Consider the following 72,089-nt stretch of genomic DNA (forward strand, 5'->3'; position numbering starts at 1 on the left):
AATAAGCTTATCAAAGAGAAATGTTTCAAACACCCTAGGAGGAGAAAAATAGACAACCCTGGAAGTCAATTATCAGATTTGATGCTAGGGAGAGTGATTTGTCCAAAATATATAGACCCCGGAAGTCCAGTTGTATATGTGCACATTGATGGCATCATATTCCCTCACACCCTGATTGATATTGGGGCCGCCATCAATTTGATGACTAGGGAAACCATGCTAAAACTAAACCTATAAGGATTCTTGAGAAAGACCACTATAATGTTGCAACTTGCAGATAGATCCACAGTGGCTCCCAAGGGAGTTATTGAGGATGTAATGGTCTCTATCGTCTCCTGGGAGTATCCTACTGAATTCTTGGTTCTCCAACCCAAAACCAAATTCAATGACTATCCTCTCATCTTGGGAAGACCATGGTTAGCCACTATTTATGCTTACATAAGTTGCAGGGTTGGGAACATGACCATTAAGAATGGCCATTTTTTCCAAATAGTTGGTATTGTACCCCCCTTCTTAGCCATCCATTGAGCATGACTTACCCATATGGTTAGAAGAGGAGGAGGAAGATCAAGTGTATCAGACAAAATCCCATCAAATTTGTACCTTAGATTGTGTTATAGGAGGGGGGCAACCTAATGAAGATGACCTCATTGACAAAATCCTCTATAACCACCCCCTCAATACCATGCCTCTTGTTGAACTGGTGAAGGAATCTGAGGGTAATCCTTGGACTAAGTTATGCCTAGTTAACCCAAGTCCTGTACATGTCGAATTTGTATAATTTGGTCCATCTATAACCTTGAAGATTAACCCCTCTCTCAGCCAACCAGGAAGAGAAGTGGTACAAAATGTTGAGAGAGAACTTAGATGATTTTGTTTGGAGCTATAAAGAAATGAAGGGGGTGCATCCTTCAGTTTGTACTCATCACATCTACATCAAGGAGGTATGGAACCATGTGCGCCAACCTTAGAGGAGGATGAACCCAGCCCTCAAGGACATAGTAAAGGAGGAGTTGCAAAAGTTGTGTGATGCAGGGTTCATATACCCCATCTTAGATAGTGAGTGGGTGTCCCCTCTAGTTTTGGTCCCAAAGAAGAATGTGAAGTGGAGGCTCTATGTGGATTACAGAGAACTGAACAAAGCTACCAAGAAAGACCATTTCCATTTACCTTTCATTAATCAAGTTTTAGATGATCTTGCAGAGAAGAAGCTATTCTCTTTCCTAGATAGATTCAATGGCTACAATCAGATCCAAATCATCCCTGAGGATCAAGACAAAACTACATTCACATGTTCTTGGGGTACCTTTGTGTATAGGTTCCTTCCTTTCAGTTTATGTAATGCCCCTACCACTTTTCAAACGAAGATGCTTAGAACTACCCTTTGAAAAGATGCTAAGGTCCCTATGGGTGTGACTTCTTAGAGGCTCTTTCTAACCTAGGCAAAGTCTTGACGAAGTGCATTGAAATGAACCTCTCACTTAGTCTTGAGAAGTGTGAATTCTTAATGAATGTGGGGACTGTCCTTGCCCATTCGATATCTCAGGAGGGAATACAAGTGGACCCAAACAAAATTGCCATCATAAAAACTGTCCCCACTCCTCAAAAGAAGAGGGATGTTAGGTGTTTCTTGGGCTTAGCTAGATATTATAATAGGTTTATCAAGAATTTAGCAAAGTGGCTTCACCATTGTTTCGATTGCTGGCCAAGGACTCAGAATTCTGCTGGACAGATAGCTTCCAAGAGCCCCTTGAGATCTTGAAAGAAAAATTAATCATTGCACCCATACTTAGAGGTCCAAATTGGGCTCTTCCTTTCCATATTCATGTTGATGCATTTGACAAAACTATGGAGGAATATTTAGGACAAATATATGGTAAGTTACCTTATGCCATTTATTTCATCAGTAAAAATTTGTCTAAGGTTGAATTAACCTAATTGTAACTGAGAAAGAACTCCTAGTTGTTGTACACTCGTTGAACAAATTCAGAGACTACATCACTGGATACCAAAATTTTGTGCACACTGACCATGCAAATATCAAATACTTGATGAATAAGCCTAATGTGAATGCTAGAATCATTAGATGGTTTCTATTTCTACAGTAGTTTGATTTAACTATCATTGTGAAGCCAGGAAAATAAAATGTAGTTGCATATTTTCTGTCTAGACTTGCTTTTACTACAAGTGATGAAGGGATGGTTGATGATCAACTTCCATATGAGCACTTATTTTCTATCTTAGTGCTCTCCCCATCGTTTACTGACATAGCCAAGTACCTAGTGGCAACAAGGATTCCTCAAAAAATTTCATTTAGGGAGAAGAGCAGAATTGTAAGGAAAAGCGCCCCTTTCACTTGGATTAGGGGCAATCTATTCAAGTCGGGACCATACCAGATCTTAAGGAAATGTGTCAGGGAAGAGGAAATATTTGACATCCTATCATCTTGTCATGATGGGCCCTGTGGAGGTCATTTTGCTGCCAAGAGAATGACATTCAAAGCTATACAAGCTAGCTATTTCTAGTTCACTTTACATCAATATGCAAGAAGGTATACCAACAGATGTGATCGACACCAAAGAATGGGGAAACCCACACCCAAGGATGAAATTCCCCTACAACCCTAGGTGGCCTTGGATCCATTTGACAAGTGGGAATGGACTTCATTAGGTCAATTGATCCACCATTATGGAAGAAAAAGTACAGCATTGTGTGCACTGATTATTTGACAAAGTGGGATGAGACAAAGGTTGTCAAGGCAACAACGGAGGAGAAGGTGGTTGAGTTCTTAAGGGAAAATGTCTTCTACAAATTTGGGTACCCCAGAGAGATAGTCACTGATCAGGGAGCTCAATTCACATCACATCTGATCGATAATATTTTAAGGCATCAACATATCAAACAAAGAAAATATACTACTTATCACCCTCAGGAAAATGGATAAGTAGAGGTTACAAATAGGGCATTAGAGGAAATACTCACCAAGGTTGTGAGTAGCAGCAGGAGGGATTGGGTAGATATATTAGTGGAGGCCATCAGGTCTTATAACACAACTTGGAAAACAACTATTGGTTTTACCCCATATGATTTGGTTTATGGAAAGAAAGATCTTCTCTCCATTGAGTTTGAGTATAATACTTTGAGAATTGTAGCCCAATTGGACTTAGATGTCACCAAAGAACAATATGAGAGTTTTCTCTAATTAAACGGCTTGGATGAGTTCAGAATGTAGGCCCTCCTACACACTGAATTTATACAATTGTAGAGGAAGGTCTGGCATGATAGGCATATCAAGGAAAAAAAATTTCAGGAAGAGGATTTGGCCTTCCTATATGACTCTAGGTTCATGGATTTCAAGGGAAAATTGACGACAAGATTGTTAGGCCCATACCTAATAGAGAAATTTCATGATAATGGAGTTATTCAAATCAGGACCATTGATGATCAAGGGATTCCCTTGCTTGTCAATGGCTACAGATTGAAGGTATACAGGAAACCTATGTCTAAGGAAGAATTCATCAGCACCATCAGCAGAGAGGTTAATGTGATTGGAAGTGTCATAGCTTTCAGGTCACAACATTTCTAGATATTGTTTAAAAAAAAACAATAAAAGGCCTAGATGAAAACCTTTATGAGGCATATGAGGCCAACTCTTGGGTTGAAAACGTCCTTGAGGCAGCCCAAGAATAAAGAAAAAGAAAAAATAAATATCCCAGGGTGAAAAACTGCCTTGAGGTTCTTAGGGAAAGCATACAGGTTGAAAACCTCTCCTGGGGTAGCTTGTGTGTCTAAAAAAAAGATAAAAAACAAAAAACAGAAAAAGAAATAAATAAAAATCTGAGGACGTGGATCCACAACATGTCTGTTAATTGTTTTTGTCATTTTGCAGGTTTGAAGACAGTGGTAGATTCCATAGCTATAGGGATAACATACTCAATATTCTCTTCATCTCTCCCTTTATCCACTTCATATCCACCATCCAAAAGCATGTTCTCACCACTTTCCATCATCCCAGTATCTCAAAATCAAATTTCAACCCCTCTCTGGATTGCTACAGGAAGATTGTAATTGTTACAGGAAGACACTGTAGCACTACAGGAGGGCTCCGAAAAGCTACAGGAAGAAAATTTGAATGAAAAGACCACCAAGAATGACCTTTCCAAGGATAAATAAGGTTCTCCCACCATGGTCCACCATCTATCCATACCAATTCATAAGAAAATTTAATATTTTTTCAAAAAAAACCCTCCACTTTGTCTCACCCAGAAAAATTTCTTGAAAAACACACAAAACACATCCTCTCCATTTTCACAAACCTACACTACTCCCTTAGAGCCTTAACATCCTCCTCCAAACCCTCTACATCCTTTCTCATCACCCCCATGTAGTTAAAAGACCCTGCAAGATAAGAAAAGGACTGCTACAAGAAAAAAAACCTCCTCCTATATCCGCTTGTGAAACCCTCATAGAAAGACATAATCCTATTTTTTTCTTTTCCATAAAGTAGATGGGGTGATACCAACTCATGAGGCACTTTGCAGTAGCCATACCACTCCCAGAAGGACTCTCCACCACCACCACCAACACCTTGGACATCAGCAAAGGACCTGCACACATAGCAACAACAAAATTCAAATACCATGAGGAGCAGAGAAGATATACACATGAACATGAAAAACATAGCGAGACAACTCCCTTGGTGATAATACAAAGGCCCATCCCTCTAGCATGCATGTCCTTGCATCAGTCGATCACGAGGTAGGAACACGTATGGAAACCTCTCATCTCTTCCCTATGTGTAAATAATGAAAAATGTATGAATGTTAAGAGGAGGTATTTTTATAAGCTAGAGATGACCAGTTAACTTGGCCACCCTCATTCAGTAAACAAAAAGTGATTATGATCCCTCATGCAATGTGGAGGTGTCACGTTAGTTAAGTTAGGATCACAAATAGTGGGTGTTGATTAGGAGGAATGAAGGAATGATTACTGCAGGTTGGGACAAGGGTCCAAAAGAGGAAACCTCATGCCTTTGCCAAGTCATCACAACGCTTCAAGACCAAGCCAAAAATGGCATATTATTTATTGGGGCTCGAATTCTCTTGCATTTACACTCATTTCAAGAACAGTTAAGGTGAGGACAAGCCTAGACAACCATCAAGGAGAGTTGAAACTTGATTTTCCATTTCTACAGGAGGAAACTATAGGAAGCTTGCAAATTCTACATGAAGCCCAAGGAATTTCTATAGGAATATTAAAAGGGTGAAGAACACTACCAAGGGTCAAATTGATCTCCAATTTGTTATATTTATCCTAGGCCACGTGGTTAAAATTAATTGCAAGCTCTCCCTCATCTATCCATAACTTATATGTTGGTGCACCATAGATTCTACAGGAAATATCAGTTAAATTGTGGATTGAAAGAACTTTTCTAGCCGTAGATTAGAGGGGATATAGAAAATTGTCATCAACTAGAGTTTTCAACACTCTACTTCCACTAAATTACACATCAAATCTATTACAGGAAGCATCCCTCATTCACTTAGTTTAAAACAAAGAAAAGAGATTGGGGGAGGATTCAATAGAAGGGAGCCTTTAGACACTAAAATAACTCATCTTCACCCTCCTGTGTTAGACATTTTTAGAAGACATCAGTGGTTAGGATTATTTGAACTCTTGAAGGGATGTGATGAGGACATTGCATATGAATTTTCCATTTCCCTAAGCTCTAATACAATAATCAGTTCCACCACTATGGTGAGTGGATTAGCTATTTCAATCATTCCTGAGCTAATCAGTAGGGTGAAAACCCTTCCCCTAGGGATCCAATGGAAAAGAGAAGACAAAAAAACCAATTCCATTACTAAAAATAACTTCTTCACTTCCAATGAAAAACTTATTGAAGACAATAATGGAGTTAGGAGGAAAATCCTACCCTATCCCTTGGATGAGGTGGCCTACCATATCCTAAAATACATCTCTTGTGAAGGAAGGCTGACTATAGTCTATGGATACCATTTTATATTGCTCCATAAACTAAGGTTTCAAGCAGAATTGCCCCTGGCCCAAAGACTCAATATATCATACTTCCTCCTACAATCCATCAGGGTCATGAGTCAAAAAGTGAGAGAGGGAAAACCCCAACGCCTAGGCCACCATGGCCTCATTAAACTGATGGTGGTAGATGCCTTGATCAAACTGAGGATCCATGTCCTTTGGTCCAAATTCATTAATATGGATAGAGAGACATTCATTGACACTCAGACCCTCACACCAGGTGAGACCCCGGCCTCTAGTATTGGAGGAAGAGAGGGGAAAGAAGAAGATGAAGAAGAGGCAGAGGCAGAAGAGGAAAGAGACATAGAGGTAGATAAGAAAGAGGAAGAACTAGAGGCAGATGTAGAGAAAGAGAAAGATGAAGAGGAAGAGGGGGAGAAACAAGAAAAACTAAGCCTTGAGAAAACTACTGAATCTAGAGAAGTAGGGCAAGCTCCCCTCTACTTTAAAACTAGGTGTTAGGGTCCTATAAGTTATAATATCTCAAGGTGATTGAGTATCTTATCTCATAAATCTCATATTGTAAATAATTTTCAATCTGCAAATGATTTCCAAAAGGAAATAGAATAAAAATGAAAAGAGGGTATAAACAAAGAAAAACAAAAAACAAAAAACATTAAAAAGGGAATAAAAGATAGAACCCCATAAAAAGAAACAAAAAACAAAAAGAAAATAATATTGAAAGTGTTGCAAATACAAATGCCACTACTCATAGATAGTTCTCTTCATGATTGATAAATAAAGATTGTGTGTAGCTTGTTTAAAATGCCACAATGACTAGTTATTTGTTTAATCATACAATATAATCATGGTTAAACATGTTTGAATTTCTGTAAAGTAGATTAGAGAATAAAGGTTTTCCAGATAGTTTAATCTTGGTAAATCAATAGTTAGGTAGAAAATGACATTGGTTCAATTGTTAACTCTGAATCAATAGGAGAAATAAGTGATAGGATTTAGTAATTTTTGATTTCTCATAAAAGAAAATAATATTGGTTTACTAGTCTAAATGCACCCCTTTAGAAAAATAAAAAAAGTTAGCTTATAAAGGGTAGGTACAAATAGTTGGTTTTGAAAAATGTATTTATGCATGCTTTACCCTAAGTCTTAGTGAGAATTTAAAAGAAAGGCACGATGGGGATAAAGTATTTTTGACATGTTTTATATCCCAAATATTATCCTAAGTTCCAAAAGCAATGTTAAAGGCACATATGGACAAAATGGTTGTTGTTGTTTATGGTTAAAGGAGGCTGCAATCAAAGCATCGGGATCCTCCTACTTGGATCGATGACCCTCATCTATTTTCAGCCTGCCCTCTCCATCCTAACTTTATTGCTAGGGGGGTCTGAAAAGGCAGTATTCCCCGCCAGACCCCATCCTTATGTGGTGCCTTCCCCTCATTTTTCACCCCTCCTAGCCGATACCACTTACCGCCTCCTACCCCCTCCAAAAACCTCCTTCCCCTCAGTGCTTTACCATGTCCCTACTTGACTCTCCCACCACTCCTATTGCACTATGTTTCATAGTCGTTGCCCAATTAAATGCCTTCCTGAAAAAATTAACATTGAGCATTCAATTATCATTCCCCGATAACCCTTCGACTTCAACGGTCCCACGCCAACCTCCAACAAAATTTTCCATTCTTACTTAAAAACCTTGAACCATCTTCATTATCCCTTTTACTGGCTTATTCCCCATAACTCCTAGCTTTTCTCTGCAAAGAGACCATCTCAAAATATTTGCTAAAGTAGTTAAAATGTCAGCATTCTCTTCCCCCGCCCCCCCGATGTCTCATAACCTGAAATTGTTCCCAATAAGCTTTTCTTTCCATCATTGTTATCATTCACTGATCTAATCATGTCTCGAAAGAGAAAGAACCAAGAGAACCTTGTTAATCCATTAATCCCTCCACCCATAGACTTAGATCATATTCCATTAGATGATAGGGATTATAGGATCAGTAAGACACAGTGCGACTGTGAATTTTTGGAGCTCTATTGTTGGCTAGACGACAAACATGTTGACAAAACAAATGAAGTTTGACTCTGGGAGTCCAATCTTCCTCATTATATTTTCCCTCTGACCTTCCATGCCCTGAATTCACTAGGAAATGCTAAGCCTACCATATTCCCAGCCAAAGAGCCATTATGACCCCGTCTAGTGAGATCCTTTTTATAATTACTACCCAGTCTATAAACTAGATGATGCTAGCTCCCTCTGTAGAAAATAGTGCCCCATTTTCCTTAGAATCCCTCACCAACTCTATCATAAGCTTTATTTTGCTACAAGAACAAAGATTTTTTAGATCTTATTACCAAAAAATGCTCAATTACCAAAGAAGAATCCTCCATAGGCTTCCTTAATCTTCCCTGATCAAGCTAAACAGATTATAACAATAATTTCATACATTATGGGTTATTATTTTGATCAGTGGGTAGATGAACCCATTCTAGGCTTCCTTTCCATCTTTTCCACAGATAGTAAACCATCAATTGTTTTTAATTTCAGTCAATTCTTGGCTGATAACATTCATGAGTAGTTTCTTAAATTTCCAACAGAACAAGTGTTTAATTACGCTTAAATTTTAATTTATATGTTTCTATATTATCAAGCAGACATGTTTATTTTTTCTATGCAGAAGTTAGATGAAGAGGGAAACTAGCAGCCTGTCATATTTTGGACTTCTTTAGTGATGAAAGAGCAGCAAGAATTCTCCTACAAACAGTTCATTGAAGAGTTTGTTCATCCAACTATGAATATCTTAAACAGATTAGCACATCTCAGAATCAGTGAAGACATTAAAAGTATTTTTCATTTGACAGATCAGGCCAAGACTAGAGATTTGTATTTATACCAAAATTATACAGAAATCAAAGTTTATGGATGCGAATTAGCACCATACAAGCTTCCAAAATAGCTCCCCATGAGGATTTTTTCCCTGGAATACATTAGAAAAATGTTAAATTTAGATGATATTCACTTTGTGGTGGCAAAGAAGAAGTCCCAGTTTCAGATAAAGACACAGGTGGGCCCATTCATATGCAAACCCAAGTCAACAGGAGAAGAGGCAGATAAAATTCAGCCGGAGTTTTACATGGTCTTATGACCCTTGGGGTATCATTTCTAAGATGAGAGTAGAAAACAAAACTACTCCATATATCCACACCTCAAGGCCTGAGATACAGAAATATGTGAACCAATCAGAATGGGTAGAGAATACATTGCAAGAAGTTGAAGAACAATTGTTTTCTACTTCTAATTTACTGACTCCCACTCCTCAGGAGAAAACAAGTAAAAGACAGAGAGAGGAGGGATCATCATCAACAACGGGTAGTAAGGCTAAATATTTTAGAACCGGTTATAGGAAAAGAGCAAAGAACACTCCTAGGACAGATGTGGAAAAGGAGATATAAGACCAAGCTTCCATCATAATCGGAGAATCACCACCTACAAGTAGCAATTTTGTTGCATCTCCTACTGGACCTTCGATTTCACGTGGTCAAAAGTAAATAGAGATATCTTCACAAGATGTCCAAGGAGAAAAGTAAAAAATTGTTTTTGACAGGTACTAAGAGATCAAACTCAAGAATGACATTCTTAAGAACAACACCTACAATCATTTTTGGAAGAAGTCTTCCAGTTCACAAAGTAGATTATTATCAGTTTTTGATACAATGCAAGGACATATGTAGATGGCCTTCCTTGAGGCCCAAATTCCACATCCAAAGACACCAGTAGATTACAATAGCACATAATTTGAATTCAATACCAAAGATATCCATCCCATTGATCAAATGGAGATACATAAACAAACTGGTGAGATGATTTCCTCTACCTTAACTAATATTTCCATGTCATTATCTAAGCTACAGGTTTCAGATGCAAACATTCAGTCCTAGTTGAAAATGGAAAAGGTACCTTATTTAGCAAAGGACAATAGGATCAAATATTTGGAATATTTGGTAGTCAACATAGGATATGATCCTATAGATTTTAATGTTGCAGAGGAGATCATCATGAAGAAAAATCTTAACATTGCATCATTGAGAAAGCAAATGAAACTGCCAGCCACAGAGGATCCTTTGACTAAAAATATTGAAGAAAATGAGACACAGAAGGCTAACATGTTGAAGCTAATCATAGAGCATAATATTCAGATCAGGCATATGGAGGCATAAATGGAGAAAATGATCAAAGAGAAAGATTAGAGTCAAAGGGTATCCATAGTCCTCTTGGATGCTATACCCATCACTCAAATCCCAACTACAAGAATAGCAACTGCAACAACTTCTTTCACTCATTCCACTCAAACTACAAGTGCTAAACAAGTGAAAAAAACACTGGAAAATATGCCAATCCAGTTAGAAGAAATTAATAAGTTGAATGGGCAGCTCAAAACTCTGCAAGAACAGAAAGCCAAAATTGAAGCTTCTTGCCTAGTTGAAGTGCAGAAGTCACAAAGGCTGCTAGAGAGGTTACAGAAGGTGGAGAAGGATACAAAAATTGGTAAAACCTTGGCCCAAGTCAAGGAAACCATTTGGATGAGTATTTTGGACTCCATGAATGAGATTTGGCCATGTATCCAAATCATTTTTGAACAGAAAGAATTGATACAAAAGGCCACTGAAACCATTGTTCAAGTAAGGGAAAAGCTGGGAGACATGCCTATAGAAGCCTCCAATATCATCAAATTCCTGAATTCAAAGAATAAGTATGAACTTGAAGAGTTAGGAATTAGTGACAGGACTACCACCATCTTGGAAGTCAAGAAAGTTTTGACTAAAATAAATCTCATTGATCAATTAGAAGAGAGATGTGAAACACTAGAGCTAGGAGTGAACAGGTTTTCCAACAAGATTGAAGCATTAATTCAGAAAGGATTTCCCAGCATATATGTGATTAATGATAAACTGATTACTCAAGAAGATTATGTTCTGAAGATGAAGGAAGTGGCCAGAAGCAGTATCAAATTCAGTGGTATAAAAGGTAGCATGACAGCAAGAGCATTCTTAGAGACTATGGAAAATGACTTCTTTATCCAGAATGAGGTAAAACATGTCTTCACAGTAAAGCCAACATTTGCAAAGTATACTGAGGTTGATGAGATTTACTGAAGGGTAATTAAGTTAACCATTCCAGATGAAAAAGGTGGGAGGAACTATGTGATTTACTAGATTAAAAAGTAATTTAGATGCAGTAAAAACAACGGCTAGCACATCATCCAGCGCAGCACAGTTTTAGGTTGATTCATCAACCAAATCCACCAAAATAGAGCCCTCTTCATGCAACTATCTACCTTGCCTATCATTTAGCCAAAGATCGATTTTATCATTTAGGATAATAACAATAATACACTTTCGGTTGAGACAACGGTAATTATTTCTTATAAATACTTCTGTGTTTGAAGTATTAAGGGTTGATTGTTGAATATAATTTTCATCTGCGAATTGTAATTTCCAAGTTGCTGGAAGCTTCAATAATACAAGGAAATTTTCACAGGATTCATGTGGTGTACAAAATTGTGATGTTTTTCTTCAGTTTATGTGTTTAACCATTGGCTTCTTTCTCTGTCATTTCTGAAAAGCTTAATTACATAACAAGAATTGTGATGAATAGGATATGTTATATAGAACACCCTATTCTGGATGTTAGTAATTTATATGTTTTTGTTGAATTCAAATAACGAATTCTTCATTTCTCCTTAGTTTCTATTGAATCTTACATTCCTTTTGTTTCATAATTCATTTAAAATTCTGAAAGATCCAACTAGTGCAACCTAGCTTGCCCTATGAAACTCCAAAATTTGATGTAGACCCAGTTAATATTTAGACTCCATAGCCCAATGGAATCATAACAATTTAATAAACCAAGCAATCTGATAAAAGATAATCAGTACAATCATAACTAGCCTAAAATTCACATAAAACAAAGCTAAATTTTACAGAGAGATCCCTCTCTAAAGCTGGCAGGCTAGATCCCAGCTTCCAAAGTGGTTTTGATGATGTCCTCTGTGTTTACTCCTTCAACCTCACAAATACAGAATGACAACTGTTAAAAATGGCAACTAGGGAAAAACTTCATGTGGGTCATCTTATTCATGGCTGATAATATTTTTATTAGATTCCTCTCGTCGAGAGGTGTAGTATTGATATAAAGATCATCCGATTCCGATAAGTATTCATGGAGATATGAATTTATTTTGATTATGGAATTATTATCAAGCCAACCTACAACTCATGTAGGCTCAGAAGCCCAACAGTCACATCTATTCACCCACAAACGTTGTGTATAAATATAAGAGGACTTTTCCTCATTTGGACTCACTCATCTCATCACATCTCTCTCTCTCTACTGCACAGAAATGAGTCTCTTCTCTACTGCGCTGAAATGGGTCTCTCTCTCACACATGTGAAGCCGGAAGCTGTTGTATTTGAAGCTGCAACTGCAGAAGTAAAGATTGACTTGCATGGCCTAGAATATCTCCTCTTTGGAACTACACTGTAGGTTCATCTGAACCTCCTTTGAAAGCCACAACTTTTGGTGGTGGAATGAAGTCAATCCGATGAACGGTTTGCAAGATATCGACTGCCCTAGTTTGAAGCCGGAAACTGCTGAAACTGAAGCTGCAACTGTAGAAGTAAAGATTGACTTGTGTGGCCTAGAAGATCTCCTCATCTGAACTACGCTGTAGGTTCATATGAACCTCCTCTGGAAGCCAAAACTTTTGGTGGTGTATGAAGTCAATCCGACGGTCGATTTGTGAGATATGGTCTGCCCTAGTTTGATAATGAAGCCGCTAATGCTGATGCTGCTGATCTAGGGTTTGCTACTGCTGATATGAATTAGATTTATTGTACTATTTCTCTCTGCTGAATTATTGAAGATAAAAGAAGATTTGATCAAAGGGTTTCCCCACACATTGTGGGGTTTGTCCCTGGCTAGCCGCCACATCTTGTGTCTCTTGTCTTGGCTTGTTTTCTGTCGATCATTTAATGTTCTATCTACACTTTACTTTATGTACATGTGATTGCTAATCGGTGGAATATAATAAGAAAAAGAAGTAAAATGTTATAAGCATAGAACATACCATAACTTAACATGGTATCAGAGCCGAGGTGAAGACAAAGCCCGAGCAAGAGCAAGAGAAATCATTGAAGAGAAGATTGGCAAGGCTATCCTAAAAGAACTATGGGGTCCTCAACACTCTTTCATGCCGAAGACAAGCTCCGTGAGAAAGCTGATTATCACGGATGGAAGATGTCTATTGATTAAACCTTGAGAATCAAGGAGTGTTGGAGGCAATATTGTTGAGCCTCCATCAAATGCATCTGCTGCTGCCTGGAACAAATGGAAAAATGGAGAAGTCAAAACAATAGAAGATCATCCGGGACTCTATCAACAAGCACTTGGTGGCCTACATCTCTGAACTAGACACCTCCAAGGAAATCTACAATAGACTGGTGAGTTTATTTAAAGTTAATGATGCAAATCAAGTTTTGTTTCTTAGAAATAAGCTGAGGTAAATCAAGAAGAGTAAGGATGAAAGTATGCAAGCATACTTCTTAAGAATCACCGAGATCAAGAACGATCTCCTATCTATTGGGGAATCTATTATTGACAGAGAAATGGCAATCACAACTCTTGGAGGATTACCATCCAAATGGTATGTGTTCAAGACTACTCTTCTGAACTATAATGTAATTCCTGGTTTCGAGGAATTAATGGCTAGATGCATTCAAGAAGAAATAAGGGAAGAAGTGCAAGAAATGCCCATGCCTAAAGGTCCTCCTGCTGCCTTTTCTTCTCATGCAAAGAGAAGAAAGGAATCACACTGCGACGATGATCAAAATCCCTCTGATGGCAAATCAAAGGAATGACAAATTCAACAGCAAAGGTAAGAGGAGAGCAGGGAATCAAGGAAGAGGACAGGCATTCAAGAAGGCTAGAAATTCTAGGATGTATTAAATGCACTTGACCTCAAAAGGAACCTAGTGTCCATCTTGGCAATGGAAGACAGAGGCTACAAGGTAACCTTCAGCAATGGCAAGGTATGTATATGGAAAAATAATGTTAAAGATGCCTTTACTCTTGGGTTTAGTGTTGATTCATTATATCAGGTCGATGGAAGTCCGCTAGGTGTCATGTCTTGTGACACAACTCTTTAGTCCAAACTTTGGCATCGGAGGTTTTCCCACCTTCATTACAAAGCTCTACCCGATGTAAGACAGATGGTAACAGGGATGCCTGAATTCCAAGTAGAGAAAGAAGGTGTATGTCCAGGATGTGCCAAAGGAAATCTCAAAAGGGGACCATTCCCCTGAAGCCAAAGCAAGACCTCCGATATATTACAGTTGGTTTAGTCAGGCATACCTAAGGTTGGCATTAAGAGGGAGACTACTACACCACATACTCCTGAGCAGAATGGTGTGGTGGGAAGGAAGAACCACACGATGATGGAAGCTGTCCGGGCCATGCTACATGATCAAAGACTTCCAAAGTTTCTATGGGCTGAAACTACAATCACCGCCGTATATGTACAAAATCGATGCCCTCATCAAGCATTGGGTTCCTAAACTCCTGAAGAAATGTTCACCACTGGTCAAAGGGAAGTCGTGATTAGTCATGATGTCACCTTTGACAAAGATATGGCTCTCAGCAAGGTGGACAATCTGCTGACTTTGAGTAGCTCTCAAGAAGCCGACACCAGGGAACCGAAAGAAAAGGATGATGAATCAATGCCTGATGTAGAAGAACCCATGGATCCGATTGATCCTCATCCACATGAGCCTTCCTCTTCTAGGAAGAGGCCTTCATGGCTTAGGGGATACTTGATGATGCTGAAGGACATGCTGCACCCTGAGGAACCTTCCATCAAAGTAAGAAACTTAACAGGTATCAGGGATACCTGACCATCATGAGCACGATCATACAAAATGAACCTTCATCATTCTCAAATGTCATTAAGCATTAACTATGGAAGGATGCTATGACCATAGAATATGAGTCTATTATGGAGAATGATGTCTGGGAAGTAGTTCCCAGACCCTGGACAAGACAATTGTTACTTCAAAATGGCTTTACAAGATAAAGCATGCAGCAAATGGAAGTATGGAAAAGTATAAGGTTCATTTTGTTGCTCGTGGTTTATCCCAGAAGGGAGGTATAGACTATGATATTTGCACCTGTTGCTAGATATACGACCGTTCGCTTGATCATAGCCCTTGTGGCTTCACAAGGATGGAACCTACATCAGATGGATGTTAAGACCGCGTTCTTGCATGGTTCTATCAAAGAAGAGGTCTATGTGGAGCAACCTGAAGGATTTGAGATTTATGATTGAAAATCTCATGTATGCAAGTTGAAGAAGGCTCTCTATGGGCTGAAGCAAGCACCCCGAGCATGGTATGAGAGGATCGATAGCTACTTGATGAAGCTGGGATTCACTAGGAGTGAAGTTGATCCTAACCTTTAATTTAAGTTTGAAGATGACAAGCCTCTCATACTGGTGTTGTATGTGGATGACCTCTTTCTAACAGGTGCAAACCCTCTCATTCACAAATGTAAGAGGGAGATGGCTTCTGAATTTGAAATGAAGGACCAAGGACTTGAAGTGTGGCAGAAGCCAAGGGAAATTTTCCTATCTCAAGGAAATTATGTGGTAAATATATTGGAAAGATTCGGTATGATGGACTGCAAGCCTGTGACTATCTCGAGGATCTTAACTTTTAGAAGTTATATGGTAGTGATGTCAGACCAGACTTGGGAAATGCCTCTGAGTTTCAAAAACTCATTCGCATTGATGTTCTTGGTGAACCTCCGTCCGAACATATGTTTTGCAGTTAGCATTGTGAGCTCATATTTTGTTGAGCCTCACTGGATTGATGCCAGGAATCTTCTGAGATGTCTTCAGGACACAATCTCTCATGGATTAAGATACACTACCGGAGATGTGAGACTACTTGGATATACTGATGTTGATTGGGCAGGCAGTGTGGTGGATCGTAAGAGCACTTCCGGGTACTGTTTCACCTTGGGATCTGCTTTGATATCCTAGATGAGCAGGAAGCATAAGTCAGTGGCTTTAAGCACCGCCGAAGCAGGATATATTGTTTCTAGCATAACCTCGTGTGAGGTAGTCTGGTTGCGAAAGCTCTTCAGTGAGCTGTTTGGATTTACATTGGATACCACTATGATTCTCTGTAACAACCATAGGTGGGATTTGATTATTGAGGAATCCCATATTCGTCAATTGCTCCAGTAGATAGACATCATCTGGGATATGGTAAGTCGATGAGCAAGGAAGCTCCATCACATTAAGATGATGTACAGGTTGATACACCTTGTCAAAGCCCTGAGGAAAGATCTAATCTGTGATTTTCGCAAACGACTTGGAGTCGGCAAGAAACCCTTGTACAAGGGTCCTGCATGTTGCATACATTGAGCTCTGGGAGCTCTGAGGGCTTGCGGTTCCTACTGTAGCAACATATGACCACAGGGTGACTCACCCTCCCCTGGTGGTGCACACTGGAACAATATGATTCACTCTTTTGTGGGACAAGATGATTCGCTCTCTTGTGGAACAGGATGATTCGCTCTCCTGTGTAGTAGGATGATTAGTTCTCCTGTGAGGCCTTGATTGATGTGTTCTCCACGCGATTGTAGCAGGATTGATGTGTTCTCCTGTGAGGACAGGATTGATTAGTTCTCTTGTCGAGGCATCCTACCCATGTAGTCTGGGACTCATGGGAAGTACCTCTCATTTGATCAATGAGCAGGGAAATGAAGTTAGGGACCATAGTAGTATCGATGGACGCATTGTTGTATCTACCGTACTCCCTATGCTAGGATGACCTCCATTGATCTGGGATCAATGATACTGGTCTGGGACCAGTCGTAGGAGTTGTACCATACTATGATGCTGACTTCGGGTCAGTTGAGACTGGTCTGGGACCAGTGGTACATACTCCGAGACTGACTTCATGTCAGTGCAGTACTGGTCTGGGACTAGTGAGAGTGGTACATACTATGACGCTGACTTCAGGTCGGTTGAGACTGGTCTGGGACCAATGGTACACTCTCTGAGACTGCGATACTGGTCTGGGACCAGTGGTAGGTGTTGTACCATACTATGATGCTGACTTTGGGTCAGTTGAGACTGGTCTGGGACCAGTGGTACATACTCCGAGATTGACTTCGTGTCAGTGCAGTACTGGCCTAGGACCAGTGAGAGTGGTACATACTATGACGCTGACTTCAGGTCGGTTGAGACTGGTCTGGGACTAGTGGTACACTCTCTGAGACTGCGATACTGGTCTGGGACCAGTGGTAGGAGTGTTACTTACTATGAAGCTGACTTCGGGTCAGCTGAGACTGGTCTGGGACCAGTGGTACGCACTCTGAGACTGACTTTGAGTCAGTGGAGGATGATACTGGTCTAGGACCAGTGGAGTTGTACTCACTATGATGCTGACTTCGAGTTGGTTGAGACTGGTCTGGGACCAGTGGTACATACTCTGAGACTGACTTTGAGTCAGTATGATACATCCTCGATCATTTCTTCTTCTTCATAATTCGGACAAAAGCAAAGCAGAATAGAACAATGCAAGAGCAGAGCAGAACTGAGAAAAACAGTGCAGATCAGTGCAGGGTAGAACAAGACAAAGTAGAACAGGCAAAATATAGCAGAGCAGGGCAAGGGTCAGGCTGTACAGGGCAGTGCATTTGATGGATGAGTAGTAACGACCGATAGACAGATTGCAGATGAAGTTCTCCATGGTTGAGAGGGAGTGTTAAAATTGGCAACCAGGGAAAAACTTCATGTGGGTCATCTTATTCATGGCTGATAATATTTTTATTAGATTCCTCTCGTCGAGAGGTGTAGGATTGATATAAAGATCATCCGATTCCGATAAGTATTCATGGAGATATGAATTTATTTTGATTATGGAATTATTATCAAGCCGACCTACAACTCATGTAGGCTCAGAAGCCCAAAAATCACATCTATTCACCCACTAACGTTGTGTATAAATATAAGAGGACTTTTCCTCATTTGGACTCACTCATCTCATCACATCTCTCTCTCTCTACTGCACAGAAATGAGTCTCTTCTCTACTGCGCTGAAATGGGTCTCCCTCTCACACATGTGAAGCCGGAAGCTGTTGAATTTGAAGCTGCAACTGCAGAAGTAAAGATTGATTTTCGTGGCCTAGAAGACCTCCTCTTTGGAACTGCGCTGTAGGTTCATCTGAACCTCCTTTGAAAGCCGCAACTTTTGGTGGTGGAATGAAGTCAATCTGATGAATGGTTTGCAAGATATCGACTACCCTAGTTTGAAGTCGGAAACTGCTGAAACTGAAGCTGCAACTGCAGAAGTAAAGATTGACTTGCGTGGCCTAGACAATCTCCTCATCTGAACTGCGCTGTAGGTTCATCTGAACCTCCTCTGGAAGCTGAAACTTTTGGTGGTGGATTGAAGTCAATCCGACAGTCTGTTTGTGAGATATGGTCTGCCCTAGTTTGATAATGAAGCCGCTAATGCTGATGCTGCTGATCTAGGGTTTGCTACTGCTGATATGAATCAGATTTATTGTACTATTTCTCTCTGCTAAATTATTGAAGATAAAAGAAGATTTGATCAAAGGGTTTCCCCACACATTGTGGGGTTTGTCCCTGGCTAGCCGCCACATCTTGTGTCTCTTGTCTTGGCTTGTTTTCTGTCGATCATTTAATGTTCTATCTGCACTTTACTTTATGTACATGTGATTGCTAATCGGTGGAATATAATAAGAAAAAGAAGTAAACTGTTATAAGCATAGAACATACCATAACTTAACAACAAGGAAAAGCACAAAGATTAAGCAAGAAAGGCCTCAAAATCCCAAAAAGGCCCATATCACAATTGAAGAGTCCCTAAGTAGGAAAGAGGAGGTGGGGCCCACTAAAAGAAAAGTTGAGAAGGTCACATCTCCAAAGACCATATCAAAGACTCATATAGCTTATGTGATGAGGCCCACCACTAGATCAACCTCCTTTAAACAACCCAAGATACCTACCACCGTCCAACAAAAAGGAAAAGAGAAGTTATAGGAAGAACAGATCATGCTACAGGAAAAACGGAGCATGCTACAGGAAAAACAGAGTGTGCTACAGGAAGAACATAGGGTGTTATAGGAAGGGAAGAATGAGTAACAGGAGGGGAAGAAGGTAACACAATAGCAATAGGAGGGGACAGCTTCCCCAAAAACATTTGAAAAGGACTTCACGTAGCTACACAAGCCTAGTCCACAACCTAGTTTGAGCTCCTATTATAGATTCATTGAAGGAGGGAGAGTTATTCCCCAAAAAATTTTAATTCCACTTTTCTTTGAACTACAAGAAAAAAGAGGAAGAACCCATGGATGGATGCAGATTTCTAAGTCCAAAAAGGTGGAAGATGTGGGCCTCATGGAAGAGAAGGTCCTTGAAATGGGAAAAGAGTTGAGTGTGCTAAGAAAGAAAGAGACCACAATGCGGGAACAACTACATGCAAAGGATAGATGGTTGAGAGAGAAGTTGCAAGAGAAGGCAACCCAATTGGCCACAATGGCAAGACTCTCCATGGAGGAATTACAGTGCAGACATCTTTCCAATTCTTATGCAGTCCTTCTCAAAGAGTAGTGGACGCAGTTCCAAATCAAGACCTTAGCACAACATGGATCCATGCCATTTCAAGACTAGAAATAATTCATTGAATTATGTGACCAAAGTAGCATAGAATATAGAGAAAAATTGGTTGAGTTCTACATGCATAACCTCACCTTGACTGATATGAATGTTTGGGATCCCAATGCAAAGTTGGGGGACATGCAACTGATGGCCCTAGCATCTTGGATGACTCATGAGGAGGCCAAAGCTGAGGAGGTAAAGAAAGTAATGGAAAAGGAAGAAAAAGAACCACTATATATCAGGGCAGAGAAGATAAGCCCAATGGTTGTCATTAGTAATCATAGCATCATCTCCAATGATGTTGATCTAGCACCCAAATACCTTGCCACCCAAGAGCAGACCATCTCACATTTTGAAGACACACTCAGGTTGTTAGGAATAGAAAGCCAGCAAGCATGCTAAAGAAGATGGAATGCCTTACCCCACAATCTCCAAATCAAGGAGTATCACTCTCCTGATAGGTTAAAGAACGCAAGAGAAAGGATTGTTTCCTCTATCTCATATCTCTCATGGGAGCCTGACTAGAGCAATCTACAATCACAACCCAAAAACACTATGTGATGGTTTCTTGCTTATGATTTCTTGGAAAGGATCTACATTAGTTATCTTATTTTACATACAATTATTGTAGCTTAGAAGTTAATCCATTGCATAGATTAGAGTTTTTTGCATCATTTAGATAGTTTCCAAATTAAAATCATCTTTTCCACTGTTGGTTATAATATTTTGTAAATGAAAGGAAGAGTAGGTGCATGTGATGTTGTAGGACTGTTGGATCTGCAGGAAAGGTACCTTCTCACCATACATATATAGGACTTATCCACTCTCTTTTGATGAATCCCAACCATTGTTTTTGATCTCTGCTTTCTAGGTCACCATGAGCAACCCTCCTAGTCCAAAATTGGCCTTCTTGAAGTGTTGAGCTTGGCTAGGGGTATTGGTCACCTTCCATCCATACACCAAAAACTTCATCCATCTTTCCATTCCTTGATCTCATCATTCTTACCTTCAAAACCCTCTTCACAACCTTCCTATAGCATTAAGGGACTTCCTGTAGCAATACAAGGATCCTGTAGTAGCTTCCTATAGCATGCCTTTAGAAGCATGTTTTTCTCTTGTTTTGACCTGTAATGCCAGTATGGCTTAGTTTAGGAGTAGGCTGACCCCCCAGCTTGGACTCCATGATCAAAAGGTAGCACCTAGGCCATTCTCACCATTCCTTTTCCTTCACTACAAGAGAAAATAACATTAGTTTCTTCATCACACATTTGGCAAATAGGAAATTACTTTATATGCAAATGTGAATTAGATAGATGATGCATTCAATCTTGAGTTATGAGTTGGTAGAATAATTTCCTATTTTCAAGTGAATTTGATAATTAGTTCATTGATTACAATTAGTGTAGTCTCTTTTCTGCAGGTAGCATAACTTTTTCGTTCTTACATGAATTGATTCAGTAGCATTTATAAGTTAGAGTTGAAAAGAATTTACTTTTTCTACACAAGGGCTAGCTTTTGAATTTCACTTTCAGTAGTTAATTTCCCATAATTCAGTAGAAGAATGGTCTTGGAGCCCTAATGATCAAATGACCTAGTTGAGGGTGGCATGAGTAGAATTCCATCTACCGTGCATATAGCACTATCACCTCGAATTTTGTACGAACCCTGGGTTGATAAATAGAGTTGAGGAGCCCTTGGGAGTTCCAACACTCTTGGTGCAATACCAAGGCCCACCACATGGCTTAGCCATTCTATGGTTGGGTGGAACGTGGTAGTCCCATCCCGGGTTTAGATTTTTCATCATCAATATGAGGCTATTTCTCCTTGTATTTCTATGAGTATTATATTGATTTATATGTGGATCATATTGTTGTGATTTCCTTGGTATTTCTGTTGCTATTATGTTGATTATGTATATGTTTTATGACAGTGGCTATGTATGGCTCTCATCATGTTTTTACTTGTAAATGAATGAACAATGTATCTATGACCTAATAGATGATAATATAGCAAATTATATAAGGGAACAAAGCTTCATAACAATTATCAGATAAGTATGAGACCATTATGCTTAAATATGTTGTTTACACCTATAGATTACATATTTGTGATATGTTTGATGAAATACCTGTCATGGCTAGTAGGGTTCTGGTTAAGGGCTTGTTCAAGTATTTACATTTGCAACATTGTTTCCTTGTTATCTCTCTATTCTAAAGTTGTCATTCAATTTTTGGCAATGACCTGGACTCTAGACCTGAAAAAGTGGCTCAAATCCCAGGGATGCTAGCATAAAACTAGGAAAAATAGTCCCTAGACATTGGCAGTCCTTGGCATGAGAGCATCCAGAGCCTCCTTGATGATGTCATGTCCATATAATGGGAGCGTTCGTGGGTCAAGTGGTCTAAAACCTCAGTGGGACCCAAGGGTTAGCTACCTGAGTGATTGTGATGGTTCTTGGGAGTCTTGTAGCTGATATGGAAGGTCTATATGTTGTGTTTTTGTTGATTACACTTCCTTAAGGTCACATAGGAGATTGACTCTAATCATAGTAGCCTCTTGTCACATGTTTGCCCTGGTTGTCTGGTTACTTGGGTAGATGTGGGAGGAGGGTGTTATAGAGTGGTATCAGAGTGGGTTGCGCTCTATTTGGGTCACATTTGATACTACATAGTGGTATTAGAGCATGGTTCACCCCTCGGACTAGATGGGTGGTGTGTTGGTCATGCATTCATGTCATTTGCATGTGTGTTAATCATCCTTGTGGTCTATGTGCTTGTTGCATATGCATTGTGTCAGTCATGGTTGTAGTGATGTCGCCATGTGAAAGAGGATATTTTTGTTATGAAGTATGTAGTCATGAGTGTATGATTGGTTGCATGTTGTTTATGCTTGTGTATTGTCAGTGTACATTGGCATGATTATGTTGTCATGCATGAGGTCATGGTACATGTAGTTGATATGGTCATGCATTGATGACTAGAATCTAGGTAGATTGCTCATTACATGGTTATATGCTTATGTATTATATGTCCATATGTTGTTATGATTATGTTATACATGTATCATACTGATTCGATGATCATGTAGATGAGATATCCTCCCTGAATTATGCTAAGGTGCATTGGTTCTTTTTTGTAATTTGGTTTAGCTAACCTAGTATGCCTTGCAGGAAAGAGATCAAAATTACTAGCAAGATGGTAGACTACAAAGACTCTCCCTATGAATCAGATGAGAAGTGTGGTGTTGGGAACTCTTCTGATTTGGAAGACACATTGAGAAGCTTGAAGGAAGAAATAAGGAGTTGTAAGGCAGATAATGACAAAATCATACAGGCACAAGAGAAACAAGAAGAGGTTAATGCTATACTTCTTCAAAGTTTTCCAGAATTTCAGTGACAAGGGTAAATTCGGATCAACCATGGACAGGAGGACAAAACTAATGGGGCATATGGTAGTAGATCTCATGGTGGTTACAGGTCAAATATAGATGACACGGTTAGAGATGGCATATTTTTGGATACTCCGGATAGGAGAGGTGATGTATACATGTATTATTCTAGTTTTGGCTCTAATAAGCATCATGATTGTCATCATTATCATCCTTACAGGAGGAGTGATAGGGGATAATTTCCAGATGAGTTTAAGAAAGAAAAGCCACCTACTTTTGATGGATATGTGAAGAAGCTGGAAGATGCAGAGGCTTGGATACTTGTGATAAAGAATTTCTTTGAGTTGCATGAGTACATAGATAATATGAAGGCCAAAATAGCTATCTTTGACCTCAGAGGTAAAGCAAAAATCTGGTGGGAAGATGTGAAGCAGGTTAGAGACATAAGGACAAATGACTTGGCTTGGGATGAGTTTCAGAGGCTTTTCAGGAAGAAGTACTTGTCAGAAAGGTAATACAACAGTAAGGCCAAAGAATTCTATGAGCTAAAGATGGGATCAATAAAAAATGAAGAGTATGCGACTAAGTTCCTCGAGTTATTGAGGTATTTACCATATCTTAAAGATGAGAAGGCTAAAATTCAGTGATTTGTCAGTGGATTTCCATTAACATTTAGAGATCAGATTGAGTATGATGAGCCTCAGTCACTGGAGGAAGTTATTGGTAAATTGAAGAATTTTTATGAATAGTCAAAGTGTAAGAATGAATCCCAGCAAGGATGGAAAGGAAAAGATAAAAGTAAAGGTAAATGGCAACTGAAAATAGCAAGGCCTCAGAATGTAGATGAGAAAGAAAATGTGGCACCACAAAAGAGGTTCAATGCAGCTAGACAGGGACATGGGTCATAGCAGCATCATACAGGTGAGGTTACTGGTCGGTTGGAGTGTTGGACATGCAGTAAGGAGTACCTTAAGAGAGTTTGTCCACAGAATCAGGGTGGCAGGCCTCTGATATATAATGCGTAGGAGGCACAGACCATTGGGGATGTTGGTCATAATGTTCCTTGTATTTATGCAACATTGGATAACAAACAAGAAGACCATCAAGCATCTATCATTGAGATGGATGGTAAACTTTGTGATCAAGCTATTTCTATTTTGATTGAATTTGGATCTAATTATAACTATGTTAATCCTTAATGGGTGGATAATTGTGGTTTAATTAAGGAATTACATGCAAAATATTGGTCAGTGAAGTCGGCTACAGGTACAAAGAAGTGATTTCGTTATTGGGTAAGAGCTTGTGCATTTTATTTGAATGGTATGCCTACCACAACACATTTGAATGTATTATCATTGGGATCATACAATATGTTGTTGGGCATGGATTAGTTGTATATTCATACGACCAAGGTGGATTGTTATGAAAAATCCATTAAGTGTGTGGATGGCAATGGGAACCAAGAGTCTTACAAGGAAATAATAAAGCCACATCAGTTAGGATGGTGAAAGTTATGTAGGCAAAGCGTAATCATAGGAAAGGGTGTGTGTTATTTGTCATACATATTTCTAGTGAAAAAGGTAAGGAAGTTGAGGATGCAGATGTTTTGAGCAGGTACCTAGTTCCACAATAGTTTCAGGATGTATTTCCTAAGGAGATTTCAAAGTTTCCACCTCACATGGAGGTAGAATTTTCTATTGATTTGGTGCCAGGATCAGCTATGACATCAAAGGAACCTTATAGGATGAGCACACCTGAGTTGGTAGAGTTGAAGTTGAAATTGGAGGAATGTTGGACAAGGGATACATTAGACCAAGTGTATCACCATGGGGTGCACAGGTATTGTTTGTGAAGAAGAAGGATGGTACTCTCAGATTATGCATTGACTATAGACAGTTGAACAAAGTGAAAATAAAGAAAAAGTATACATTGTTGAGGGTTTATGACTTGCTTGATCAGTTGAAGGGAGACACAATGTTCTCGAAGGTTGATTTGAGATCTGGATACCATTAGGTATGCATCAAAGAAGAGAACATCTACAATATTTCATTCAGAACTAGGTATGGGCATTATGAGTTTGTCATAGTTCCATTCCTTTTGACTAATTCTTCAACTAAATTTATGTGCTTGATGAATAGTGTGGTACATCTGTATTTGGATAAGTTTGTTATTATGTTCATTGATGACATATTGGTATATTCTAAAAATGAGGAAGAGCATGCAAAGAATTTAGCAGCAGTGTTAAGGTTGTTGAGAGAGCATCAATTGTATGTTAATCTCAACAAGTGTAGTTTCTTTCATACTGAGGTACATTACTTGGGACATGTGGTTTCCAAGGATGGCATAGCATTGGATCCAAAAAAGATAAGGGCCATCATGGAGTGGGTAGCTCCCAGGAATGTGGATGAGGTGATATCTTTCATGGAGTTGGTAGGCTATTGCAAGAGATTCATCAGGAACTTCTCTCAAATTTCTTATCTTATTACATCATTTTAGAGGAAAGGTAAGAGGTTTGACTGAACAGAGGAGTGTGAGGCTAGTTTTGTACATCTTAAGTAGTTGTTGACACATGCTCCAATATTAAAGATTGTAGATCCAGAAGAAGGAGTTTGTAGTATGTACAGATGCTTGCAAGATAGGTCTTGGTTGAATACTTATGTAGGATGGATAGGTGGTATGTTATTAGTCATGAAAACTAAACAAGCACGAGCAGAACTACCAGACACATGATCTTGAGTTAGCAACGATCATACATGCATTGAAGATGTGGAGGCACTATCTTCTTGGCAAGAGGTTTTTGTTGATGAGTGATCACATTGGGTTGAGGTATTTGTTTGACCAACAAAATCTGAATTCCTAACAAGGTAGATGGTTGGCCACGATCAGTGAGTTTGACTTTGAGATCAGTACATCAAAAGAAAGGAGAACAGGGCGGAAGATACTCTTAGTAGGTAGGTACCAGTAAATCACTTAGTAGCTATGAGATCCTATGGGACAAACTTACCAGATAGGATATTTCACGCAGGTCAGTAGGATCTCATATATATGGAGATTGTGCACATGTTGCAATAGAGTATAGGTAGTGGTAAAGGCGCAAGTGTAGAGGATGTGGACTATTGTCTTATAGCAGATGGATTGGTCATATTTAGAGACAAGATATATGTATCAGAAAACAATGAGCTTAAGAAGGTGATCTTGAGGGAGTTTCATGTGAAACCATATTCAGGTCACCTAGGCTACCAAAAGACGTTGACCGGAGTGAAGAAATTTTATTATTTGCTGAATCTGAAGAAGGATGTAGCAAAGTTTGTGGCTAGGTGTTTTGATTGTCAACGTATGAAGGTAGAGTGTAAGCATCCAGGTGGACTGCTAGAGCCAATTGTGATTCCGAAGTGGAAATGGAATGTCATTTCCATGGACTTTATCGCAAGGTTGTCAAGGATAGTGAGACAACATGATTCCATCATGGTTGTTGTGGATATATTAACAAAGGTTGCACACTTCATTCTAGTGAAGTCTACATTCTCAACTAGCAATGTAGCAGAGGTATTCATCATATATGTGGTCAGATTGCATTGTGTTCCAAAGAATATTGTGTCAGATAGTGATGAAAAGCTCACTTCCAAGTTTTGGAAGGAGTTGCTTGCAGGTTTGGGCAAAAATTTGGCCTTAAATACAACTTATCATTCACAGACAGTTGAACAGATAGAGAGGGTCAACAGGATAGTGGAGGATGTGTTGAGGATGTATGTGATGCATCAACAGTGAAAGTGGGAAGAGTGTATTCCACTGGTAGAGTTCACTTACAACAATGGGTATCAAGAATATTTGAAAATGAGTCTGTCTGAGGCATTGTATGGGTGGAGATGCAATACTCCCATTAATTAGAGCGAACCACTTAACAGGGTGTTGATTGGACCAGACATGTTGGTGGAAATGGAACAGGAAATGTAGGTTATAAAGAAGAATATAAAGGAAACACAAGATAGGCAGAAGAGTTATGCATATTGGAATAGAATGTTCAAGGAGTTCTAGGTTGGGGAATAGGTGTACTTGCGCATCAAACAAAAGAAGAGCTCCTTATGGATTGGATCATGTGCCAAGTTGGCACTGCGGTTTTGTGGACCCTTCAGTATTATTGAGAGGATTGGACCAGTAGCCTATCAACTTGCACTACCTATGAAAGTGAAAGTCCATGATGTTTTCTATGTGTCATTTCTTAAGAAGTATGTTAAAGATGTTGATCATGTGATTGACTGGTTTGTATTGCAGGTGGAACTAGATGGAGAATTCTAGCCAGAGCCTCAGTGTATATTATAGAAAAAGGTGTTCATGCTTCGAAACTAAGCAATAAAGTAGGTTAAAGTGCAGTGGAAGCACTTTGGGCCCAATGAAGCTACATGGGAGATGGAGGATCAGATGCAGGTTATGTATCCTTCATTGTTTGTCGATTGAGGCAAAGTAGTTTTGGTATGGTGTTTTGGTATATGTCTTTGGTATATGTTTTGGTACATGTTTGGTGATGTTTTGGTATATATACATATGCATTTGGATGTAAATATTGCCATGAGATATGTTATAAAGCTCCAATAAGCGGTATGTATGTCATGTCATTACGATGTTATGCTTGTTATGTTGTCATGTTGGTTTGCTTCTCAACAGGGTGATCATTGTAAATACTGCATCGAGCTATGTTATAAAGCTCCATGGGAAGTGTGCTTGTTTTTTAGTGGTTTTGCTGAGCTATAGGTGTGGTTGAACACTGAGGATGGGGTCTCCCAAGAGGGGAGGGTTTTGTAACAGCCCTAGTGAAAATTCCATGTAATAAAATTTAATAAAGGCAAAAATAATAACCACAGTTGATGGGACACTTATTCCAAGCTAAATGTTGGGAAAAATATCCTAGTGTGGGTGTTCATTGGTTTAGTATGGCTAAAGTAAATTGAAAAAGGCAATGGCTAAGACTTTGGAAAGGAAAAATGACATTTTTGGCACGTTTATTTATGAAAATAATGGAAATTAGGAGAAAAGGAAGGCGAAAGGTCACAGGTTGCATGTGAGGAGGAAAATGAAGGAAAATAATGGAAAATGAAGAAAATATAGGCCTAATTGATAAAAGAGCTTCTGAGGATCAGTTTGTGACATTTTTTAGTTTAGTTTTGGAGCTCTCTCATTATTCTCTCTCTCTCTCTCACTCTTGGACACTTAGAGTTTTCTTGGAGCATTTTGGCATTGGATCAAGAAAGGTAAAGAAGGTAAGAGGAAGCAGAGATAAGGCAAGGAAGAGCATGATCAAGAAGCTAAAACAATATTATTTGCAGGTATCGATTTGAAGGTGTATTGGCATGCATGGTATTGCATGTGGTTCTTTTTATTAAAAATAAAAACAAGAAATTCCAATTTAATTTTTCCTTGAATTAAATCGAAATTCTATTCTCATAGCAACTTGCAATAGTTAATTAAGTTAAATTGACCTAATCGACTTAGGAAATTTGAGTTGGAAGTCTACCTAGATTCATGTAGAGTGATTCCTAAATTTTAGGGGTTCGGGTTGAGTTATTATTGAGTTGTAATTAGATAATTCAGTTTAACTGATTTATAGTCAGTTAAACTACTTCAAACTGTTGGAGGAACTAGTAGAAGGTCTAGTAATGGAGAAGGGCACTAGAGCATCCACATTACCACACTAGTTAACTGAATATTCACTCATAAATAACTCATGCATGTCAGTTCATAAGAAGACCTAGTTGAGATTAGAGTTCAAGGACAATTTACTATCAATTGTATAATTTTCCCAGATGGTGCATGTAATCAGTTGAGGGCCTATGGATGGATTTTGTAGTTATGGAGAGTGGATTTCTCAATTAATTAGGGGCTAATTCTCTTAGGAGTTGCGCAAGGAATTAGGGGCTTCGAAGGCAGCAAAATTGGCTAATTTTTGGATTGAGTTGGTTTGTGAAGCAAAGAGATAGATTGTACTAGTGCGGGACTTGTTCAAGAGGAACAAACATTGTATTTTCTTCACAAATATTCTGGTTAATGCAATATATATAGTCATAGTTTTTAGCAGTTGCTTTCCCCAAAGAAATATTGTGTTATGTGTGATTGATATTCTTCCTTTTCTGATTATTGCTTTCATCAATCTATTTTGGTTTCTGTTGAAGAGTAGAGTAGATTCTTGTCTTGTATTTTAGCATATCATGTAAGTTGTTGAATCTACAAGTTAAAATCTACATGGTATTGGAGTTGAAGACAATATAGAAGATGATAATTCAAGTTCGGTGTGCTGGTGAAATCAAATTTGCAAGTTCATACTTCAGAGTCAACAATATGTCATTCTACTGCCCGAGACTTGAGTATGCCTTGGAGGGTAGCTCAAATTACATAGGTTGGAAGGACAAGATGGAGGCAGTGCTAGGAGACAATGGCCTCAAGGAATTCATAAATCATGACATTCCTAAGCCTCCAGCATCGGATGCTAAAGATATGGCTTAATGGAGAAAGTGTGTGGCAAAAGTGAGAAGGATTATCCTGGAAGGAATACGATACCACATTGTCTCAAGTCTCCATGCCAAGGATACTCCATATTCAATGTGGAAGAAATTGATGGACTTGTTTCAAAATAGCAGTGACCATAGGAAGTTGGCACTAAAGGAAAAACTCATAAAGATCAAGATGGGGAAGGGAAACTAAATTCCGAAGTACTTGACCAAGTTCACCCATTGTCAGGATGAGCTTGGAAGTGTCAAGATTACTGTTTCCAAAGACGATATGTTGAGCCTAGCTCTTCTAGGACTTCCCAAGAGTTGGAACAGTTACCAGGACTCAGTTAATGGGAGGGAGAAGCTACTAGATTGTGAATGCTTTGGTCAGATTTGGTACAAGAAGAGTTTCAATGGAACAACAGAGATGGGACCTCTTCCAAAGAAGTGGAGGAGTACTTTGCATTAGTTAGAAAAGAAAGGAAATTCAAGGGAAAGAAATCCTAAGGTGAGGAGGGTGACAAGAAGAAGGAATTGTCGAAAGTCAAGTGTTTTCACTGTCACGAGTACAGGCACTTTTCCACCAATTTCCCACAGAAGAAAGAAAGCAAGAAGGAGATTATAGTTGCAACAATAGGTGAAGCTCTAGCTTCACAATTCGACCTTGATTTCACTCTCATTGCATGCATGAATAGCACTGTAATGGGAAGCATGTGGTATCTCGACAGCGGTGCCTTGTTCCATATGACGGGGAATAGAAATCTCTTCAGTGACTTTGAAGAGAAAGACTTCAAGTAGAGAATAGAGTTTGGAGATCATGGGAGGTATAGCGCAACCAGCATCAGTATAGTTACTTATAAGAGGGAGTTAGGCTCCCCTCTCAGATCATAGATGTGATGTATGTTCCCATACTAAAGAAGAATCTTGTTTCTGTCACGGTATTGGAAGACTATGGCTACGACGTGATTTTTAGTAAAGGAATTTTTTTCCTTAGAAACATTGCCATGGGACAGGTGAAACAGATCGGTGTGCGAGTCAAGAACCTATATGTACTTGAGGTACAATATGCATGCAAAGCCTTGAGGAGCAAGGAAAAGATTAGAGACTTCGTGGTTGAGAGGGAGAGTGAATTACCTCTCAACATGCAGCCCCAAAAGTAGCCTAAGGGAGAATGTGGGAGCACCCACATCACAACGCATGCAGAGAAGGTCACTAGAGAGGTACATTGGATACATGGCTCTTATGAGGTGTGTTGAGATTATGCCATCCTCTTTTGAGGAAGTAGTGTAACAACCATTTTGGGTTGATGACATGGTTGAGGAATATGACTCCATTGTCAGGAACAGTGGTTGGGATGTGGTCCCAAGACCGACGGACAAGTCAGTGGTGAGTTCCCGATGGCTTTACAAGGTAAAGCAAGCAACATATGGTAGTGTGGAGAAACACAAGGCCAGGTTTGTGGCCCCAGGATTTTCTTGGGTGGAGGGGATTGATTATGATGTACTTTTTATCCTATTGCAAGGTACTCATCAATCAGATGGATTTTGGCATTGTCAATGCAGATGGGATAGAAGATACATCCGCTGGATGTAAAGAAATCATTCCTTATTGGCATAATTGAGGAAGAGGTGTATATTGAGCATTCTGAAGGTTTTAAGACCTTCGATAGAGAGTTGCATGTGTGTTGACTCAAGCGAGCATTGTATGGACTGAAACAAGCACCCCATGCTTGGTACACCAGGATTAATAACTACTTCATCAGGTTGGGCTTCACCAAAAGTGAAGTAGATTCGAACCTTTACCATATTGTGGTTGAAGGTAAATTGTTGATTATTGTTTTATGTTGGAAATAATTGTGGAGTACTAAAAAGGTATGTTTTTGATGATCATTTAAGTGGCTTTTTAGTGGAACTAGTGAACCTTTTTGCATCATGAACGTGGAAAACAATAAAGAATTATAACAAAACATGTGGGATTAGTATGCAAGACTTAACCGCTGATAGTTGTCATTCTCCTGTGTAGGAAGGGGTGAAAACGAGGAGCTGCTATTCCAAAGAAAAAGACAAGAATAGGGTAACTGCTGTCCCTTTGACAGAGGACCGAGTGCAAACAAGGCTAAGCATATTGAAGCAAACCGGTCTGGAAAAGGAGGAGAAGACACCAGCTCGGCGGAGGAGAAAAGAAGTGATCAAGGATTAACAGTTTGGCGAATCCCTCAGGATCTATGATCTTGAGGGATCACTGCTTTATTTATCTTGTTACTTAGACATCTCCGCCGTCACCCTTATATAAAGGGACGGCACTGTTAGCTTTGGGGGATTATGCTTTTATGTAACTTTCTGTTAAAGATCGAACTTTAATCATCGAGTCTTGTTGAAACTGGTTCATTGTACTTTTGTTTTATGCATTAATATAAACTTGGTGATTATCTTATTTCTGCATCTGGATTAACTTAAAGCGGTGTATCCTTGGAGGCTAAGGGCCCGGCCCCGAAGGACACTTGCTTCTATATCACTATGATTTGATTTCTGCGTGGTTTGCTTATCGTCATTATTTGGTCATCTGATATGCTTTATAAGTTTACATCACATGCTCTGTTAAGATTAATTCATTAAGGTTTTTATAGACAGAACTGTTGTATTGACTCTGCATTATATTACTGATCTGTTCAGAGTTGATTGAATATTACTAGTCTTGATCGAATATTGTTACTATTTTGTTACAGAGCTCTTATGCTGCACATTCATGTTATAGAAGTTATCTGAAGGTTGTGTTCTTTACGATTCAGGAGTAATGCTGTTCCATTTTGAAACGCAGTTGTATTCCTGTTAATGAAGATTGATGCTAGATTAGATTACTCTTCAAGCGTGTTGTGCGTGTGTATGATTTCCAAACGCTGTTCCGTAACTTATTAGTAATTAATGCTGTTCCATTAGTGTGTGCTGCTTGATTTGCCTTGAGAATGAAAGATTGTTGTTTGATTACAATGAGTGCATTTGAGTTGGTAGAATAGAGTTTGATTACTGCTCGCGAGACTTAGTTGTTTGATTGTTGTTCCATTTCAGAATTGTTGTTCCATTTTAGCATTGCTGTTCCATTCCAGATTGCTGTTCGATTTCTTATTTGTTGTTCCATTTTTCTACCTGCCGTTTCATTTACTCGCATTTGTTGTTTTGGTGTGAGAGACGATCTGTGGCTGTAGCGAGCCTCGGCATTTACTGTCTAGCTCCCAGACCCGTGGTCCATGCTCTAATTTCCTTTCCATCAGTTTCCAAAGGGATGGGTTATCGCTGCCGAACCCTTGACTGATAAGTTGCCCAGCTTTTGAGTGTGTGATTTATTCCTTTGAAGTAACTTAGACATAGACAAGCATCCGTTTACTCTTGTATTTTTGAACGTTGTACTACTAGCATTACTCTGACAAATGATAGCCTCAGACTGAGTCACTCTTTGAAATAACCAAACGCTCCCGGATTGACATATTAATGTGAGATAATTAGAGGTGAAAGAGACCCTTTTTATAGCTCTACATTTTGGCGCCGTTGCCGGGGAAAGAGTGTAGCCATTTGTCTTTTTCAGAGTAGTGTACGAACCTGCTAGGGAAGAGTTGGATCTTAAAAACGGAAGGTAAGAACCTGCGTGCGGAGCATGTAAAAGTCCTGCTCCACTGTCCGCTTTCCTAACAGATTTGCTGTTGCTTTATTTGAATAGAATTTAGTAGAGTACATGACTAAGCAGAAAAAACTAGAAAATAATATTAAACTTCCATCCAAACCTGAAAAAGCTAAGGGGTTGGTGACCCTTGGCCGAACGACCTTCATAGACGAAATCTACAAGAAAACAGAATCTCAGCCATCAGTAGGCCCCAGGAAAATCATTTCTAAACAGCCTACTAGTTCCCTTCAGGCCACAGGATCACCATCTGTAGCCTTTGCTGAGGTGCATAGTCAAACTGAAGAGCATGACTTTCAAGAAATTGAAAAGTCTACTCCAGAACCATTGTGGGAAGGGAATTTTAGCAACTTTTGTGAAGGAGAAGGAGAAACAGGGGAAACCGAGGAACCAAAATCCCCTATTGGAACAAATCAGCCATTCAATAGCCCAGATAAGGGGAGTGCTGCAAAAAATCATTGTTGAAGGAATCCAATCTCCTCAGACATCAGGTATTCCCATTATCCCAGATAAAGGAAGTGCTATTAAAACTATCCTTGTCAGAACCGTTCCCTCTCAACCTAGGAATACCCTCCTAGATATCCCAGAAGTTTATTGGCATATATTCGATCCTATGGCTCAGAACCAGCCAAATACTCAAACCTATACATTACAATATCCTATAGTGGATTCTGCAGCAAATGCGCCCATGAAAGCTATCCCTCTTCAACATATCCCTACATTTCACGGTCTCACATCAGAAGATCCGGATGCATTTTTATTCGAATTCGATGTGTTGTTCAGGGGGTATGATTACACCACCGATCCCCAGAAATTGAAATTATTCCCCTCTACATTAAAAGGGGCTTCTTTAAGATGTTTTATGGGACTAGGTGGTGGGGTCATCAACAATTGGGATCAAATGAAAGAATCTTTCTTAAAAAAATATCAGGACTACTATAGGTCTAGAGAATTAAAGGACGAAATATTCCAAATGACAGCCAAACCGAATGAAACATTAAAGGAGTATGTGGAACGTTTTCAGTACAATCTACAAAGATCTCCTTATGCATCACTACCTTTACCTGATAATGTGTTAAAAACTGCATTGATAAGGGGCATGAAGGAACAATGCATTGAAACATTAAACATCATGGGAAAAGGGGATATTTATCAAGAGAATTTTGCTGACATCATTGATTTATGTATCAGGAGTTCGAGAGGCAGCACAAGAGTAAAACCAGCAGAATATGATTGGTTTGCAAGAGATAACAAAATATAAACAGAAGGAGTAACACGTGTAGAGATTGGAAATTTATTAGAAAATTTTAAAACTGATATTATGGGGACACTAACTACACAACTTGATATTATGCAGGCTAAACAGAAGTAGATGGAGGTAGAACAGAACTTGGAGATCTTTTGTCCCCGATGCAGGAAAAAGCATAGTCACAAGGAGTTTCCACTGGATACAGTCCAAACATGTGCCATCTGTACAAAAGATCACCTTACGGAAAGCTGCCCCTCACTTCCTGGATTAAAAGTAGTATATAAGGAAGCGGAAGAAGAACCAGAATCGGTGTACTTGATCAACCAGCGCCGCCAGTGGCAGCCGAGACAATCTGGTATGTTTCCAGACCCAACTTCTTCTTTTCAGCCTCCACAGTATAATGCTCAACAATATAGTATGTGGCAAAGTCAGTCCCAACCCCCATTTTCAAACTGGTCATCACCGTCGTTTCCTTCTTCAAACCCATGGCTGAATCAGGCAAGCCAATCTGGTTGGCCAAATTTTCCCTACACTCCACCATATTGGCAAAATAGCCCATATTCTCCACAATGGACTCCCCCGACTTCACAAAGTTCACCCTGGCAGACAAACTGGCAAAGACCGATGCACCAGCCAGTAGGAACTATTCCGCTCCCTCAACCTACTCTGCCAGCCTTACAACAAAATCCCCAGTCTAATCTGAGACCGCAACTCCCAGCCCAACCCAACCCTAATCCAAATAACAGACTGGTCCGATTTCTCCAAATTATAGAATCATCAGAAATAGGACCTGACCTGAGGGAGTGTCATGATCCTCAGTTACGATCTGGATGTATTATTGAAACTGAGGGAGATAAAACAGTTCATATTGAAGATCAGTTACCAAGAGAACATCAGTTGCAACAAGAGGATGTAAATAAGCAGCAGACTCATAACCAAGCAACCACATCCTCTCCTCCGTTCCCAGAACAATTAGTCATACCTCGACCTTTACAGTATCTTGACTTCGACATTCTAGGATAATTACAAAATCTGTACATAAAAATCCCATTCCTCCAAGCCATTCAAGACATTCCTATATACACAAAAACTATCAAAGAATTGTGCATAAAGAAACAAAGGAGGAGTATAACAACTAATCCAAGAGTCCAAGTAGTCAGTACTTTATCTGATTTACTATCCAGGAAAGAAACACCCATTAAATATGAAGACCCAGGAAATCCCATTGTAATTGTTCAAATTTATGGTCAGACCCTGTCTAATGCCTTAGTTGATCTAGGAGCTGCAATTAATATTTTAACAACCACTACTTGCCAAAAGCTCGGCATTACATCTGTAGAACCCACCTCTACTTTGTTAGAATTGGCTGACCGATCTGTGGTTAGACCAGAGGGTACTCTACATGATGTCATGGTCTCTGTAGATTCTTGGGAATATCCAACCGATTTCCTGATAATTAATCCAAAAACCCGACTTGATGGACACCCGCTAATCCTAGGTAGACCTTGGCTTGCCACTGCCGATGCTTACATTGGTTGCCGGCAAGGGAATATGACCATAACCAAAGGACCAGATATCAAGAATTTAGTTCTATACCCTCTAGCGCAGCCAAGTGTCACAATAATTAAAACTAACAAGCACCCTGTATCATACCTTACTGATAACATTAGATCTCCATTGACTATACAAGAGGCACTTGATTTTAAAGATCAAACAGAAGATGATGCCATTAACGACTTCATTAGTCAAACTGAATCTGGATCCTGCACACAGTGTCACATGATAGAAGCAACATTTGATAATGAATTAGAAGAAGATCCTCTGAAAGATACACATGATCAAACAATACCTGTTACTTCTGTTGCAAATAGTAAAATTGTGGAAATTGAACCGGGAAAAACTTTAAATATCAATGCCAACCTCACACCTGAACAAGAAACGAAGCTCATCCATCTGTTAAGAAAATATCAAGAAGAATTTGCATGGGATTACCTTGATATGAAAGGAATCGATCCCCAATTGTGTACACACCACATTTATATAGAAAAAGATGCTAGACCCGTTCGTCAACCGCAAAGAAGACTTAATCCTCATCTAAAGGATGTGGTAAAAGCTGAACTTCAGAAACTTTTAGATGTCAATTTTATCTATCCTATTTCTAATAGTAAATGGGTCTCTCTGCTTGTGGTGGTACCAAAAAAGAATGGGAAATGGAGAATTTGTGTGGATTACAGGGAACTCAATAAAGCAACACAAAAAGACCAATTTCCCCTCCCATTCATAGACCAAGTACTAGATACTTTAGCAGGAAAGAAATTCTCTTCTTTCCTGGATGGCTTTAGTGGATACAATCAGATTCAGATTGCCCCTGAAGGCCAGGACAAAACTACTTTTACTTGTCCTTGGGGAACATTTGCCTATTGAGTTCTACCTTTTGGCCTATGTAATGCTCCTGCCACATTCCAAAGGCTATCCTTAGCATTTTTGCAGATTTAATAAATGATGGACTTGAAATATATATGGATGACTTTACACCATATGGAGATGATTTTGATTCAGCACTCGACACCCTAGAGAAAGTCCTACAACGCTGCATAGCTACCAGGCTCTGCTTAAGCCACGAAAAATGTTACATGATGATGACTGAAGGACTTATCCTAGGACACTATGTTTCAGCAGCCGACATTTAGATAGACCCAACCAAAATCCAAATACTTTTGCTTATTCCCACTCCTACTACTCAAACAGAGGTACACAGCTTTCTTGGATTTTCTGGTTATTATAGACGATTTATAGAACATTATTCGCACATTGTTGCACCTTTATATGCACTAACTGGGAACGTTGATTTTCTTTGGACAGAAAAATGTGAGTGTGCTTTCAAGGATTTAAAGAAGCTCGTATCCACAGCCCCAGTCCTTCGAGGACCAAACTGGGATTTACCATTTCAAATATCATCTGATGCCTCAGATACAACCATTGGCGCAGTCCTTGGGCAAGAAGAAGATAAAAAACCATATGCTATCTATTACATCAGTAAAAATTCATCCCCTGCTGAATTAAATTACACTGTTACTGAAAAAGAATTCCTAGCTGTAATACATGCTGTCAATAAGTTTAGAAATTATATTACAGACTATCCTGTTATCTTATATACAGATCATTCTGCTATAAAATATTTAGCAAATAAGCCTGTCACAAATGCCAGAATAACTAGATGGTTGATTTTATTGCAGGAATTCGATATCACAATCAAAGATCGGCCTGGCAAAGAAAACCCTGTAGCCGATTTTCTCTCAAGAATGCCAAAGCCAATCGATGCAGCAACAGTTGAAGATCAATTTCCCGATGAACATCTATTTGCTGTTGCCGTTCAAACACCTTGGTATGCTGATGTTGCCAACTACCTTGCAGTAGGTAAACTACCAAAACACCTAACCCCTAATGAGCACAAACAGATTGTTCAGAAGAGTACTCAATTCTCCTGGATTGGGGGCTACTTGTTTCACACAGGGGTAGACATGCATATCAGGAGATGTGTTCGAGAAGATGAAATCTTTGACATCCTAAAAGCCTGTCATGATGGACCATGTGGTGGACACTTCGCTGAGCGTAGAACTGGACATAAAGTATTGCAGACAGGATATTATTGGCCCACGATTTTCAGAGATGCAAAGAAATTTGTCCAAGCCTGTGACAGCTGCCAGCGAGCAAGACGTCTTGGTCAAGCTGACGAGATGCCTCTGAAACCACAGTTAGTCATTGAACCATTTGAGCGATGGGCTCTTGATTTTGTTGGACCCATCAACCCCTCATCAAATCAGAAAACATATATCTTGGTGGCAACAGAATATGTCACCAAATGGGTTGAAGTAGAAGCATTGCCAAGAGCCACAGAGGACTCTGTCATACAGTTCCTGTTCCATCTATTTGTACGTTATGGCCTTCCAAGGGAAATAATTACAGACGGAGGACCACAATTTGCTGGGAATAGATTAGCTGCAACACTTAACAATTATCACTTCCAGCATAAAATCACTACTCCATACCACCCACAGGCGAATGGACAAGTAGAAAGTAGCAATAAGGTAATAGAATCAATCCTAACGAAAACCATTGGGTCATATAGGCGTGATTGGGCTGCCAAACTACCTGAAGTTCTCTGGGCCTATATAACAAATTGGAGGAGCACCACTGGTTACTCACCTTATCAATTAGTGTTTGGAAAACAACCCATTTTTCCCATATAATTTTAAATCCAAACATTACGAACAACACAGGAAGTTGGCTTAGATCTAAGCGAGGCACAGATTAATTGACTACAGCAGATCAATGAATTGGATGAAATTAGGCTATCTGCATTACAAAATACAACACTGATTCAACAACAGTGAGCCAAATGGCATGATGCGCTCATTAAAAACAAAGTCTTCCATGAGGGAGACTGGGCTCTGTTGTATGACTCTCGGTTTCAGGACTTCCCTGGGAAACTCCAGACTCGTTGGTTGGGACCATACGAAATCCAGAAGGTACATGACAATGGGACCCTTACTTTAATCACCATTGATAGTTCTGGATATGCCTTCAAAGTAAATGGCCACCGAGTTCGTCTCTATCGTAAACCACTCACTCGGGAATCCTTCTGCCAGCAGCTACGCCGAGACACTGATATGGAGATTTTAGGAGAGGAAGAGAAGTCTTCCTCACCTGTAATTCATTAAGGAATTCATTTCTTTTTACAATTTGTACATAAGTTCTTTTCTTTAAGTCCTTCTTGTACATATGCTTGGACTAATGCTTTCCTGTCGTTCCTTTTCTTTCTCAAAATTTCGATTTTTGCCATTCCGTTTCTAAAAGAATGGCATTTGCATGTTTTTGCTGTTCCTTTTCAAAAGGAACAACATTCTTGATTTTCTGCTGTTCCTTTTCAAAAGGAACAACATTCTTGATTTTCTGCTGTTCCTTTTCAAAAGGAACAACATTCTTGATTTTCTGTTGTTCCTTTTTCAAAGGAACGACATTTGCTTGTTCTGCTGTTCCTTTTTCAAAAGGAACGGCATTGCGGAGTGTTTGCTGTCCCTTTTCCAAAGGCGCAACATATTTTTGATTTCCGCTGTTCCTTTTTCAAAGGAACCGCATTTTTCATGGTTGCTGTTCCTTTTTCAAAAGGAACGACATTTCAAGTGTTTTTCTATCTTTTTCTAAGGAAATAGCATTTTTTTTAATTTCTGCTGTTCCTTTTTCAAAGGAACGACATTGGTGTGTTCTGCTGTTCCTTTTTCAAAAGGAACGGCATTTGCACTTTTGAGATCTATGCTCCTTTGTTGTTCCTCTTTCCAAAAGGAACACTTCTAGCATACTTTTTCTCTCCTTGTGAAACAGCTTATCCCTTTTGCTGATCTAAATTAAGGATGCTTCTTGCTCCTGTTCTCTCAAAGTCTTTAAGAGACAGATATGCACTTATGCAATGAACACAAAATCACAACATACTGAAATCTGCAAATTATAAATCGCTATCTTTATAAAGCTCTGTATTGGTAAGAGGACAAAAGGAAGGACACACTTATTCATCATCTTTTGTTGTCATTGTCTTACTAATTTTGCTTTGATTGGTTATCTTTATCATGACATTCCCTTTAATCCTCTTTGATTATTACTTAGGAATAAGAGCAAAGGGTTTATATCTTCCTATTGAGATGATAAGACTTCTTCCACCATTCCCACTCTTAAGGAGTGTTGAACCACCCTTTGTGTATAAATAAGGAAAAGTGCTTTATGAAAAAGAAAAAGTAAAAAGATGGATTATAAATTGTCAAATGCAGGATAGGGGGTCTCATCAAGAGCCAGCCTACCATGATCATAAGGATGTAAGTGAAGTGGCATTCCCATTATGGCCACCACACCAGGGAGATGGTCCAAAAGGTATATCAAATAAACAAACCTTGGAACAGGAGGTCTCATCACGAGCTGACCTGCCCACTTTTCGCTCCTTCCTCGTGAATGGCATTATGGCTAACTGTTACCAAGCCAGCATAATGGCCTGCACTTTGACATTACATTCCTTAATATGCACATAAAGGATCATGGTTCCAGGGGTGAAATAAACAACTCTGCCAAGGTTATGGACACCTGTCGGCAGCAGAGCACTGTTAATGGTATTGAAGTCACATTGGTTACACCAATAGGTAAGATACTAATACTCTTTTGTTTCTTATATCCTAGGCACTAATCATACATTATCTTCCGACTTATATATCGCATGAACATTTATTACCACCAATCATGGAAAAGGAGGTGACAATGACCACTTGAGATTTGGCAAGTACGAAAGACGCCCTATCCCCCAGCCTCGCATCATATCACAGCAGCCTCTTACGTAATATGCGATCCAACTTTATGCCTCGATTTCGGTAATTCGTTGATTTTCTAAACATGGCATATTTTCATACGCTGTTCCTTTATGACTTTGTTGCAGATTGGGTGCTGCTCCTTTCTTTGACGGCTGGGACAACCTATCACATTGTGGGGGGGGAGGTTAACCTCATTATTCCCTGGATTATGTGTCAGCCAACTATTCGGGAAAGATAGCGTACTAGGGTATGGCACGGCTTAACGGCATGATATTTCTATTTTTTACACAAGTTGCTATTCATAAGCCATTTCTGTTGCATACTCTGTGTTTTTTTCAAAATCTTGCGATTATTACCCTCTCTGTGTTTCAAACAGCACAAGCAGTTGCTATTCCATTGAGAATCCGCAGTGAAACCATGGGAGGAAGGGAAATTCGAAGGGAACCTCAGGAGTTGACAGTCTCCGCTGCTGCCCGGGAGATCCTGGAAAGAGCAGGGTGGCTGACTTATCTCAGCCGCTTGCAGGAGTCTAATGAAATAATGGCGATTGAATTCCTGCAGAATCTGCAGGAGGATCACTCCATAGTAAGGGGGAAGCAGATAGCGGTCACCGACGATATAATCGCAGAAGTCTCGGGACTACCAGCCACCGGACCTGTATGGACACTAAAGAAGGAAAGATTACAGAAGATCATGGAAATCTTCCAGGACGAAGGCCAGAGCTTGACAATTAAAGGGAAGGGAGTTCTACCAGCAACGCTAAGAGAACCCTGGGCAGAATTAGCAAGAACCGTGCAAAGCTACATCACCTGCAAGGGGAGAAAAGACGTGGTAAGACCACGACATCTTAAACTCTTAGCTGTTCTAAAGCAGAAATGCTCTGTAAATCTGCCCGCACTTTTGAATTCATTATTTCATGATGTTGCACGAAACCTAAAAAAGGCACAACATGTAGAGTCAGTTGTCAGTCACCATGGGTTAATTCGATTAATTGTTAGTCATAGCCTCACCCAGCAGCAAAGCAGCTGGGAAGACCTAATTGCAATAATTGAGGGAAGGGCGACAACACCATCCCCAAAACGTAAACATACTACCAGCACACCAGAACGTCCGGAAAAACGCAGAGAATTCGTAAAACAAAAACATGTTGCTAGTACATCTGAACGTCCAGAAACATGCCAGGAATCGAAAAAGCATAAGCATGCCACTGGTACACCCAAAAAGCCAGAGAAACGCAGAAAATTAGTCCGGTTAGCTCGGATACAAGGAAGGCTGGAAAAGCTCCAGGAAAGCACCAGCCAGCCAATGGAAATTGAGGACGAGCAATCCTCACGGCCAGAAGTAGAAGTAGAGCAAGCTGAAGGAGAAAAGAAAGGAGAGGCCGAGGAGGCCAAGCAATCTGAAGAGGAAAATGAGGAAGAAGCTGAGCATTCTGAAACAAAAGCTGAGCATTTTGAGGCAGAAGCTGAACAACCCAAGCAGGAGGAGGAAATGGGACAGCAGGAAGGTAGCCCACCACAGGACCCAGTAGGAGAAGATGAATTGGCCGCAGTTTTGGCCAATATGGGTGAGTATGGCCAACCTTCCAGTCCAGCAGACCTCCACGACAAACCCCAGGAAGAAAATGCATCTGAAAAACCACATGCAGAAGAGGCAGAAGAAGGAAATCTGCCTGTACATGATGAAGAGGAGATAAGAGAAACTGAACGGGAACAATCTGTTCCCAAGGCACTAGAGGAAATTCCGGAGGAAGCAGGAGTAGAAAAAGAAGTTGCCCAGGAAGTGACGGAACCAGTTAAGGTTCCTACCCTAGAACAGCCAGAACAGAACAGCGAAGAAGGACCCCAGGAAAAAGATCCAGGGACTAGTCACAGCCTAAAACGCAACAGATAGCCTGCTGTTCCTTCTAATAAAACGCTGGAAATTAGGGAATTGTGAAAGGAACAACAGAGATTATTGAGCATAATAGCCCAGCTCCACCAGCAGATCAGAATCCTGAGAGCAAGGCAGAGGGTAAGGAAGACCGCAGGGAAGAAAAAGGTGACCACTGCAGTAAAATTCCGCAAGATAAAAAGGCGGAGGACCAAAAATCGCCCTGCTGTTCAAAACCCTGCTGAAAATCCAGCTGCTGTTCCAAATGATGCTGAGGAACAGACTGCTGTTCCATTTGAAAAGGAACAACAGCAAGCTGATATTCGTGTTAAAAAAGAAACGGATAACAAGAAAATTCAGACAGAGGCACCACCCTCAGGGGTGATAAGGGTTCTGAACTCAAAACAACGCAATAAGAAAGTTCAGGTAAAACTCCCGGCCTCCACTGCTGCATGGAGAAGAGATCCAAAGACAGTGACCTTGCGCAAGGGATTGAAACAGGCTCAACAAGAAGCAGAAAATCTTAGAGAGCAAATGGTCCCCCACGAGAAGTATGAAGAACTACAACAGCAACTAAGGAACGTCAATCAATCCGAAAGCCAGGCCTTTGAAGGTTGGCGAAAGGAGAAAGAGAAGGTTGTAAAGGTAACTCGTAGGCTAGATATTGTTATCAAGCAGATGGATACCTTGTGTTCTTTATACAATGACGTTTTAGCATGTAGGGCCCCTACCAAAAACTATGCTCTGTTTTTACTGGAACGATACTTACAATTAAAAATAAAAGCTGTTAAAGCAGGCGCCCCTATACAAATTAACACTGTCAATGACTTTATAGACTGTTGTAAACATTATGGGGTGAAGGTCCAGAGATTGTTGTGTGAATTCTATTTACATAACCTCGTGCTAGATCAGGAGACTGAGCTGAACCCTGGCCCTTTTGTTGGAGACATCCAATTGCAAGCATTCATCTCATTCGGGGTTAATCAGATTAAATGGCTCAAAGCCTATAATACTTTCCAGAGGCAGGAAAATGGCCTAGACTTGTGGGTAAGGGCTGAGCCTAGGGACCCAGTGCAGTTGTGGAAAGCACATAGAAACCTCATGAGAACTCCGGGTGTCATTGAAACGTTAGGACCCATGCACGAGGCAGTCATTCGACAAAGTTTAGAATATTTTATTTCTATCAAAGACCTCGCCATTGATGCAGCCAAATTTCGGTATTGAATCTCTAATCCAAACATCCAGCTCAGGGAGCCATTTAAGTATGAGAATTTTGAATTAGCTGCCAACTGTTTGAACCTCTATGTCAAAAGTATTTTGAGGGCAGGGCCATCCTGGTTAGGATATAGATTCCGCAGTCCAATTATCTTGCACCCTGCACCCGGATATCAAGCCCTATATGAGATGCCTGAGGGTCAAATAGGCCAGTTCTTTGACTACCTAGTCACTCACCACGGCTGTAGGCTTCCGCATGAGAGTCCTTCTCCAGTCTATTCTCTCACTGCCTTGCATGTCAACTACAACGTTTTCATGAGGGCATGAAACAGGGTAAGCAGGGGGGTGTGTGGAGTACTTAAAAGGTATGTTTTTGATGATCATTTCAGTGGCTTTTTAGTGGAACTAGTGAACCTTTTTGCATCATGAACGTGGAAAACAATAAAGAATTATAACAAAACATGTGGGATTAGTATGCAAGACTTAACCGCTGATAGTTGTCATTCTCCTGTGCAGGAAGGGGTAAAAACGAGGAGCTGTTGTTCCAAAGAAAAAGACAAGAACAGGGTAACTGCTGTCCCTTTGACGGAGGACCGAGTGCAAACAAGGCTAAGCAGATTGAAGCAAACCAGTCCGGAAAAGGAGGAGAAGACACCAGCTCGGCGGAGGAGAAAAGAAGTGATCAAGGATTAACAGTTTGGCGAATCCCTCAGGATCTATGATCCTGAGGGATCGCTGCTTTATTTATCTTGTTACTTAGACATCTCCGCCGTCACCCTTATATAAAGGGACGACACTGTTAGCTTTGGGGGATTATGCTTTTATGTAACTTTCTGTTAAAGATCGAACTTTGATCATCGAGTCTCATTGAAACTGGTTCATTGTACTTTTGTTTTATGCATTAATATAAACTTGGTGATTATCTTATTTCTGCATCTGGATTAACTTAAAGCGGTGTATCCTTGGAGGCTAAGGGCCCGACCTTGGAGGACACTTGCTTCTGTATCACTACGATTTGATTTTTGCGTGGTTTGCTTATCGTCATTATTTGGTAATCTGATATGCTTTATAAGTTTACATCACATGCTCTGTTAAGATTAATTCATTAAGGTTTTTACAGACAAAACTGTTGTATTGACTCTGCATTATATTACTGATCTGTTCAGAGTTGATTGAATATTACTAGTCTTGACCGAATATTGTTACTATTTTGTTACAGAGCTCTTATGCTGCACATTCATGTTATAGAAGTTATCTAAAGGTTGTGTTCTTTACGATTCAGGAGTAATGTTGTTCCATTTTGAAACGCAGTTGTATTCCTGTTAATGAAGATTGATGCTAGATCAGGTTACTCTTCAAGCGTGTTGTGCGTGTGTATGATTTCCAAACGCTGTTCCGTAACTTATTAGTAATTAATGCTGTTCCATTAGTGTGTGCTGCTTGATTTGCCTTGAGAATGAAAGATTGCTGTTTGATTACAATGAGTGCATTTGAGTTGGTAGAATAGAGTTTGATTAGTGCTCGTGAGACTTAGTTGTTTGATTGCTGTTCCATTTCAGAATTGTTGTTCCATTTTAGCATTGCTGTTCCATTCCAGATTGCTGATTGATTTCTTATTTGCTGTTCCATTTTTTTACATGCCGTTTCATTTACTCGCATTTGTTGTTTTGGTGTGAGAGACGATTTGTGGCTGTAGCGAGCCTCGACATTTACTGTCTAGCTCCCAGACCCGTGGTCCATGCTCTAATTTCCTTTCCATCAGTTTCCAAAGGGATGGGTTATCGTTGTCGAACCCTTGACTGATAAGTTGCCCAGCTTTTGAGTGTGTGATTTATTCCTTTGAAGTAACTTAGATATAGACAAGCCTCCGTTTACTCTTGTATTTTTGAACGTTGTACTACTAGCATTACTCTGACAAATGATAGCCTCAGACTGAGTCACTCTTTGAAATAACCAAACGCTCCCGGATTGACATATTAATGTGAGATAATTAGAGGTGAAAGAGACCCTTTTTATAGCTCTACAATAATACTGAGGGGGGGGGGTGAATCAGTATTATCAAATTCTCTTCAATATACCTTCCAGATTTATAATTTAATTTATTCTTCAGATGTTGACCATTAATTTGTATGTTAGTACCATATAATAATGAATAGGAACAAGAAAAATAGACAGTCACACCAAAGAACACCAGATATAAGGTGGAAACCCAATGTGGGTGAAAACCACCTGTTGCAATATGTCTCTATCTTCTTTCAATTAGAAACTTCTTTTTACAATAATTCTGTACTGGTGCAGTCCTTTACCAGTACGCAGGCTGCAACCTGCAGAGAGCTACAACCCTCTCTTGTTTTCCAGACTCTCCTGGAAGGGAGCTACAACCCCCTTAGCTCTTGTACTAGCTGAGCTACTAGTACGTAGGTGCTCACCTACTGAAGGCTTCAACCTTCTCTTTTCTTCCAAGGACCACGTTTCATAAATTTTCAGACTGGATCCATGAACATCAAACAAACATCAAGTACATGTGCATCAACCGATCTCCTTTCCACAATCAACTACTGAATCAACCACTAGCTTCTCAGAATGCAGTAACCAGAAAATAATACCAGTAACGAGACACCAATTCTGAACCCAGACAAAAGCAGCTAAAATAAGTTTCAAGAGAAGTCCACAACTTCACCAATAGAAATCTGCGGATATCCGCACTTTGTTTGTGTCGATCTTGTGGACCTCCGCACCTGCACCTGTCTCTGGACAGCGCACCTTCGCAACTGAACCCGTGTTTGTACTGCGCACCTCCGCAACTGCACCCGTCTCTGTACCATGCACCTCCGCACCTACACCCGTCTCTGTACTACGCACCTCCGCACCTGCACCCGTCTTCGTACTACGCACCTCTGCACCTTCACCCGTCTTTGAACTGCGTACCGCCGCACCTGAGCTGTGTTTTGCCTACGGACCTCCGCACCTGAACTGTAGTTCGCCTGCAGGCCTTTGAGTAGAGCCAATTTATCAGTCCTCCAATATTCCCCAGACTGTCAGATCCACAGATCTGATCATGCATCAAAGTAGATCTTCCTTCTGATGCTCAGATCTCTCCTTGATTTAGCTATCACTCACCAACCGATCACAGAATTTTCAGATCTTGATTTTCTTTAGATGTTTCACACGCATGAGTGCTCAGCCAAATGATCTCCTTTCCTTTTTATAGGCAAGCCCTTACTCAAACCATGGACCAAAACCATAGAAACCCAATACAAGGGACCCAAAACCGGGGATCAATACTTTAGAAACAAAAACCACGGACCAAAACCATAGGATCAAAAGCGTCGGACTAAATACCATGGATCAATCATAAAATTTTCCCACATGCGTGCGTTTCTCTACATGAAAGTGTGTGAATTTGACATCCACACTTTTTGTTCGGAGAACCTGCGGGTATGACCGCACCTCTTGTTCGAAGCACTTGCGGTCTGCTGCTTTTGTTCGGCGCACCTGCGGGTATCTCATTTTCTATCATTTTGAGAGCCTGAACTGAGATTTACCACTTGAGTGAGTTGCCATCAAGGACAACACTTATGCCATAGTGCCACACCTGTGTCATAATGCCAACATTTTATACGTTGATGATTTGACTCTGACAAGTGATGATAAGTTGATCAAGTCTTGCAAAGAGGATCTTGCAAGAGAGTTTGAAATGAAGGACTCGGGGCTCATGCACTACTTACTAGGTATGAAAGTATGGCAATATGATGAGGAACTTTTTGTCTCTCAGGGAAAGTATGACAACAACATACTAAAAAGGTTCCACATGGAGAGCAGTAAACCCATGGAGACTCTAGCAAGTAACTGGAGGGAGGAAGATGTTACTTCCGGTGAAGTAGTGGAAGTTACTATTTACAGGAAGCTTTTGGGTTCACTCATGTATTTGGTGAACAAATGACTAAACATGTGTTATGCAATTAACCAGCTTAGTCAAGCAATAGTTAAGCCAACCAAGTTCTATTGGAAGGCAACCAAACATGTGTTGAGATACCTCAGAGGCACTACTTAGTATGGTTTATCGTATAGATGGACAGAGAGAGTGAAGCTTCAAGGCTTCACTGATATGAACTTAAGCAAGAACGCAACAACTTACAGATATAATCATAAACATAGAGATGCAACAGAAAAACCTGAGGAGATGTAACACCAAGAGTTTATGGGCCCCGTTGGGGTTAGTTGGGCAGCCAACTTCTCGAGGTCATAACTTGCTCATATTATCTCTCTTTGATGCGTATGATACCTTGTTGGAAATATATTTTTGAGGACTACAGCTGCTAATGCGATTTCCTTGCTAGTCGCTGCATGATTTTTTCCAAAAAAATGTCATTTCGGGCCTCAAAACGGCTCCAGAAGTTTAGGACCTGAAAAACTACCAAAAATAGTAAATTGTGCTACAATTAAGGAAACATATGAAACTGACAGGGGGTATAGGTGGAATAGGCAGGTGGCCACCATTACCCACCTGGATCATTCCTCCTCCCTTAGGAAGCAATGGTCCCCATTGCGTGTAGGCCTCCATGAGGTGAGGAAATTTTTATTGAACCTAGTCCCTGGTGAACCACTTGCCCTGGTGACGGAGTTGGCTTGCTTTGAAAACTCGATATATATGTATCCTCTATTTCCAAGTGTTCTTGATCTGTGTGTCCATGATCTGATTATTTGTGGCATGTTCCATGCAATCCGGGTTGAGCTTTGTTGGTGTGATTTATTCTGCAATGTCAGATGTGTCCAAAAATGGTGGGAAGTATGGCCGAAGGCGATCTACATTGAACACTTGGTGCAGACCAAGGAATGGTGGGATGCTGAGCTTGAAGGCATTGTCACCGATGGCCTTGGTGATGGTGTATGGCCCATATCAAAGTGAGTGAAGCTTGAGGTGGGGTCCAGCAAGGAGTTCTTTCTGCAAATGAACCCAAACTTTGCCGCCCACCTGGAACTTGTGCGACACTTGATGTTGATCATGGCGCTACTTGTACTTAGCATTGGATCTATCCAATATATCATGGACCTGTTGGTGGATGTTTTGAATGCACTTAATGAATTTGTTAGCCCTTTCATATTCGTACTATAGGTAATCTGAATCTACTTGAGTGGATTCAAGTGGTATGGCCACATCAATGGGGTATAATGGTTGAAATCCCAACCCTACCTGAAAGGAGTTGTGGCATGTTGAGTTGTGGAGATCTCTATTGTAGCTATGTTGGACATAGGGGAGACTTCCATCCCATGTGCGTGGATGCTTCGAGTTGTACATGTGCAAAATGTGTACGATCATCATGTTGACAACCTCTATTTGGACATCAGTTTGGGGATGGAAAGCTGTGGACTTAGTGAGTTTTGTATCAAGCATCGACCAGAGACTTGACCAAAATGCACTTAGGAATTTGTTGTCCCGATCTGAGATAATGGACTCTGGGATCCCAAAGTGTACTCACACTCGCTCAAAGAAGAGCTTAGTAGTGGCCTCTACTATGATACTCTTCTTACAAGTCGCCATGATGGCCATCTTAGAGAATTTGTCAACGACCACGAAAACACAATCGTTGTCGTGCTTAGTAGAAGGAAGTCCTGACATATAATCCATGGAGACAGATTCCCAAGGCTAACTAGGAGTAGGTAGAGGAGTATATAGGCCTTGCTTCTTGATGGTTTCTTTTGCAATGGCGCAAGTGGTGCAGGATCTAATGTACTTCCCAACATCCTTACAAAGTTTCAGCCAATAAAAATACTCCTACAATACCGCCACTGTTTTCTCTACTCCGAAATGTCTAGTGACCCGACTGTAGTGCACCTCCCAAATCATCTTGACACGCTCACTTGAAGGAACACATATGTGTCCCAAGTGGCATAACAGTGCATCCTCAAGGTGAAAATTTGGAACTTTCTTCCCTTCTAGGAGTGTTTGGTATACGTTGTCGAATTCTGGATTTCTCTTGTAAAGATGCGACCACCCCGATGTCTCATGCACATAGGAGTCGAGCACAAGTGATTAGTGCCATGAACAGTGGTCGGTTGAGGCAATCAACGACATTATTGGTGTTGCCCTTCTTATACTTAATGTTTAAATGGAAGTCTTGTAGATAGGTGGACCATTTCAAATAGCGATCGTTTTGCAAATTCCCTTGTGTCTGTATGAATTGTAGAGGTTGGTGGTCTGTGTGGATGACCATTTCCTTCCCCAAAATGTAATACTTCCATTGACGACATTCTTGCACAATAGAATACATTTCTTTTTCATAAGTGGGGTACTTTTGGACTGTGTCTGAAAGTGTCTCACTGTGGTAAGCCACTGGATGCCCATGTTGAGTAAGAACTACACCAATAGCATAGTTGGAGGCATATGTCTCAATACAATATGGTTGTTGTAGGTCTGGTAATGTGAGCACTGTTGCAAAACAAAGGAAATTCTTCAAATCGGAGAATGCTCATTGTTGGGTTTTCGACCAAAAGAACTTTTCTTTCGCTCTACCCTTGGTGACTTGACTTAAAGGCCAAGAGATATGAAAGAACCCCAACACAAACCTACAGTAGAAATTGGCAAGACCCAAAAATTTGCGGAGCCCTGTTAGACTGGTTGGGGCTGGCCAATCTTGAATGACTTGTATCTTGGATGGGTCCACATGTACACCCTTCTCATCAATGATGTACCCCAGATATTGAACCTGGGTTAGGCCAAAGGTGCATTTCTCCAAGTTAGCACACAACTTGTGTTTTCGAAGGGTTTGAAGGACCTGTTGAATATGGTGGAGGTTTTCTTACCAAATCTGGCTAAATATTAAGATGTCATCTAAATACACCACCATGAATGCATTGGTGAAGGGTAGCAAGATGTCGTCCATCAGTCTCATGAAAGTTACAGGGGGTTTGTCAATTCGAACGACATTAACAACCATTCGAAAAGACCATCTTTCGATTTGTAGGCAGTCTTTCACACATCGAAGGGTTCAATAGGAACCTGGTGATAACATGACTTCAAGTCAATCTTGTTGAAATATCTGGCCCCCTTGATTTGATCTAGAAGGTCATCAATCCATGGGATTGGGTACCTATTCTGGAAAGTGATCTTATTTAGCGCCCGATAGTTAATACAAAGCCTCCAGGTCCCATCCTTCTTCTTTACCAATATAATCAGGCTCCCACAGGGTGATGAGCTTGGCTTGATGTGCCTTTTCTACAGTAGTTCCTGAATCAGCCTCTTGATATCACCACTCTCCAGGACAAAGCGTCGATAGATCGGTCCATTTAGCAGTGGTGTGCTTGGGGTTATATCGATGGAGTGCTTGACCTAACAGTGCAGAGGTACCCCTGTGGGCGAGGCGAAAATGTCCATGTACTCCTCCATGACCTTGTCCATCTACTGTTGTTGTGTAGAGGATCCCTGCCTGGAAGCTGTGGCCACAACCTTCTTCTTGCCTTGGGGGCGAATCATAAGGAAAACAAATTTCCTGGTCTGAGAAATTATCTTACTGCATTGCTTTGCAGTGATCAAAGATATGGTGGTAGGCATGGATACCTTTGGTATCTTGTACAACTTATTAGCCAAATTAATAATCACATAGCAAGGTATAGACTCATATACAACATGTTGCTTCCATAAGTATGGTTGTCCTAACAATACATTAGAAACTTCAAGAGGAACAACATCACACAGTACCTCATCTGTGAAGGGCTTGATTCTGTAGGGAAGGTGACACTACTTGCTGACGCGAAGATCTCATCCTTGGTGAAGCCACCTGATGGTGTATGGTTGTGGATGTGCTATAGTATTTAGGCCCATCTACTTCATGACTTCTACTAAAATGAGGTTCTTTTGGCTGCCATTGTCGACAATGAACTGCATCGGAGAACCCTTCACCCACATATATGAGTGGAAGAGATGTTCCCCCTCCTTTGGATCTTCAAGCTCAAATTTTTTGGATCTTTTTGGTGGCTATGGTGGCACTAAGCTCCAAATTAATTATATTCTTCCCTTTGTTAGTCCCCTTATCGGGTTCTAATTCAGAGTCAGAACCTGTGTCTGATTCAGAAGCCTTCAACTTGGCCACCAGTGACTGCTTGGCCCATCAATCACTTGTTTTGTGAGTGGAGCTATTATGGAATTCACACCATTTTCCCATGTCCTTCTTCATCTTCATGGTGTTGTTCTTTGCTTGCGGCTTAGGTGGGTTGTCCTAGGTATCCCTACCTTGGCTTCATCCCTTGTTCTGTGGTTTGGGGGTGCCTTTTCTTTGCTTTGGATTCACATATCCAAAGTCTCGCTTCTTATATTTAAACTTTTTCTCAATATTTACACCGTACTGATACGTTGTGCCGAGCGAGGAAATGTCCAGGAACTCCATCTTGTCCTGGATGTAATTGTGTAGAAATCCACGGTACTTGAGCACCAAATGTTACTTAGTATCCTTGATACCCAACTTCGTTCGAAGGGTATGGAAAGTATTTATGAACTCCGACACATCTTGGTCCCTTCCCTACCGTAGCGTGGTCCACTTTATGTATTTATCTTCATAGCTCCCGACAGGGTAATACTATTCCTTGATGGCGTCTCGGAAGGAATTCCAAGTGGGTGCAGTTGAAAACAGTGACGGTTCACTCTTGTCCTTTTGTTCACAATAGGTTTCCCACCAATCCTTGACATGTGGGGTGGCTTTGAGGAGTGAAAACGTAATCTTTTCCCAATTGGAAATGTCATGAACTAAAAATAATCCTTCCAATAGATTTAACCATTTATCTATGACATTTGCATCTATCAGGCCTTCGAATACGAGAATATCGAAGTTAACTTGTACCTTAAAATGAGTGGCACCTGCAGAGTGGTTTTTGGATGAAGATGCAATGCGTGTGGGTAGTCGTTGAAGGATCTGGGAAAAGTTATCCATCATCACATCCCTTTGTCACTCGAGAGCTTCCTCGAGCAACATTTTCAAAGGATCTCTTGCCCCCTCATCTTTCTTTTCTTCTGTCATGGGAGGTCGTCGGATTTTGAGAGGTTGATCCTGCAATGGTTCAACCAGATCAAGCCCTAACTCCTTATACCCTGACCTCATTGGTACATGCAAAGAAAAATAGAGAAAGAGCAGGCTGCTCTGATACCACTGATCCAAACTTAAATAGGAACGCAACAACTTACATATATAATCATAAACACATAGATGCAGTAGAAAAACACTTCATTTCATTAATAGAAAAATATTGAACTATACTTACAAACATAAGGGAAATAAGATAGCTCAGGTGATGGTAGCTTATCTTTGAGAAGAGATGTGGTGGCTACATGCCTCTGAACTAAGTTACAATGAGGCTCAAGGGCCTTTTTATTATTGAATAATAAGGGAGAACCCTAAACAACCAAAACCCTACCTCGAGGAGATGTAACACCAAGATTTTATGGGCCCCATTGGAGTTAGTTGGGCAACCAACTTCCCGGGGTTGTAACTTGGTGATATTATCTCCATTTGATGCGTATGATACCTCGTTGGAAAGATCTTTCCAAGTACTACAGTTGTTGATGTGATTTTTATAAAAATCACTAAAGGAATTTTGCCAAAAAAACATCGTTTACGGCCTTAAAACGTCTTTGGAAGTTAAGGACCCAAAAAACTACCAAAAATAGTAAACTGTGTTGCAATTAAGGAAACAAATGAAACTAACTGGGAGGTTTAGGTGGAATAGGAAGGTGGCCACCAATATCCACCTGGATCTTGATTCACCGATGTAGATTTGGCAGGGATTCCATCCGACAGGAAGAGAACATCAGGTGGGATCTTCAGTATTAGGTTAGCAGTTGTTTCTTGGTACAACAGGAAATAGAGATCAGTTGCACTCAGTTCAGCAGGAGCAGAGTACGTTGCTACTATTTAAGCATCTTGTGAGGCTATCTATATGGGTGAAGATTCTTGTTGGTTTGTTTGGTCAACAGATGCATCCAACTGTGATTTACTGTGACAATCAGAGTTGTATCAAACTCTTTGAAAATCTAGTTTTTCGTGATCTGTCCAAGCATATTGATATCTAGTGTCATCATCTTTGAGATTGTGTGCAGAGGAGAATTATGTTGTTGGATTACATTCCCACTGAGGAGTAGGATGCAAATATTTTGACAAAGGCATTGTTAAGATGCAAATTCAAGTTTCACTGAGGCAAGATCGGGGTAGATGATAACCCTTTCTTATTGAGAGGGAGTGTTAAAAATAGTAACAAGAAATTCCAATCTAATTTGTCCTTGAATTAAATTGAAATTCTATTCTCATAGAAACTTTTAATAGTTAATTAAGTTAAATTGACTTAATTGACATAGGAAATTCGATTTGGAAGTCTATCTAGAGTAATGTAGAGTGATCCCTAAATTTTAGGGGTTCGGGTTGAGTTATTATTGAGTTGTAATTAGATAATTTAGTTTAACTGAGTTATTGTCAGTTAAACTAGTTCAAATTGTTGGAGGAAATAGTAGAAGGTCTAATAGTGGGGACGGGCACTAGTGCATCCTTAGTAACACACCATTTAACTGAAGATTCACTCATAAATAACTCATGCATGTCAATTCAAAGGAATACCTAGTTGAGGTTAGAGTTCAGGGACAATGTACTATCACTTGTATGATTTTTCGAGTTGTATAGATGGTGCATGAAATTAGTTGAGGGTCTATGTATGGATTGCACAATTATGGAGAGTGGATTTCCCAATTAAATAGGGGCTAATTCTCTCAGGAATTGCGCAAGGAAGTAGGGGCTTGATAGGTAGAAGAATTAGCTAATTGTTGACTTGAGCTAGTTTGTGAAGCAGAGAGATAGATTGTACTAGTGCAGGAATTGTTCAGGAGGAACAAGCATTGTATTTTCTTCTCAAATCTTCTAGTTAATGCAATATAAATAGTCAGGGTTTTCAGAAGCTTCTTTCCCGAGAGAAATATTGTGTTATGTGTGATATTCCTGCTTTTCTGCTTATTGTTTTCATCGATCAATTTTGGTTTCCGCTAAAGAGTAGAGTATATTCTTGTCTTGTGTTTTAGCATATCACATAAATTGTTGAATCTACAAGTTAAAATCTACACTTTTGCGGTGATGGCATGGGTTTTTCCAGGTGTGATAGTGTTTTTAGCCTAGCCTTGCCATTTCTGGATAACCATGGTGTGATGGGTTTCTCATGTTTTGGTTGAGCTAGATTGTCAAATGGATTTGAATGTTATGAAACCAGCTCAAGAAAAGATAGAAAAGATAGATCAACGCCTTAGAATTCAGCCTCTTCGAGGGGGAAACCTCCTTTACATTACATAAATGAACAATTCTTGGATGATTCAAATGAAAAAACATCCTTTCTATATATAGGAGTCTAAGGAGTCACAATATAATCCAACTGACCTAACAATAATAATATAAAGCCACAAAAATAACAATAGAGGGATTCTATGGGGCACAGTAATAACAATATGGGGGAAATAGGGGCACAACAATATTAATAAGGGGTATAACTACAATAGTAATGGGGTAATAACTAGTATTATAGGGACCCAACATGCCCCTCTCCTTCAAAAAAGTGTTGTCCTCAATGCTTGAGTAGTTCTGGATACTTCTGCATAAAATTCTCATCCTCCCATGTGGAATCTTCAGCGGATAAGTTCTTCCACTTGATAAGATACTCTGAAATTGATCGATTTCGTAGCTGTCGAGTTCTTGTTTCTGTGACTGCTTCTGATTCCAATATAATTTTTCCTTCCTCGTCAAATTCTGGCAATATTGTTTGAACTGGGAGCTTGTCGCCTATAACCTTCTTTAAACATGAAACATGGAAAACTGGGTGCAATCGAGAAGCTGCAGGAAGCTCCAATTTGTATGCCATAGTACCAATCTTTTGCAACACCTTGTGTGGACCATAATACTTTGGTGATAATTTATTATCCTTCTTAGCTTGCTTGAGGGACATTTGCTTATATGGTTGTAGCCGTAGGAATACCCAATCACCTACATCAAAACTTCTTTCATTGCGATGTTGATCTGCCTGTTGTTTCATTCTATTCTAAGCCAACACGAGGTTATCCTTTAAGAGTTGGAGGACTTGTTGTTGATGTTCAATGTGATGTTCCACTGCATGAACCTTAGAATTTTCTCTTAAATATGATGTGATGGATGGTGGTTGATACCCATAAAGTGCCATAAATGGGGTCATTTTTGTTGTTGTATGGAAGGAAGTGTTATACCACCATTCAGCCAGAGGCAACCATTTGACCCATTGTGTCTGTTTATCAGATACAAAGCAACGAAGATATCCTTCCAAACATTTGTTTACTATCTCAGTTTTCCCATCAGATTGAGGATGATAAGATGAGCTATGAGCTAACTGAGTACCAAGACAAGAAAATAATTTTGTCCAAAAATTTCCAGTGAAAATGGGATCTCTGTCACTTACAATAATCTTTGGGTTTCCATGTAGCTTTTGAATTGTTTCCATAAATGCAGTAGAAACTGTACTGGCTTTAAATGGATGTGATAATGCACAAAAGTGTGCATACTTGGTAAGTCTGTCAACTACCACCATGATGACACTCTTTCCCTCAGACTTGGGTAAACCTGTGATAAAATCCATTGAAACCTCCTCCCAACGTTGGCTTGGAATGGATAAAGGTTGTAATAGACCCGGTGTCTTAATTGTTTCAACTTTATTTTGTTGGCAAACCAAACATTCTGCCACAAACTTTTGAATATCTGATTTAAGGCCATCCCAAAAAAATTCCTTCTTAACCCTGTGGTAAGTTTTTAAAAATCCTGAGTGCCCTCCTAAGGGAGAAGTGTGCAATTCCATAAGAATCTTTTGTTTTAGCTGGGAATTCTTACAGAGGTATAAGCGATCTTTGTACCATAATGAATCATTTTGCCAGCTAAATGTATCAGACGTACTGGAATCTTGTTGTAACTTTCGAATAAGTGCCCACACTTCTTCGTCATTCTTCCATTCCTCCCTTGCTTCATTTATCCAATCTGGTTGGATAATAGAAATGGCACACAACAATGCTTCCACATCCTCATCCTTTCTTGAGAGTGCATCTGCCACCACATTTTGCTTCCCTTTTTTGTAGATGATTTCAAAGTCATAACCCAACATCTTTGTGACCCACTTTTGTTGCTCTTCAGAGGATAATCTTTGTTCTAAAAAGTATTTAAGGCTATCATGATCCGTTTTTACCTTGAAGTGTCTTCCCATTAGGTAGGGTCGCCATTTCTTAAGTGCATGGAGTATTGCCAACATTTCCTTCTCATAAATAGCTTTGCTTAAAAACTTTCCCTTGATTGGACGACTTTCAAAAGCAATGGGTCTTTCATCTTGCATTAGAACAACACCAATTCCATTTCCTGAAGCATCACATTCCACAATAAAGGTTTTTGTGAAGTTCGGTGTAGCTAAGACCGGTGCTTGGCACATTGCCTCTTTAAGATGTTCAAAGGCCTTTGTTGCTTCCGAAGTCCATGAAAATGCATCTTTCTTCAATAATGTTGTTAGAGGTGCTGCTATTCTCCCATAATTCTTAACAAACTTGCGATAATACCCTGTCAACCCGAGAAATCCTCGCAGATGCTTTATGGATGTGGGGATTTTCCATTCCTTAATGGCTTTAATTTTGCTAGGGTCTACCTTAACTCCTTCATGAGATACAATATGACCCAGATATTCCACCTCCTGGACTCCAAAGAAACATTTGGATCTTTTTGCATATAATTGTTTCTCCTCCAATAGTTGTAGCACCCTGTCAACATGTTCAACATGATCCTTCCAAGACTTGCTGTAGATTAGTATATCATCAAAAAATACTAACACAAATTTTCTAAGGAATGGTTTGAAAATTGAATTCATCAAACCTTGAAATGTTGAAGGTGCATTGGTAAGGCCAAAAGGCATGACCAAAAATTCATAATGACCCTCATGAGTTCTAAATGCTGTTTTCAGAATGTCTTCAGTCTTCATTCTGATTTGATGATATCCTGAACGAAGATCCAACTTGGTGAAGTAAATTGATCCATGCAATTCATCCAGTAATTCATCAATGACAGGAATGGGGAACTTATCTTTAATAGTGAGCTTGTTGAGCTCCCTATAATCCAGACACATGCGCCATGATCCATCCTTCTTGTGCACCAATACTACTGGAGCAGAGAAAGAACTTTGACTCGGTTGAATTATACCAGCCTCTAGCATTTCTGCAACCATACGTTCAATTTCACTCTTTTGGACATAGGGATATCTGTACGGCCTGATGTTTGGAGGAACACTTCCTGGAATCAGATGAATAGCATGATCATGATCACACATAGGTGGGAGACCTTTGGGAGTCTCAAATACCTTGGAATGATTGTCCAGGACTTTTTGGAGATCTGGAGAAATAGATGATTCCGATGTGGAAACATCTAGCGAACATAATTGTGCAATTACACCTCTTTGCTCCTTTTTTAGAAGCTTTGTCATACCATTAGAGCTGATTATCTTTCCTGGTTTCCCTGCAATACCCCTTAATTCAACTTCCTTTCCTTCCGTAGAAAATTTGATGAAAATTTCTTGAAAATTAAAAGCTATTGTACCCAAGGATTGTAGCCATTGGACTCCTAGTACAACATCATCACCTCCCATTGGAATGGAAAGCATTGGGCTAGTCAATACATATTCTCCCATGGATAGCTTGATATTATGGCACTTTCCAGAGCAATTTATTGTTCCTCCATTTGCAATCATCACTTGACACTCTGGTGCTGGATATAGGAAGCAATTCAATTCTTTTGCTACCTTACAATGAATAAAATTGTGGGTGCTTCCTGAATCAATCAACACTATTACCTTTTTCTTCTTGATTTGTCCTTCTATCTTGATGGTTTGAGGAGTGGTAATTCCTGCCAATGCATTACAAGATATGGTCGGATTTATTTGTTCTTCATCTAGGCTTTGTTCTTGAAGTATATCCTCTTCTTTTGACCTTTCTTGCTCCTTTTCTTCTTCCTCTTCACAATCTATGTAGAATAATTTCTTCTCAGCACACTTATGACCTTTAGTGTATTTGCTATCACAACTGTAACAAAGCCCTTTTGCTCTTTTTTCTTCCAATTGTTGTGGTGTCAACCTTATAGGTTGTGGAAGACTAGGGGCAACAACACTTCCGTCTTTATAGTTGTGAGTGGTATGCTTCCTGGTTGCCATAATTTTGCTTTCCATTTTTCTTGCTAACCTGAATGCCTTCTCTAATGAATCAGGTTCCCAAAGGTGAACATCATGTTGGATATTATCCTTTAAAGACCCTATGAACACATCAATCCTATGCTCCTCTGGAATATCTTTTACCCTTATGTTCAATTTTTGGAACTCCTCAATGTGCTCCATTATTGAACCCTTTTGTTTGAGACTTATCAATTGGCTAAAAAAAGTGTTGCTTTTTGTATCCTCATAATGTGCTATCAATTCTTCCGTAAAAATTGCCCAAGTGATAAATTGTTTACGAGAGCAAAGCCATTGATACCATACAAACTGATTTGGTTCCAAATATAAAGTTGCCATACGTACCTTTTGTGTGTTTTGCACATTATTGAGATCGAAGAATTGCTCCATCTGTAATATCCATGTTGCGGGATCCTTGCCATCAAACTTCCTCATATCGATTTTTGGAATATGGTGGGTCTTCGATCCAACATTAGAGTCTATGGAATCATGATTAACATTTCTTTTGTTCTCATCATGAGTTTCCTTTACTACCCTTTCACCATTAGTGACCCTTTCTTGTAGCAACTTCTTCAATTATTCCATGTCTGTCTTCAAATCTATCTTCAAATCGTCCATCTTAGCTTCTACACCTTTCTTTAAACCATCCATCTTAGCTTCTACATCTTTCTTTAAACCATCCATCTTAGATTCTGTTCCTTTTTGTGCAAGTGACACTTGTTGCACTTGGTCTCGTAATTTTGCTATATCATGTCGCATTTCTTCCTCTTCTTCATAAGTCATGCTAGAGCTTTCAGGTTGCTTACTAGGTGTTTGCATTTTATTTCCTCGGGGCATCAATTACTGATAATAATGCTTTACTATGACTTTTGAATTCCTTTAAACCAAGCTTATGCAAAAATTAAAAAGAAAAACTACACACCTTTTTTCACTTTGTAGAAGCCTGATATTGAATCCGATGTATCTCTGTAATTTCGAATCATCTAGCTCTAAAATTGTGACCTATAGTAGCCTTCTGTGTCCTCTTTCCAATGCCACTAGTTTGATCCAAATTGGATTCTCCAAGAAAGAGTTATACACAATCTCCCGCAGTGACCTGATTATAGACTAGTTCAGTAGAGCGAGTTTGTATGAAGTGCCACGTGTCACTGTTTAGACCTTTGACTCTGAAAAATATATACAAAAAAACTACAGTCCACCCTTTTTCTGTATCTTCTTACGAAATTTCAATCCGATGCTCAGAAAGAAAGTTATGACGATTTTCCCCAGGTCACTTGTTTGGAATGTAATTCAGGAGTCTGCAAAAAGACCAACTTCCTCAGATCATATATTCGCAAATATAGCCCGAAAAGCTCTGAAATTCAGACCCGAGGTTCAGCGCGATTTCTTCTCAAATGGGTTTTTTTTCAACTTCTGAAACATCGCAGAAAAAAATTTATAACGAAAATGCCACGATGACCTGTTTGGAGCAGCGAAACCCTAGAATCCAAAGCTCTGATACCAAATGTTATGAAACCAGCTCAAGAAAAGATAGAAAAGATAGATCAATGCCTTAGAATTCAGCCTCTTCGAGGGGGAAACCTCCTTTACATTACATAAATGAACAATTCTTGGATGATTCAAATGAAGAAACCTCCTTTCTATATATAGGAGTCTAAGGAGTCACAATATAATCCAGCCGACCTAACAATAATAATATAAAGCCACAAAAATAACAATAGAGGGATTCTATGGGGCACAGTAATAACAATATAGGGGCAATAGGGGCACAACAATATTAATAAGGGGTATAACTACAATATTAATGGGGTAATAACTAGTATTATAGGGACCCAACATTGAAGTTGAGTGAGGTGGATCTCCAAATGATAGAGCACATGGCCTAGTGGTCTCAGTTTAGGGCCTAGTGATCTAGTGTGGATTGCAGTAAAGCCTAAGAGACAGGAAACCAATTGGGTGTTAAGCCACGGATCAAGTGTCAGTAATACCGAGGAGAGAATGAACCATCAGATCACTTAATGTCTAGAAGATATCGTGACAGTCGGATTGTAAGTTACAAAAGTACATAGTAAAGAAACACACTTTACCTAACTCCTCACTAGACCAAGTTATACTTAACTATTTCCTATGTGTCAAAATATCCTAAAATCATTGAGTTTGATTCATGTTTGTAGAGGTACCATTACATGGCTCCACGATAACACCAAGTTTGGTGTAACAGTTCCATTTGATGAAACTCTGAACTTCCACAAGGTAACTATAGTGGCAATAGTAATAAGAATGGGGCTTCATGCAAGAGCACATTTAAAATGTAATTTCCCCCATCTTCTCCATGCATCAAATGAGGAATATGTGCCCCTGCAATAGTTCTTTGGACATAACAGGCCTCCCAACTACTAGTGGTTTGTCAAAGGAGTTAAGGGTGTTACAAGTGTTGCCATGGTGGTGCTAATGGCAATTGCATCCACTCTTGCCACTCCATGGTTCAGAAGGAATAAATTTAATATTGCAAAGCCATTGAAAAAACTTACAGAATTCAATGCTTTCATACCTAATGAAACAGGGAAACCCTGATCCTTGACCAAGTTAAGTGACCCCAGTGTATGGGAGAAGAGAAAGAAAAGGAGGAAAACTTTCAATTTAGAAGATGGTTGTTGATATGACTGAGCTATACCTATAGCAGTTCAAGCATAAAAGGCCACCATATCCAAGGATCCTGCAATTGCTAAATTTCCATATACCCCCACCCCAAATCAACAACAGAAAAGTGTACAATGGTTCTAACACATACGATTGTTTTGGAAAAGAAGCATTATGAGGACATTTGACCTCTATATTTTGATTACCCTGATATCAAGGTGGCACTTCTAAGTAAATTTTTGATCAATTCATAGAAAGTTGAGTTGTTTGCTGGAATTAGAGTATGGGTCCGAGGATCATAGTTAGAACTCATTCTCTCCTTGGGAGTCGAGTAGACTATAGATAATGGACCTTATTAAGATTTATAAGGAGTCAGTGCGGAAGTATAGTCGGGAAAAGATGACGCCTGTCTTATCTATCTTGGAATTCTTCAGGCTCTTCCTGTTTACAATAAGGTTGTCATGACTCTGGACATTGGAGGAGTATCGACAAAATTTGTTCTTGGATATTGTGGAGAAGTAATTTAGGAAACATCTCTAAAGTTGGGTCATATTGGCTTAGGAGAGTCTAGTTTAAGAAGTAAAGATGGGGAACTACTGGCAGGTCAAATAAAAGAATTCAAGGGACAGATTCAAGCTACATTTGCAAACTCTAATTTAGTAGAAAAGGTTAGAGAGATTGGGTTTAATATGAATATTGGTAGCTCAAGTACAATTGACTTCATCCATCAGGCAATACGTGAAGGGCATTATGTTGAATTGAGAGATGGATGTGAGTCAATGGCTGTTTCTTTCCAGGCATTCAAAGATTGTGAATTTTCTAAAATGGAGCTCGATGTCATTATAAAAATGCTATGTAGAACAAAGAACGAAGAAGAATGTGCTAAGCTATTAGGTTTTACTGAAAAGCATATAGATTCAATAGCTTCTTGAGCGATTTTGCTAAGGAGATTTTTTAAAGTCTTGGTATTGACAAGACAACTGTTTCTCCTTATGCTCTGCAGGAAGGGGTGATTGCTGACATTTTAGTGAAGACATGTGATGAATATAGATGTGATCCTAACAACAGTTGGGATTCAGTGATCAGTCTTGCAAAAAGGTTTAATAAAAAGAAAAGGATGGGATGAGGGTACTTAGATTTGTAAAACATTGCTAGCTTCTGAGCAGTCCGTTGAGATGTATGCTGACTGTTTGACAGAGATTGCGATGAACTAGGGTTCGATGGTTGGCTAATTAATATAGGGATTAAATTGGAATTAGAATAAATTACCCACCAGGTGGAGTTTGTAGGCCATTTAACTATGACTATGCATAACTCATTGCCGGGTTCTTTAGTCATTTGGTATGACAGTGTAACTAAGGATGGGGATCTTTTATGGCAAAGTGAATTCAATGAGAAGAATAAACCTTTCTTAGATATTTGTGACGGGATATTTGTCAACTACACTTGGAAGAAATATCATCGTAAATTGTTTGCCCTTGTTGCGGCAAACACTAGTTTGATGTTTACATGGGTATTGATGTCTTTGGAAGGAACACATATGGCAGAGATCAATGGATGACAAATCTTGCACTGGAGGTTGCAAAAGAAGCTGAAGTATCGGTTGCAATATTTTCACCAGAATGGGTGCATGAGGCAAACAAGGCCCAATTTTTGAGGATGCAAATAACCTATGGTGGGGTCTTGTCGGACAATCACGACCTTCTGCTCAAACTTATTCTCAACTATTTCCATTATTTTCTAGTTTTGATCAGGGTCATGGAAAGGGAATTTACATAAAAGGGAAACACGTTTCAGACCATGGCATGGAGTAACAAATCTTTCCATCAGCGTTGATCTTGCATGACAAAGCTTTTCATTAGAACTATGGGTTTGGATAATTCTCTACTTCACATTTTATGTTCTATGAAAATTGAAGAGGATTCAAGACTTTGCCTTGCATTGCATCTTTCAAAAAGTTTATATGATGGAATCCTTTTATTTCTCATACCAGAAGGCAGTCCTACAAGTAACACATCTCCCCGATAAGAGTTACAAGACAGCGAGATCAAAGTTCACAGTTCAACAAGCCTTCTTCAGGTAAGAAATGATTGGCACTTGCAGGAATATATCTTTAAAGTTGACAGTTACAAATTCACTATAATTTACATTGCATCCTATAAAGGAGAGCTTGATGGAGCTAAGGTTTTTAAAAACTTCGAAGGAAAATAATTTTGTACCTTCTAGTTCAACAGGAAACATTGGATAAAGAGATTAAGGTTTGCAGGGAACTGCTTGAGATAGAAAAGATAGTTGCATGAGAAGGATGAATCAACAGAATACACTCTGAATCATGCCACATCACAATGTGATTCTGTGAGTGAGGATCTACATAAAATGTTTGATTTTGTACCATGCTTGTTAGAAGATCCAAGGAGCAAAATATTATGGAATATGTAGAGATGATGTTATGGAAGTGAGATTCTATTATACATATTTCATGAATTTAAACTCATCTTCTAATGGTTTGGATACCTCTTTGTTGGAAAAGACAGGAAATGTGGTTTTCTGAGATGTAAGCTGACAATTGCTTGCACATCAAGACTTTCATTCTTCAATAGTGTATTGTCGGACATATACATTATCCTAGTTTAGTTTAGACTACTTGTCATTTTCCATCAATGGTAGAATGAATTTGGAAGGTAATCTAAGCTTAATTTTCAGTGCAAATGACACCTCTTTCAACATAATTTTATCTTCAGGTATTGTTTCTCAATCACACAACTATGAAGTTGATATGGTACACACCCATACACTCCTTTGTGTCTCTTACTACTAATTATATGTATTATAGAATTGAAACATAGTTGGGAGAACCCTACTTGAAAAGGTTTCAACCAACTACCAAAGGAGCAATCTCATTCATAGTAAATGCAGGAATACATGTCACAATTTTTCCTATCTTGTTGTGATAGAATATTTCAATCTTATGTCTTGACTATTGATTGTGTGCTTGTAGGGTTAAATCTACTTATATGGTTGCTGGTTATATGATTTTACACGCTGCAACATCAAAGTTCATTGTAATTCTTTTGACATATTACAAATATCATATTGCCATAATTATGAAAATAGGAAAATACCAAGAGTCATGTAAGAGTCAATATGGATATGAAAAGTTATTACAAGTGCCTAAGTCATGAGGTAATTGAAAGGTCATGGGAAGGTGAAGAGTCATCACCTATTTGTATAAATATATCCTCATTCCTATAAGGTAGGGGCTTTTAGCACTTTGTGGTTTTTAGCACTAGCTAAAATTGTCGGGAGCACTCTTGCTCTTGGTATTTTAAGGATTCAACTATGGTGAGACTAGGGACTCATTTTGGGGATGGTATGAGCATCCCACATTCCACTATCATGTACTTGGTATTTCACCATTATCAATGAGAAGCTCTTCACTCTTGGCATGATTCTCATGCACTTTCATGATGGTTGGAATGGCTATTCGGTACTTCTATTGTGTGTGCATGTTTACTTTCACATGAGTTGTATGTTGATGAAATAATTCACAGCTCATAACCTGTATGCTTGCTTATGAATCTTTGCTCTTTCGTTCCATGCATTACACTAGTTATTAGTTGTGAACTAATTTGAAATTAAGAAAAGTTTTTCGGCGTAAATCACATGATATAACATTTGTCGACGCGTTTCGAACCAACGAGTGTGGTTCATCGTCAGGACAAGTTGAAGAACCAGATCATGGCTGCATATTAAATAGGGATAGTAGATCATCCAATGGCTAGGTTTGACTAAAAAATGGCTAAATTGAAAAAATGGCTATATTAGGTTAGACTAGATAAACGGTTAAGATTGACCAAGAACGGCTAGATTAGACTATTCAATTTGTTTTATAATATAATATTATTATGCTAAAATATTATTTTAATACTTATCATATGTTATTTAAGTGAAAAGTTAACCATATATGGGTTAATAATAATATTAGGGAATATTTATATTGAAATTACTAGGGACAATAATTGTTAGTAATCGAAAGGGTTTAACCATAACTAATGATAATTAATATTATATTATTATTATAATAATGTTATAGTATTATTAATGTCTTGTGTAACTAATTAATATAGATCTATGGATATTATTAAATGTAAGGATTTAATATTAACTAAAATAATCTTAATTATCATTATATTATATATACCAAATCCCTTCAGATTAGTCATGAAAAGGGAATATCTATACTATTATTTAACATATATTAAAAGTAATATTCGATATGATGATGGTATTATCCTTACTATCAATGGTTAGGGTATCAATTTATTAGAAATCTAATAGGAACCAGTATTACTAGTTCTAGGAAAATTAGTAATTGAAAGGATTTTTTGTATTGTTATTATTAATATAATAGTGTTATGATAATAGTATTTAATTAAGGGATGGGTCCTACCTACCTTCTAGCTAAATTCCTTGCCTTAAAGCTTAAACCCTTAGTTTTCCATATTGAGTCCTTTGTCAAAGATTCTGCTTCCTTTGTTGAAGAACTCAAGGACATAAAGCTTGACCCTAGGGACATTCTTGTTAGTTTTGATGTAGTCTCCCTTTACACTTGCATCCCTATAAATGAGGCCATGGAAGTGATCAACCGCCTAACGGATCCCGATACAGCTCGGTTAGTTGAGATCTGTCTCACTTCCACCTTTTTCAGTTTTGAGGGCGAGTTCTTTGAGAAAACCTGTGGTGTTGCCATGGGCACACCCCTATCCCCTGTCGTTGCTAATTTTTATGGAAGATTTTGAATCCAAGGCTCTGGCCTCAACCCGCCTCCTACCTAAACTCTGTAAAATATTTGTGGATGACACTAATGTCATCTAGTCACATGGTCAAGAGGAGTTAGATCTCTTCTTCCATCATCTCAATAGTCAATCCACTGCCATTAAGTTCACCATGCAACAAGAAGTCAATGGTTGCCTCCCTTTCCTTGATATTCTTATTTCTAAGAATATTGACGGTTCCCTCTCCCACCAAGTGTTTTGGAAGAAAACACATACAGAGCAGTATCTTCATGCCAGTTCCCATCATTTCTTGGCTCAAAAGTTGGGTGTTCTCAACACACTCGCTACTCGGGCCCTAAGGATCTCTGATGAAAAATCTTTGAAAAAGAGAAATCCCGTCTCCTTAATGTCTTTGTTGAGAATGATTATCATAGATACCTGGGTCAGAAGGCTTTCCTCAAAGATTCCAAACATTCAGTAGTTAAAAAAGAACCTAAAGAACGAGTTCTAGGTGTCCATCTACCTTTTGTTCAAGGAACCATGGATAAGATTGCAAGGATTCTTAGGAAGCATAATGTTCCCTCGACCTTTAGACCCCTTAACACCATTTGTAAATCCCTCCGATCAGTGAAGGACTCTATCGACCCTAAGGACATGAAGGGGGTCTATATTATTCCTTGTTCTTATGGGACCCCTATATTGGTGAGGTTGGAAACTCCATTAATCAAAGTATTAGTGAGCACGTAGCTGACCTTAAGCATAGGAGAACCAAGTCTTCCACACTAGCAGAGCATGCGGAGAAGACCAAACATCATGTCTGTACTGAGGAGGCCAATGCTTTTGCTAGAGTTTCGCAGTTCCATCACCGAAAATTTAGGGAAGCCATTGAGATTGAAAGGAGACCAAGCAATCTCAATAGAGATGACAGTTGGAAGATCAATAGTTGCTGGGTCCTGGCCCTCACCTCCTAGTCATTTCCTCCCATTCCTCCCCTCCCTCTTTTAATAGCTTGTTCTTGAGGTTTCCCTTTCTATCCTTTAACCTTCTTTCTTTAGCCATAGTTACGTTTCTTAAAGGGTTAGATTATATAGTATAAGATATTTAAATAGCATATTTATGTTCTAAGTAGATGGCTTTACTAATAAATTTATATTAATTAGCTACCCATCCCTTGAATAAATACTATTATTATAACACTGTTATATTAATAATAACAATACAATAAATCCTTTCAATTACTAATTTCCCTAGAACTAGTAATACTCGTTCCTATTAGATTTCTAATAAATTGATACCCTAACCACCAATAGTAAGGATAATACCATTATCATATCGAATATTAATTTTAACATATGTTAAATAATAGTATAGATATTCTGATATTCCCTTTTCATGACTAATCTGAAGGGATCTAGTATATATAATATAACGACAATTAAGATTATTTTAGTTAATATTAAATCCTTACATTTAATAATATCCATAGATCTATATTAATCAGTTACACAAGACATTAATAATACTATAACATTATTATAATAATAATATAATATTAATTATCATTAGTTATGGTTAAACCCTTTCGATTACTAATAATTATTGTCCCTAGTAATTTCAATATAAATATTCCCTAATATTATTATTAACCCATATATGGTTAATTTTTCACTTAAATAACATATGATAAGTATTAAAATAATATTTTAGCATAATAATATTATATTATAAAACAAATTGAATAGTGTAATCTAGTTGTTCTTGGTCAATCTTAACCGTTTATCTAGTTTGACCTAATATAGCCGTTTTTTCAATTTAGCCATTTTTTAGTCAAACCTAGCCATTGGATGATGTGCTATCCCTATTCAATATGTAGCCATGATCTAGTTCTTCAACTTGTCCTGACGATGAACCACACTCATTGGTTCAAAACACGTCGACAAATGTTCTATCATGTGATTTAAGCCAAATTTTTTTTCTTAATCTTGATATGGATCACAGAAGCCTCAATTCAATGATTAATTTGGAATTAATTTTTGGTTCTCTCTTTACTCTTTTATGTCTTTGATGGTTTTAACTAACTAACTCCTCTTGAGATGTATCGGGTCTTATTCAGTGTTGTTATATTCTTGTACTATGTATTTCAAGTTTGTCATTTGTGATTTGATTCATATTCACCCTATGAGTAATTCACACTTGCTCTCACATTAAAAACTCTTCACTCAAAACTTGAGAGAAAATAAAAAAACATGGTGGAAGTTGGGCCCACATACTGGATGTGACTCCTATCCCAAATGGTGTAAGTTCTAATTGGGACTTCATACCAAGGAGATCCCCTTATCATTGGCAGTGCATTTTTTCACATCAACAATACCAAATACCTTCGATCTATTGAACTCAAAGAATAAGAAACAAATAAACTGAAGAGAATAACACACAATAAATCATAGATTTATCTAGAAAACATTTAGCGCTAATACCATGTCAAACTAAGGAAAAGAACTTGGTGATTAATTTCATTAACTAAAAGCTGGATATATGCAAAGGAGGTGGATATTCGCTTCACCTTCTATGAGGGACTCTTGGTCTTCCTTATGACTCTTCATTTCATCTACCTAAGTATTATGTACAATAATACTCTTGAAGGATTATGTGTCTAACATTTGAGCCAAGGTTTTATGGCATCTTCCTACCCCTTTGACCTTTCTCCATTAGCAACAATAATTGTGAGGTCCTTGGTGGGGCACACAAAAAGGTTTAGTTGCTTAGTGAAATTGACATCTATTAGTTATGAAGATTGTTGAAATCTACATGTATTATGACATTCATATTTTTTATGATTCAATTAAGTTTGAAGGTTAATGATTGTAATTTTGATATCATGGTTGCAGAAGGAATTGTAAGTTTCCTTACATCTTTTCTTGAAACCTAGGTCTTCTCAACCTTCTTGAGATGAGGCGAAATATATTTAATTGCAAGTTCTTGAATTTTCTCTTTTCAAATGACAACTTCTTTCTAAGGGATCGTCTCTTCATTCTTATTTTTTGAGTTCTTGGAATTGAGGCTAACAATATTTTTGGCACTACTTCATCATTATTGGGCTTGGAATAATAGGCAGTAGTGATTTTTCTCCTTGGGTTTGAGATTTCTTCCTTCTTTATATCTACTATTTTCAATTAGTACAATGAATTGCTTTCACATTGATGTCCTAAAATCCAAATTCTCACTACATCCACGACAATAGTTTTCATTATTTATGAATTCTAGCCATTATCTTTTAGAATCTTCTATTGACTCATCAATGTAGCTGCCTAATTTTTGAGGTTTGATAGATTGTGTGATGTTATAGGCTTTACACTTGCCACAATGAACCTATGCATGCGATTCGTCATTCTTACCCAGGTTGGCATTTGTCTTCTTTCTTTGGAATGAACCTTTTTATTTTACTTTATATATTATGTAGATAAAGTTCCACTTTATATTAATAAATACACTTTATAAGATAAGAAAACTTTAGTATAATTTTGAAGTATAAATTGAGTAGGCCTAATAGTTAAGAACATGTCCTTCTTTATGAGAGGTAGTGGGTTCAAATCCAAAGGGAGGTAGAGTATGTACACCTTTTTAAACTTTGGTAGTTAAGTCATTGCATGGAGGCAAGTCCCTATCCCACAAATAAAGGGGTATCATAAACCAATTTGGTGTCTGACTTTGTTGTAACCTTAAATCTATATTATAATTATTATTATGAAGGATTTGAGGGGGCACAACTTACTTGTGTAGATAATCATGTGGTGGTTTAAAGAGTGGTTCTATGCATCGTGGCTATGGCAGTGCAAATAAGAAATATGTATAATTGCAGTGGGTACAACTAGTTGTACATAATTTCAAAGGATTGTGGGTGTATGGAATTGATAGATTTTGAGGATATGAAATTTTCACATGGCATTTTTCATTGTACCAAACAACAATTGAGAGTTGTAAGAGACAAAAATTTGAGGGCTCTACAGAATTAATCCACACTTCACCAAATTAGTTTCTCTGGTACCAAATGGAATAAATTGTTACCTATTCATTACAAGATTAACAAAGTATTTCTATGATTTTGTATTATAATATTAAGTAACAAATAGTTGATATGAATGAAGATGTTACAATGAGACTCCTAATGGTTTACTTATATTATGCATTGACCGATCATGAGGTGAAGAGATGTGTTAGAAATTGTCGCAAGAAAGGCTAAATTTGAATTGTGACTTAGTCAAAATTAGTAATTCAATTTTCCACATTAGCAGGATAACTTGGATGGTAAATAACTTGTGCAACATGGCCTTGTCTACTAGTTAGCTCAGTAAATTCGAGTGATATGATAGAAGTAGAGTTGTGCATGAAGTGATTGCTAAAATTTAGCAATATAGTTCAGTTATTTTTAGTTTGACTCAGTTAACTAAGATCAAGTAACTAGTTGAGTCAATTGAGTAGTAGAACTATTGTTAACTCAGTGATCTCTCAGTTAAACTAGTCAATTAGCTAAAAATACCCAAAGATGCATGGAATTCGAATTGCCTAGCTAGAGTAGAGGAAAAGGCACATTGTAATTGTCAATTTTATACTAGTTGAGTTTACAGGCTTGACAGTTAAGCACGTGAATTATTCCTTGGGAATTGCACAAGCCAATAGGAGAAAATTCCTATCTTTTAGGAGCTAATTTCCTCCAGGATTGTGCAAGGAAATAGGAGCAAGTTGGGGCCTTGAATTGGCTAAGTGTTGGCCAGAGAAGGACATTCAGTAGGAGAATAGGTTTATAGTGCAGGTTTTGCTTTTAGGATCGAAGCAACACATTGTAATAGTTTATCATTATCATATGATTAATGAAAACCAACATAGGGGTTTTTCCTAGTTGGGTTCCCCTGTAAATCATTGTGTTCTTGTTGTGTTTTAATGGTTGCATGTCATTGCATGTGTTTCTAAATTGTGATTTCCATTTTGCAAAATAGTAGGAGGAAATTTAATCTCTTGATTTCACTTTGATTTCATTAGTAGTAGAAAAATTCTATTAATTTCTACATGGTATCAAAGCAGAAATCACACTAGAAACCAATCAATAGATCTTCTCCTTCATATATTTTGATTTACAGATTTAGTGAAGCAATTTTCTTCTATGTGGGAAATTGTCTTTCAATGGATTGAGATTGGAGTATTCCCATGAGGGAACCTTGAATTTCATAGCTTGGAAGGATAGGATGGAAATAGTGATCAATGATAATGGTGTGTTGGATTACATCAAAACTAGCATTTCACAACCAGGAACATATGATGCACAAGCACTTGCACAGTGGAAGAAGGATACTGCAAAAGCTAGGAAGATCATCCTCGAGGGTGGGAGAGACCAAATAGTCTCAAATTTACATGGAAAAGAGACTCCCTTTGCTATGTGGAAGACCCTCACTG

The sequence above is a fragment of the Pinus tabuliformis genome, chromosome 6, assembly GCF_031772625.1.
Source record: "Pinus tabuliformis cultivar Carrire ecotype Pingquan chromosome 6, CPIR1, whole genome shotgun sequence".
Classification (NCBI taxonomy): Eukaryota; Viridiplantae; Streptophyta; class Pinopsida; order Pinales; family Pinaceae; genus Pinus; species Pinus tabuliformis.